The 72,089-nt window shown below is 32.3% G+C and overlaps 5 protein-coding genes across 9 annotated transcripts in view; 3 read left to right on the plus strand and 2 right to left on the minus strand.

Annotated features, from left to right (window-relative positions):
- The window catches only part of LOC125065521 (S-adenosylmethionine synthase), a 7,357-nt gene extending 6,154 nt beyond the window's left edge, over positions 1 to 1,203 (minus strand). The window contains exons 1-3 of one of the 3 annotated variants that reach the window (XM_047673203.1): positions 1,084 to 1,203; positions 464 to 599; positions 54 to 131 (exon numbers count right to left, since the gene is read on the minus strand). In XM_047673203.1, the coding sequence (XP_047529159.1) occupies positions 54 to 131; positions 464 to 578 (193 nt within the window). In that variant the 5' untranslated portion in view covers positions 579 to 599; positions 1,084 to 1,203. Of the gene's footprint in view, positions 1 to 53; positions 132 to 463; positions 667 to 1,083 lie in introns of those variants that run through there. The other 2 variants (XM_047673202.1, XM_047673201.1) reach the window with 2 other exon arrangements.
- Positions 1,204 to 13,237: 12,034 nt separating this feature from the next.
- On the plus strand, positions 13,238 to 21,487 carry LOC125065518. Its single transcript, XM_047673199.1, has 10 exons — positions 13,238 to 13,553; positions 14,213 to 14,350; positions 15,195 to 15,398; positions 16,775 to 16,946; positions 17,151 to 17,267; positions 17,742 to 18,001; positions 18,655 to 18,859; positions 19,317 to 19,524; positions 20,256 to 20,436; positions 20,678 to 21,487. Exons 1-10 carry the CDS (start codon positions 13,485 to 13,487, stop codon positions 21,485 to 21,487), a joined length of 2,364 nt encoding a protein of 787 aa, XP_047529155.1. The 5' UTR covers positions 13,238 to 13,484.
- Positions 21,488 to 21,853: 366 nt separating this feature from the next.
- LOC125065424 (putative defense protein 3) lies at positions 21,854 to 25,361 on the plus strand. The gene is made up of 3 exons (XM_047673004.1): positions 21,854 to 22,052; positions 23,533 to 23,743; positions 25,271 to 25,361. Exons 1-3 carry the CDS (start codon positions 21,854 to 21,856, stop codon positions 25,359 to 25,361), a joined length of 501 nt encoding a protein of 166 aa, XP_047528960.1.
- A 1,072-nt stretch (positions 25,362 to 26,433) lies between these two features.
- LOC125065262 (tubulin-specific chaperone D) lies at positions 26,434 to 38,133 on the minus strand. The gene is made up of 18 exons (XM_047672779.1): positions 37,590 to 38,133; positions 37,229 to 37,388; positions 36,690 to 36,813; positions 35,981 to 36,231; positions 35,449 to 35,603; positions 34,745 to 34,952; positions 34,378 to 34,619; positions 33,707 to 33,976; positions 32,796 to 32,934; positions 32,009 to 32,191; positions 31,437 to 31,673; positions 30,792 to 31,067; positions 30,317 to 30,464; positions 28,510 to 28,750; positions 28,029 to 28,197; positions 27,790 to 27,929; positions 27,348 to 27,500; positions 26,434 to 26,776 (listed from the first exon to the last, which is right to left on the minus strand). The coding sequence occupies exons 1-18, from the start codon at positions 37,947 to 37,949 to the stop codon at positions 26,654 to 26,656; spliced, it is 3,579 nt and encodes a 1,192-aa protein (XP_047528735.1). The 5' UTR covers positions 37,950 to 38,133; the 3' UTR covers positions 26,434 to 26,653.
- Positions 38,134 to 38,608: 475 nt separating this feature from the next.
- Positions 38,609 to 53,335, plus strand: LOC125065234 (PHD finger protein 14). 3 transcript variants are annotated; one of them, XM_047672740.1, is made up of 20 exons: positions 38,609 to 38,918; positions 38,997 to 39,164; positions 39,475 to 39,614; positions 39,689 to 39,797; positions 40,501 to 40,629; positions 40,800 to 40,882; positions 41,153 to 41,307; positions 41,780 to 41,932; positions 42,454 to 42,569; positions 43,566 to 43,684; positions 44,014 to 44,199; positions 44,488 to 44,678; positions 45,201 to 45,307; positions 45,727 to 45,880; positions 46,228 to 47,014; positions 47,503 to 47,610; positions 47,693 to 47,767; positions 50,419 to 50,546; positions 51,146 to 51,254; positions 53,067 to 53,335. In XM_047672740.1, the coding sequence occupies exons 1-20, from the start codon at positions 38,909 to 38,911 to the stop codon at positions 53,085 to 53,087; spliced, it is 3,048 nt and encodes a 1,015-aa protein (XP_047528696.1). In that variant the 5' UTR covers positions 38,609 to 38,908; the 3' UTR covers positions 53,088 to 53,335. The 3 variants fall into 3 exon arrangements, with proteins under 3 accessions (XP_047528696.1, XP_047528698.1, XP_047528697.1); XM_047672742.1 differs by lacking the exon at positions 45,727 to 45,880 and having other exon boundaries at positions 46,767 to 47,014; XM_047672741.1 differs by lacking the exons at positions 50,419 to 50,546; positions 51,146 to 51,254; positions 53,067 to 53,335 and adding an exon at positions 47,880 to 48,000.
- The last annotated feature ends 18,754 nt before the right edge of the window (positions 53,336 to 72,089 follow it).

The raw sequence follows: 72,089 nt of genomic DNA on the forward strand, positions 1-72,089 counted from the left end.
ATTTAATATCTACTAATATAAATATTGTAAATATATTAATTAAATCGACTCACCGCAAGCAACTTTGGCCTCAGGATCTTGTTTCAAATGCGCATCAAGGATAGCATCACTTATTTGATCACACATTTTATCTGGAATACAGATTGTTGATTAGTATCCTGTTCACTCGTTGATTTATTCACATAAAAATATAATAATTGCAACTTCTTTAAACCACGTGTTTTGAAAATCTCCCTTACTTTAACCGCTTCATTAATATTATGATGTAACCTAATAGTTACTTTACATCATAATTTATAACACATGACAAAAAATATTTAAACGAAGTATTTTAAGTTTGTACGAAACAAAAGTTAAAAATGCAAAACCAAAATATTTTGTATTGATGCAATATCTGCGCACATGTTTAAAGCGGCCATCTTTCACAGATTAGACCATTCCTCTACTCTTGGGAAAAACTAACCTGGATGACCCTCGCCGACAGATTCCGACGTAAATAAGAACACAGATCCATCTTCCATATCATAACTGTGACCATTTGTTTTAGCATATCCATTCATTTTTGAGGTTTCCGGCATTCTGAATTTAGAGTTAGCTCACTAAAATAACACGACAATTATCCCCTTGAATTAATACTGTGGAAAAGAGGCCCGGCGCGAATATGCGCTCTTATTTATAAGGTCGGGGTGGCGCTATTGAGCCAAGTATATTCGCCAATCAGAATTCGTCTTTAGTGACACTACACAACAACAGATATTCTGCTATTGGTCACAATATTTTGTTTTGATTCTGCTATAAGTATAACCTTAAATATAGTAATCAGTCTAAGTCTATGTTTAGAAAAATGTATTTAACAATTTTCCACCCCAATAGTTTTCATTGAATAGATTGTGTAAATTTTACAAATTTATAGTAAATAATGAACATTAGGTTTATACTTGTAAAACAATCTTTTATAGTATTTAATAAATATGTTATTTATTGCAAAGACCGTTTTATTATTGTATTACTTTTTTCACGAATGTATTTAATTGTTCTACTATTACGCTCTCTATGTATTTTTTTAGAATTGGCTTATATTACCTTGTCTTCAAAAAAATTATTTCAAAACTTTTAGCGAAATATTACGATATTATAATAACGACACTTAATCCAGTTGTATTCATGCAGACGTCTTGAACACTTTTCGCAAACTGAGTTCAAAACATCATATGTATTTACTTAAAAGATAAATCTTTGTGCGAAATGTGCTTTTCATTGTTATTGTAAAATAGTATAAGAGCATTTCTATACAATATACATATTATTTTAATAAACATACACATATCTTTTGCAACGGAGTATCAAAATACTAAGTACTTTCTAATAACGTTAATAAAAGCTTCTTCTTTAAAAAAAATAAACTAAAATTTGTATATTTTAACAATTTATTATTTTGGATTTATAATGGTAGCTTATAATGAGTTAACAAGTTATTGAACACAAACGACAAGATCGAGATCGAAGATGAAAAACTAAAAAATATTATTAAAACTTTTTAGTTTATATTTATTATTTAGACAATGCCTTTTCCCTACATTGATCTATTACAAATGGCGAATTTAGTAATAGACTGAGTGGCGTATTTACCATAAGGCAAGGTTGAATAAGCCCGGGCAACAGGACTTAAATTATTTTTGATTTGCTATTTCTAAAGGAACTTGAAGAACCCACCTAATCAATACTACCTACAAACATTAATTAAAGTTAATTATTACTTAGTACGTCCTTCCTCTTAATTAACCATAATATAACACCACTAATTTTTCCCTTATATTTGAAGGTTATAAAACGCCATTGGGGCCGGAGTAACCCTTAAGCCTATCCTATAGCCTAAATTAGCCTTAGACAAAGATTTGAACGTCGATAAGGTTTTTTATAAGGTAGATTTCTGATATCTTGTAGAAATACTTATAGGTAAAAAATTGTCTTTATTTGAAAACTGTTTAAATTCGCTGCTTTGCTTATCGGTAGAACGTTTACGGGCTCTTACCTAACTTTAGACATAATTAATTAATAATAGTGTAATTAAACAATAATCAGCTTAAATTAATAATTCAGATATAACTACTTAATCAAAATATATTGTCAGTACCCTAGTACCTATGCCTCAACTGTAATTAATAAACTTAAATAATTTTACCGTCCATAATTTTAATTCGAATTAGTATGAATATAATACAAATATCTAACTTATACTTATTTTATTTTTTTTATACTTAAATCGAAATATGTTTTAAACTTTAAAATACGAATATAGACAATTGAAAATTATAGCTCCTTGACTATTATAAGATCAAACTTCGATGAAAGTTCAAAGATTATTACGGGCCCCAGATAATATATATCTTTTATTATTTAACTATTTGAAAACAATAACAACATATTTGAAAACTGGCGTGAGAGTGACTTGTTACTGAAGTCTCTATTATTAATTTAAAAGTAAATAGAGAACCTTACTTGTTTGTATATTTATTGCATATGAATTATACATAAGTATTACATAAGTATAATAAGATGTATTATTTTAACTTTTCTGTGGATCAATGGCATGACGTAAATCTACACACCTCCAGCAGCAACTTACGGCAGAAACGAAAAAGGTTAGCTTACCTACATAGTTAAGTTAATAATAATTTAAACTATAAAATTAATAAAAAAATTCGAAAAACTGAATTGGTCATTTACAAATTACTTTTTGGGTTTATAAGTAACTAGTATAATGAAGTTGTACTGTAGCAAAATATTTAACTTATATATTATCATAATCGGTACCAAAATGGGAATCGAAGACATCCCAAGGCTTACGCACAAGAGCATGGCCCAACATGAATAGTCTTTCCTTTTTTAAGTTTGCTAGAAAATGTTACTAATACGATTTTAAATTAGCATGGTTATTTTTATTACTACTAGTGTATAAAACGGGATATTTGCCATGTTTTTTATTTTTATTTGTTGATAATGTCGAAATATTGAGCTCCACCAAATAATAATACAAAACATGGCAAATATCCCGTTTTAAATACTTGTAGTAATGGTACTAATGTTAAAATAGTATTATTTTTCTTTGACTCTGATACTATTGGTATCAGAATCACATCAAATCTAATGCATTAAAAAACTAAATAAAACTAAAATTAAAAGATTAAATTTTGTAGCTAGAGAAGTCTCTCGGAGAATTTAAAGACTTAATAATAATTTTATATTTATCTTGCTATATTAATCTGCCATTAATTTGCAAATGATCTATTTATTTACCTAAGCTCTGACATTGTTTATATACTTACTTACCTAAATAATTAGGTAAATATATAAACAAGTACAGAGAAGAAAACTTATTTCAAATATTTTAACAATTTGTTGATATTGTCCAAGAATCCGAAAAAACTCAGGTTAAATTAACCGAGTTTAGCTTTAGTTTAACCCAGACTGTTATTTTAATGAAATCTTCAATAACGTTTTCTACGAGTTTGTCTTCTAAGGTTTCATCATCTGACACCAGATTCCGGCAGCATGTACTGCTAGTATTAAGTAGTATTAAGTAGCAGTAAGATGGTATTGTTTTTCAAGGAAGGATATAGAACCCTCTTGTAAGCCTATAGTCACCTTCGATGACTTGACGAGTTCCTGCCCCAGTTTCGATCAGGTTACGGCTACAGGAGATAAGCTCACACTGTTCGGCAGATTGTGTATAACATAGAAGAGTACAATCAACCGTTGTGTATGATTTTTGTGGATTACGAGGAAGTCTTTGGTACTATTGAAACCTGGATAATGCTCGAATTACATGGTTTCAAATCCGGGTGCCAATTCCAGAACTGTGAGAAAAATGTGATTCAAGTGTGCAGGGGCTGGTATATTTTCGAAACTGTTGATCAAAGAGTTGTTGACGAATTTAAGATGCTGGATTGAAATGAATTTAGATACAATGAAAATGGTTATTACATCACATATCTTCGAGACGCCATGTGGGTCTCGGAGTGAACTTGGACTAGAGCAAAGTCATGTTCGATAGACACACCTGACTGGGACCGATATGGGTCGAAAGTCCAATACCACTCGAAGTTTTTGATGAATGTACCTATTACAGCTTGAAAGGAATAACTTCTAGAAGAAAGCCAAATAAGTCGTTTGGATTGGGTGGCAATTAGGTAAACTTCGTCAAGTCATTTTCGTCACCTATGTAATATTTGAAAACGATAGTTTGAATTCGTATTTGTATTTGAAGACGAATGTGTTTCACTTGGTATGGTATTAAACCTGGATAATAACTAAAGAAGTTGTGGTAGTCCACAAATTTAATGTCACTCAGCGTGCTATTAAGCGCACTATAGTGAAATGAAATGAAGAAAACTGGAGTTAGAAAAATAATTTACAAAATTAGCAGACTGCAGTGGTACTTTACGAATATAAATGTGAGTAAATTGTAGTAAAATGGTCTCAGTTTAAATCTCGTTATCTTTGTTTAGTACACCAGGAAGCCTATGTTAGAGTAGGAATTTGGTATAATAAATAGTATATAGTGTAATTATAGTAGTTAAACTAGATATTAACTCATTAGTGATAATAATACATAGTAACAGGGTGACCACATATGACGAGGTAACGATGACTGTTAGACCAGACGAAATTCAGCGTAAGACTTAGAACACCGTTCAGAACAGTGACCGATGTGACAGTGACAGTCCACCGATGACCGATGAGAAAGTGGTGGGACTAAACTGAATGCGGATATAAAAGAGGTAGTTATGTTTATTTTTTGATTAATATAAAATATACACTGGATTTGTTTGTAAACTATTAGGATAGGTTAAGGAATGGTATGTTATATAGGTTAGAACTAGAAGATAGGTATATAGATTATTATCTAGCGAGCTGTGGCTATGCTCGGAGTTTTTCTGAACGATCGTATCAGAATATATTTGAGTAATAATTAAATCATCATAATACGTACGAATGCTATCAACATAGCCCAAATAATTATTAAGAATAATTTTATTGTCAATTGACGTCGACGCCTTCAAATTAGGTGAACTTACGAATTTTTTAAAATATTAATTGCTTTTTAATTACGTAGTAAATTAATGTAAATATATTATTTTTGATAATCTCTAGACATGACAACGTTGAATAATAAGGTTGATATTTTTTGTCAAAAACAAAACGTGTAAGGATAAGAAATGAGGAGACTACTGGAAAAACGCGTTACGCATTTCGCCCACGTGGAAATTGGGGGTATGCGGAACTCGCCGATGCCAAGACGCCAAGTGCGCCCGGTATACCGGAATACCCACTAAAAATCTAATGGTACCCTCTCCGTCTTTTCGGTTGGCGCCACAGGATCGCTTTCGCATGCTACCTACCATGAAATGTATGTATAGCCTATTCCAACCAGTACGAAACAAAATATAAATAACTTTGAACTGATGTGATGTATATATATATATATATATATATATATATATATATATATATATATATATATATATATATATATATATATATATATAATGACAATTGAGTTTGCCCAGCCAAGCTTAAACAAAGTCCAAATGTGTGGGGACTACCAAGTAATGATTGCACCATAAGTAATGATTCCACCACAATATATTTTTATACTTAAATTTCATAATTACAAAATCTGTGTTGGTCCTTAATAAAATAATTTAAATGATTTCATCGCCCACAGATATGTGTTATTTATTTTTAGTTCATTTAAAATATCGGTCACTGATAGATTATGGAAACAGAAAGTTTGAAGTCATTTGATATACGTATGTCGGCCATGTAGGGGTCGAATTATGTAATTAAACGAAGATAGTGGCCATAGTCATCGCTGGTCTTCTAAATGTAATCGCAAAATGATAAATCGATTTTATAGAACAAATTACAAATCATCATCTTTAATCATCCGGTAGTAAATAAAAATAAATCCGTCGCTAGCAAAATGAAGTATTTATCTGCTAGTATATCATGTCCCGCCATATCTATCAGACTTTTTTAAACACTAGCCTAAAGATTTTTCACTTAATCATTAATAAATTAATAAATAATTTGTACTTTATTGGTTTGGTTTGTCTGTAAAGCATAAATTCTTCCTCGAAAAATGTAGTAAATGGGAAAAATATAATTTATGCAATATTGGCCAAAAATTACTTATCTCATAAATGATATAACCCGTGACTAACCATCGACGTTTTGTTATGTGATAGGAAACTGAGTTTATAAAATAATTTAAAAATTATCACTTAATTTAAACATACTCTTCATTATCATTATAAGTAAATATTGATAAACTTTAAACTTTAAATAGCCGCGTAAATATGATATTAGAAATTGTTGATGATGTAAGAAAACAATCGAAATTACTATTTTTAATATAATATAGGGAAATATAGAATTATTTTATATTACTTCGTTGTAACACTTATCAGCTTTATTTACTAATTGTATTATATAAATGTACGCAACTTTGCTACCTTTTTTCGAATATTTATGATTGTAAATCGATGTTAATATTTATGATTGTCAATTATTGGTGTAAATTTCTACTAGCTAGTAGACATTAAAATACCTATAATTTCTCAGGAATACAATTATGGATCTATAATATTTAATATTTTTTTTAAGCACTGCCTTTAATTCCAGACAAACAACAATAAAATAAGCGTATGTCTTGATAAATATTACTTCATATTATGCGTAATTAAATTAAATGACTTAGGTATGAGATTTTCTTCGTAACGAAAAAAACAAAATGTAATGATCTGGGTCTTCAATTTTGCGCAATCGAATCGAAAATTGATCGTTGCTGTTTAACCTTTTTCTAATTTACTATCGGAAGGATTAATTTGGTGAAAGTTGGATCGGATTATAAATGAGATCGTATATTAATCAATATAAATAAATAAAATTAGTCTTCAGTTAAGATTAAGTAACTGAAGGCAACAACTAGTTCAAACAAAAAAGTCGTTTGGTTTTATTTGGACTAAAACTTTACGCTACGTCTCATACGACCAATAGTAGTTTATTATGTTTATGAAACAGGCACGTATAATTCAAATTAACAGCCGCGACTGCGACGAATACTAAGACATTACCTCTTAGATATTTTATCTATTGATATCCTAATTACTATTATAAATGCGACAGTGATTTTGCGTCTTAACTACTCAGCCGATCGTCATTAAATTATACAAATTCACTAGAAGTTTTCATGTGAAAAATGACCAACGCTGCAATCCTCTGATGCCGAAGGCGTGAAGTACCTAGTAGATATTTTATATCTCTGGATTGCTTTAAATACTTTGCGGGATCCTGTAGTAATAACATTCTTTTAGAAACTGCATTTAAATTGGTATAACCTTTAAAAATCAATTATGATGAACTTAATTATATATTTTTTTCATTGAAAAAAACAAATATGATTGTAAATTTCATTACTCAGAACTGATAGAATCATTGTTAGAATCATTAATTTTTGTAATTATCTATTTTTGAAATAATTAGAATTTTTGATCATGAACGCGTCGAATGGTGGTAAGAATGATAACATCATTTAAAAAATGGGTTGCTATGATCTTACGGTCAACAAATTTAACGATTCTGCGTATGACAGCCATTCGTTATAATTAACCAACAATTACTGAAACGAATGTAATTTATAATAAAACAATTTACTCAATATGTTTTCAAGCTTCACAATCAATAAACGGGGATTTTTTGGATTATTTTGTAGTTTCTATAACATTAAATTAAGAAAAAAATGTGAAATTAGAAAAGTACAGATTCGACGGCCATTAAGTTATGTTTACAACGGTATGCAATCTAGATTTCGTAAACTAACATGAGTAAATAGTGGCCGAAATTAAGTGATTTTCTTAATCATATACAATCGGAGAGTGCTATTCGGAGTATATCGTATCCAAAATATGTTATTTATGTGTGCTTATACGAAATATTTGGTCGTTTTTATTCTTCATATTTCTCATTTATTACTTATTTCTTACATTATATTATTACTTATAGGCAATAAACTATAACAACTTAATATTTTCTTGCTAAATGCATATTTAATTTTTTTTATTTATAATTTGCACTCGTGCATTGCCAGAGTGGTTCGATTGTTATTTAATAGTTAAACTTTTAGCATGTATTACACTACCTAATGAAACAAATAATTAATTATCTGTGCTTTTTTAGTATTTTCTCTACTCTTAGCAGGGTCAATACCCTCCCAAAACCGCCGCTTGAGAGATGTAGGCCTGAATGCCATGCTGAATTTCGTTTATTTAGGTCCAACAAATTCTAAGATCATTTGCTACTATGTATCATATTATCAAAAATATGGTCTATATTTCGATCGCCAAAATATAAAAATTGTAAACAATTTTATACTTCCCAATTACTTACTTAAACAAGATAACCAAGACTGGCCTTAACCAGAGATTTATCTGTACAGGAGGTTGAAGGTTATCTGATATTTTGTTAAATTACTATCGTTTTATAAGAAATTTGTTCGGGATTTATTAAGTTGTTATGTTAATTAAAACTAAATGAAGACACATAAACACTGCATAATCGTTGTATAATATTCATTAAACATCGTTTAATTTCATCAGACTTCATAGATTTTATTACAAAAGAACTTATAGTCATAAAAAAGAAAAAATTATATATATGACAAAAATAAACTGAAATCGACCTTTGTGGTTCCACAAGTGCCAAATTTTGGTACCAATTCTTAGTACAGATTCAGAATACTTTATCCCCTAATAGACATTGTTGAATTCTTTGATTTAATTATGAAGCAATAAGATCAAGGGCTTTACTGTGAATACCGTAAAGATTTAGCTTGTACAAAAACGCTTCGTTCACTACATAATCAAATGCTTTGGATAAATCACAAAATACTTCGTAAATTATTGTATTGTATCGGTCCCTTAATAAAGCCAAATTGTTCTATGATTATGTATATTCTTTTGTTTCCACTCCTAAAAAGTAGTCATACTTAACTACATTTAAATAAATCAGGACATTAACTCATTTTAATTAATGTTAAAAATTCAGACTATATACGGAGCGATATTATTATTTTTATGATTATTATTATAATCGTATTGATTAGGTGCAGGAAAATACCCCATAGGTCATTTGTTATTTTAATGTTAGGACTTTTATACACCTTTATTTTACACATGACAGATATGAAGCCTTTTCACCAACGACAGAAAGTGTCATTTAGAACATATATATGCTAAAACTAGACCTTGCAATTTTACTCGTATGTTATACATGTTAAAAATTTATTGATAACACCAAATGTTATTATATAAATATATATAAATGTTGTTATACATAGTAGAGTATTACCAATATTTAAATCAGGTAGTACATCAGACCCCAACAACTATAGGCCCATCTCTGTACTACCAACTCTTAGCAAGATCTTTGAAAAGTTATGACTAAATCAAATGCTAGTACATTTTAACAATAACAAGTTGCTACACAAGAAACAATTTGGATTTACAAGGGGTCGCTCGACAACTGACGCTGGTGTTGAGCTCGTTAAAAATATTTACAGGGCCTGGGAGGAGTCACAGGATGCCTTAGGGATATTTTGTGATTTATCTAAGGCCTTTGATTGTGTGCAACACGAAACTTTGCTCAGGGAGCTACGTCATTATGGAATTAGGGACACTGCACTCAGTCTTCTGATTTCGTATCTGAGCAATCGCATTCAGAGGGTTGATGTAAATGGAAAGAGATCTCCCGGGTCTCCAGTTACTGTGGAGGTCCCTCAAGGATCAATTCTTGGACCATTTCTCTTCCTTGTTTATATAAATGACCTGCCACATCTCCTAGGTGATAAACTCGAGATAGTATTGTTTGCTGATGATACTTCTTTAATTTTTAAAATAAAAAGACGTCTTTCGATATATGACGATGTGAACAATACTCTCTCTGAAATAGTAAATTGGTTTAGTGTTAATAATTTAATGTTAAATAGTAAAAAGACTAAATGTATTAAATTCACTACTCCCAATGTAAGATGTGTCAAAACGAGTGTACGTTTAAACGGGGAAGCATTAGATGTTTTAGAATCAACAGAGTTCCTTGGTATGACAATAGACTCTAAGCTCCAATGGGGCCCCCATATAACTGATTTTGTACTGCAGAAGAGGGCTATTCGTGCAATTTATAACCTGGTCCCAAAAGATTCGTTAAGAGGTAAATTTAAAGAAATTAAAATAATGACTGTCGCTTCTCAATTTGTTTTTGATAATGTTATGTATGTACACAAAAACATAAATGATTTTCCCAGAAATTGTGACGTACATTCTAATAACACTAGGAACAAGAATAAACTTGTTACTCCAAGTACCCGATTACACAGGGTTAGTAACTCTTTTTTGGGGCAATGTATACGTTTTTACAACAGGATCCCAGAAAACGTTCAAAATTATTCAATTATAAAATTACAAATACATTCTTTATTGGAAATCATTACAAATATATATTTTGTTTATGTGCCGTTTTGTTATTGAATTTTTCTATTCTTGTCACTATGTCAACAGAAAAACAGATTGCATCAGATTTCAACGCTGAAGCCAGTACTAAGCTAAAAAAACACCTACGTAAGTGATATTATTGAAGTTATTGTTATTAATTTTGTGCTTTATTATTATTTCTACTGCTAAATAAAAGATAGTGTTGCAAAATATAGATAAATAAATCATAATATTTACCTACATTAAGAAGCTCTAGCTAGTTACAAAACCTAACACTTTAAGCAAATATGAATACTAAAATAAATCTAATATAACTTACAATATATTAAAACACTTCCTTAATCATTTAAAAAGATGGTATTTTTATTGCAAGAGTTTTTTTTCTGATTAGAAGTTATATTAAGGACAAGAGGAATGTATTGAATAAGTATTCAAGTTTATTAAAAACATTCATCAGGCCTGATCAATAGGGAAATTATAGTGACTAGGCTATTATAGAATTATATGACAATATTTCTCAGCAATCATAGATAACCTTATTCATTGAACTAAATGATCATTATGTTTTGAAAACAACATTTTTATACAATGAGGAGATAAATGGCGCAATTTTTTATGTCAACACCGTATTCAAAGAAGATACGAATTATTTTTTACATGAAAATTACTTATATTTTTATGCAATGTAATCTGTAAATATTATTATTAATATTATTTTACGTTCTTTTATTTATTTTTTTATATTTTTTTGTATGACTAAAGTTTCGTGGTGATTCAATGAGTAATATGTGAAATCGTAACAAAGTATTAAAAAAATAAATTTATATTATCGATACGCATTTATAATATTAGATAGCCATAGCCATATCGAGATCTCATAGAACGTAGAGGACGAGAGTAGGTATAAAATATCGGTAGACTTTAAATATTTAACTGACTCGTTGGTGTTCGTTTAGGACAATAAACTTTATTAAGTTTTTCTATCAAGGAATTTATAATCGGAGTCAGAAAGCAGGCAGTGTTCCACTCTCGTTCTTTGGAAAACAAAGTACGGTTTGCCCTTGGAGACAAACAAGAAAGAGCATTTATATTTTTGTTCAACCCCTGTATTTCACACAATTGTAATGCTATCTATAATTGATTTCGTATTACGTACTTAATTGATTTTAATCTTATTAAAATAAATAAACAGATTTGTCTATTTTTCTGTATTATGGGTGTCAATACAGTCATTGTCAATGTATGAGTGCATGATGCGGAAGGTTCATTCACGTGGTATCAGATAAATAATGACGACGAGCATTTCGTCTGAGATATAGGTTTTAATTAGGTTTAAGCGTTCAATAATTGTCTGTGATATATTAACTGATGATTAATAAGGTCAAGAAAGTAATTAATCATCTAACACGTGTTAATGTTATCAATATGTATTCCGTCATTTATCCTTTAACTTTCATACACGAGGGTTAAAAAATATAGAATGATTTCCAGTTTACATTTACGTATTCAAGCGTAAAAATATTTTATTCATTCGCTTTGTATGTTAGACAATGAGTTCAGTGCAGATGGCATCAGATGTAGGTATATTGTGTATGAGAAAATCAAATAACATTCTTTTATAAGTATTTCTACCAGAAGAGTTCTAAAAATAAAATAAAAAATAACATAATTATCTGATTGAATATCATTAAACCTTTATCATAGGTAATTGTAATGCGCTTTAAACATTCTTTTTACATTTAAATTTAAAATTTCCTACCTACCAACATGGCTTATGCATAAAAAAAGAAAAAATATATTATGTATCTCATAGTACATCTTACTAAATACTGAACGCTCATTGGTTGTTTATAGCGTCATAGCCAGGCATTATCATTTTATTTATTTATTAATTCCTTTCTTAGTTCTATCAACTATATTAAGATGTACTGTATGGTTTTAATAAATTCATAGAACAAAAATAATATATTTTTTCAGCACTCCGATTGAGGATGGGCCCTAGCTATTGGCATTTTGTTGACCAAGCAGGTACGTTTTGACCCTCGGTATTAAATAGCCGCGATTATCTTCGACGATGACTACAACTATGATACTCGTCAGGCCCACGTAACTTATTTTTTTTAGAAATTTACTTTAAAATAAAGTCAACTTGATTCATCTGACTTAGATCACTGTTTCAAAAATTGAAAATTACTCTGCGTATTTTCTATATATATCATATAAGTTACTAGCATAGCAATACACTTAACATAAAGCTACATAAAATAAGTGTATTAATTATACGTAATTAATATAACACTAATAGTTAATTTTAGACACATAAAGAAAACTGGTAATGGTGCATAATTTTGATAAACTCGCATTAAATTAAATGCAAATTATACATATTATGAATTATACCGTACAATATAGCTTGTTTTTTTGACGTAACGTTATAATCATAATCATTGCTAGAACAATAAATATGATCTTTATCAATCTTCATGTACCTAATAAAAACGACTACAAGTTTAAGAATTTTGTCACTACCGAAATACTCAATAATATGGGCAGTGAATTAAATTAATAAAAATCAATGTAATTTATGGGTGGAATATTTGATAAGATTTTAATGTACGAATCACGGAGTTTTTCATGATTAATCTCAGATAACAATAGATTGTAACGATGATAATTTGTAAACAGTTGTTTAGTACAATTGCAACAGTGGTAGATGCGAAAGAAAATATATTCAATATTGAAGACAATTGTTAAACTGTTATGGTTTCTCTTCGAACTGGAATGCCTGACGACAATTCCTTTCAAATACGTTTAGTACAGAGTTCCCTATTACGAAGTGTCAAACGATTTTTGTGGTCTACAATTTGACACATCCTAAGGAATGTGCTATAATTTTAATTATGATTTTACTGTGTGGAAAAAGTGCTACATTTAATGATGTGCAAAATAAATAATTTTTTAACCGTTTCATTCTACATATTTTGGATTTCTAGTGATGCTCAGGTAATATGATCATTTTTAATAAAAGTTGTAATGATATTCTTTTGTTTAAAATAAATGTTTTACTCTGGACAATGTTTACAACATTTTGAATAAATGTAATGTTCAATCAGTAATACATCAGAATTTTCTTATATGTAAAAATTAAAAAGTCAAATCTATAAGAAAACAAATCACGTCAAAAGTTTATATCTATTTACTCGACAAATAAAAAAGGAGTATTAAATTAGTGTATATTAATAATCTTGTTCATAATTAGGGGAGGTATTTTTTTCTGTTAGATTTAATTAATTATTTGTTTTATGCCGTCCTCACAATACTGTCAAGTCCTTGTTTTGTGCTGTACAAATACCTACATCGCAGCTTAGCTAATTAATCATAGCTTAGAAAAAAAAAATATCAACCTAAATATAAAATGATCAGATTCGAATAATTGCAATAGTTCAAGGGTTTTTGAGACCCTACGAAAAGTCAGTTGTAGTTTGTTTCAATTAAAAAAACTTGTTTCAAAAATATAATAATTTCTGAACGCGCCTGTAAAATAATGAGAGCAAAAAAGTGTTTTTAATAAATTTTTTCTACCCAATTTTAAGATGCTTTGTTAATACTATGTACGTATTTTATTTGGGGATTATTTTTATTTATTACATTTATTATTCAAGGTTAAATGCTACTTCAACGATGGTCTTAATCCTGTGACGTTCGACTCAAGAGTATGGGATCAATACGAACGCAACCCTCGTGTGGCTCCTCAAAACAATGAGCTGGCATGTGAAAAACCTAACATTTATATATGCGAGGTATATTTCTTTATAGATTAAGTATACATATTATGAATCAGTCATTCACTGCGACTACTCGCACGTTGGCGATATCGATAATAAGTTTTGCGTATAATTTATGACTGGTGCTAATTAGTTAATTTTACGACGATATTGGTCGATGAAGTCCGTAAAAATCGTGCCTCTTGAAACAATTTAGATTCAAGTACAATTATTTTTTATGGAATTGTTATTATCAAACAGTTTCAAAGAAAAAATCGCGATGTCTTCACAAGTCAGCTGACTGTGATCACCCGTACGAAATCTAATAGCGTTGCATTTATGTACGTACGAAGTTGGAGCTGTCTACTAGTCTAAAAGTCACGCAGATAGTTTTGCATTTTACGAAGTTTTCTCTACTTTTTATCTTTTCCGATCGATCTGATTTGACAAATAACTTTACTAAGTAATTTAGAATTACTATATCCAATTGCATAAAAGTTGAGAAGATTTTGAATGTTTGTGTAGAAAAATGTTCGTTCTATTTTTAAATGGTTTTATTTTCATGTTCGTTTCTATTTTTTATATTCTCAATATAGTCCAGTCAATAAAGCCTAAAATCCCTAACAAATTCGTAACACGGCGAAATTTTGTAGGTTTGTTTAGTAAGGTAAAATAACTTACCGTGTGATTTTGCAGCGTCGTGGGTTGAAGGGAAAGGACTAATAATAGTTTTCTATATTCTCCGAATTTTGCAATTATTGGCTATACGCGAATAGTGAAGTAAAGAGTAGCATAAGTTCAATTGTTTATGAGGAATAAATCCTTTACAAAGACTGTTTTTTTTATTTTAGTTTTATACAACTATTCTATAATTTTATAGGAACCTCTGGATGCAATTCCAGTTGACAGCGGCAAGACCTGCAACTTCCGGAATGTTTGGTACCATGAACAGGTGTTCAAGTGGGTCGCAGGATGGGGATGTCTCCTCTATACTCCAAACTTCCTTTACGTAGGAGGGAGGAACCCCATAAATTTGAGTTCAAGATGTGTATATGGGAATGTTTTTGCGCCGTGCTTGGAAATAGTTAGTATTTATTCCTTCTGCACAATTATATAATTAGTATTTAAAATATAATTATTGCAACATTAGTAAAAGTCATTCATGTTTTCAAATAACGATGACTAAATTCGCATAATATTAAAGTTAATTAAATATGTATAAATTAAAAATAAGAATAAACACTTAATAAATAAAAAAATAAATAAAAATAAAATTACAATTGATTAACATGAATTAAACGAAATATCCACGATCAACGAAACATAATAAATATAATTAAGATTCCATTACATATTACACGTGATTCTTAAGCGAAAATAATGGTTTCAAAACCATTATTAAATTTTCATGTAGGTATTTTTAGTTTGCGTTTATATAATTATATTATTATCCAATATATTGTTAATAAATATAAATTATTATGCAATTGCTAAGTCACGAGTCGATACGGTTATTTTGGAACAATTACAGTTATAAGTAAGGTTTTGTTACGAATTGCAATAACCCAAATAAAATTGATTTGCTACACAAGAATAGATGTAAAGTAATTTGAAAGTAGTATAAAAATATTAAAATAAAAAATTAAGCGTAAAATACGAACAATAATATTGAAGAGCACAATAGGTACTTTGATTATAATATCTTGAAATCTAGAATTTTCGTTGATCGATGTTCCAATAATCTTGATTGAGGACGTTTTTTTTTCTTTTTTTTTATTCAATATATTTTCTATACAGACTAAATATGAAACATGAAACTTTTTGGAGTATTTTATCATCATCATCATTAAAGATAATATTGATGAAAATCGTTATTTTAACGATTCGGTATCATTTCATATCTCGATGAGATGTTTAGTACGTGGAACTCTTTCCTTATTTTATTCAAGTTAATTATTAGGTATCGTTTATTTTTCCGCTCTGCTGAACAAAAAATATGATTGACAATTATTCGAATTTTAAAATTATTGAATAAGCCATGCCTAACTTTGTTAAAAATAATAATGACAACTAAACCGATATCATACTGTTGTTCAATGTTGCAAGTATCTATTTTGGTGAACGAATGGTGTTCAGATCATTCAGTTTTTTACAATCTCAATAGATATTGGGTCTGTGAGAAGTATTAACGACTCCTTACATTGTGCTACCAAACTAATAAATGAAGAAATACGAAGTATTGCTTTTGGCGCTAAAATATCTAAAGATAATGTTCTACCCAGATACGCCTACAGGTTTAACAGAAGAACAATAATATACATATATATAGATCAATATTTTTTTATACACAGGATGTTGAAGGGACGAAGACGTAGGTATTTAACATACATATGTACGTCTAACTATAAAATCATCATACTAAAACGCTTGCCTATTATATTAATGAGTACCAATTTCTAGGCTCGAGATGATGGCACATGCGGATGTTATCCATTTGATCCTAACTTCGAAGAAGTAGCGGTTGCAGTACGCAACGCATTAATACCATCGGCGCAAGGACGATGGGAAAATTGTTACTACGCAGCCAGTGACTGCTGTAGTCATTTTATGAATGAAAATATGTACGAAAGTGGTAAGGATTCATGTGTCCTCCTGACCTAGATAGTTATGTCAGATTTGCTGATCCGATGGGCCGGCAAATATGACATAACCGTAAAGAGGAAAATAAAATAACGCCCAAACAGAATACTAAAATTTGCATATAAAGAAACAAAATATCTAACAAGATCTTTTAAATGAGTTATTACTTAACAAAATGATTATACAATACTTCCAGGTCAATGTGGACCGACATTCGACGGTTGGACTTGCTGGCTACCCGCGAAGAACGGCACAACCGCCAATTCCGTGTGTCCGGAATTCGCCTACTCCAACACCGGCCCATCCTGCTATCGTACGATTCATTAAGTATTCTTTTATTTAAAGTTCATTTTTGTATGGTTATAATTCATGACGTATCCTGAAGCTTTATCTATAGATATACTTCATAGATTTTCTTTTTACGTATTATACTTTTTAAGAAGTAGGTAGCCCAACTAACATTCATTTCTTGATCTCTTTTTTATCCAGCCCTGCCTTTTGATCCCACTATATTTATTTAATACACTGAATTTTCGTGAAGGAACTTGCATGTGTCTAATTTCAACGAAATTCTGCCACGTATGATACCACCTACCCTCATTAGAAAAGCGTGGTGGAATATGCTCCTAACATTCTTCTTAGGGATAGGAGGCCTTAGCCCAGCAGTGGGAAATTTACAGGCTGTACATTTTTTTTTTCTTTAGCATTAGCAGCCTGTAAATTTTCCCACAGGCTGTACATGTGAGTTGAATTCCTAAGAATGTCTTTATAATGCTTTAATTTTCAGACTACAGTAATAAGCCGTGCTACGGTAACGGCACCTGGGAGCAGCAGACCGACTACAGCACGTGCAGCGTGACGCCACGCCTGCTGCGCCGCTACCGCTACCACATCGCAATGCTCGCGTTCTCCATCGCGGCGTGCTTGCCCGCGATCTTCATATTCTTCATCTACAAACGTCTTCGCGTCATCAGAGTCGCCTTGCACAGGAACTTGCTCATCGCTATCGTGATGAGAAATATTCTCGTTATTGTCAGTAGAAGCGAGGTGAGTAATATAATATATAATAAATAAGATATAATATTCATATTATTTATAAGTAAAAAAAAATGTCCCAATTTTTTTTATTATCATAAGTAAGGATCTCAATAAAAAAAACTTTAAGTCAAAATGTTATGAATATTTTGCCAGTTTATTTAATCTTCAAGCCTCGCAATAAAGATCCAGAACTTGGCTACACAGTGTGCTGTTGCTAGCAACAGTGTAGGCCAAGTGTAGGCCTAGGCCTAAGCTCAGAGCCTGATGGTAAAATATTTTTTTTATAATATCGGTAGGCGGACGAGCAAATGGGCCACCTGATGGTAAGTAGTCACCATCGCCCATAGACAATGGCGTTGTACAAAATATTAACCATTCCTTATATCACCAATGCGCCTCCAGCCTTGGGAACTAAGTTGTTACGTCCCTTGTGCCTGTAGTTACACTGGCTCACTCACCCTTCAAATCGGAACACAACAATACTGAGTACTGCTATTTGGCGGTAGAATATCTGATAAGTGCGTGGTACCTACCCAGACAGACTTGCACAAAGCCTACCACCAAGATATGTTAATAGTCCAACCATGTAAGATTCTGTATTAAAAAGAAAATTTGATATTAATTTATAAACAAACAGACTATAGCGATTTTTTAAATTTTAGATCTACATAAATGAATTAATCACCGTAGATGATACAGCGATGTCGTTGCATGGGATCGCTTGTAGAGTGTTAGCTGTATCGGAGCGCATCGCCGCCAACGCGGTGTTTGTATGCATGTTGGTGGAAGGCATATACTTACACAGGCTGATCGTAGCGGTCTTCAGGCAGAAACTGAATATAATATGGCTGTATGCAGTAGGAGCAGGTTTGTAGACTAACCAAATTGTATTTACTTAGACAAAATAATTTATTATATTGCCTTATATTTCAACTTCATACGGACAAAATTCATATAATGGTGCGCCACCAGTTGACCCCTCTTTAAAGTTGAAATTTTCAAAAACCGTTTCTTAGTGGATGCTCAAATAAAAATAAACCTATATTGACATTCAGTCAAGACAAATGATTTTATGAATAAATATAAAACAAAAAAATAATTACCGTAATAGAAAAGTAGAGTCATAACCGAAAATGTCAGATTCGAGCATACACTGAGATTTTGTTTATAATTCATCATGTGCTCTGTCCTGAAGTAAAACATAGTAGATGACTCTGCACGTATTGCAGTTGAATAAGCTCCTAACGTCTTAAAGAATGTTAAGACGGGCTAAGTTTTTGCCCAGATTTGTATTTTATATTACAATATATTTAAATATTTTTAGTGATCGCCGTCTTGCCGGTAGTGGCATGGGCCATAGTCATGGGCTTACACAATGACCATTCATGCTGGGTGGTGTACACGGTGGACCACATTCAGTGGGCGCTTGACGGTCCACGCATCTTTATTCTTGCTCTCAACACGATTTTGTTCATAGATGTTTTAAGGGTTTTGCTAACTAAGATACGGAACTCAGAAAATGCTAACCAACTGTAAGTATGACGCCAGAATTTGAATACAATTTATTGTTAAAGAATTTTTCATTGAAAATTCTACATTTAATACATTTAATTTAAAGGCTACCATTGATCTGCAATGTAAGATTCCACTGAGAAGGATCGAAATGAAAGTTATTATTTTTGATAAAATTAATAAATCAATCATAATATACAATGTCGTCTACATTCGTCCTGAATGAAATACTCCAATAATTTTATCATCTTTATAAATCTATTTATTTATTGGTAAATGTAAAATTGTGTGCAACATTTTATCACAATCGAATACTCTGCTCCAGGAAGAACCTTTTGACTTTAAGAGGTCGATAAACTTGTTTTTCAAGTTTATCTTTACTGGTTCACTGTATCAAAGTAATCAATTTTGCTGTACTTTTGTTTGGGTAAAGACATCGTAATTACGATTTTATCCATAGGAATTAATGATTAATTCCTATGGATTAAGATATCAATGTTCATAATTTTATGTTAAAAAAATAAATTTCAACGCATATTCAAAAAATATTGTACTAGTATAATTATATTATACACACGTTGTGATATGTCTCCTTCTCCTGACCGATTTCAGTGTCCATCTCAAAGGAAACAAGCCAACTAACTAAGACATAATATTATATGGCATAAATGTGTACGCAAACACAGATGCATATCTATTTATTTTTATCATTGAATCTCATCTTAATTCGAAATATTATTTTCTCATCCAGAAACACTGTAAAGGCAACGTTATTTCTGATGCCTATTTTCGGAACGCAGTTCATCTTTACCGCCATCAGACCGAAGACGACTGATTGTGCATATGAGCAAACGTATTACTTTATTGCTTATACTATTGAGGGCTTGCAGGGGCTCGTGGTTGCTATACTTTACTGCTACGTGAATAAAGAGGTAAACAGAGTCTTAAATAATCTTACTGTTATTGAATACTTTAAAATAGATATTTATTTATTTAATATTTTTAATAAATTATTAAAAATAAGTACTGACTTTGAATTTAAAAATATCTATTATTATTTATTTCTAAGGAATTTACTTATTAATATATATTAATAACTTTTCCGTGTAAGTCATATTCGTCATCGTTTTATTTGTTATTTTGAGTGAAATAATTAAGGCTTTTTATTTTAAGGTCCAAACACTTATTAAGGCAACTTACAAAAAGGCCAAAAAGACAGTGGTGTCTGGCATCCGAGATTCAAACTATCCTAGATTCAGTACCGATCCCAATACTGATCGAAGACTTACTTACACCACGGGTCTCCACTCGCAGAACACAGAGTATATCAAAAATCGATATTCGACAATCACACCGAAATTACATGTCGCTGAAATCATTTCGATACAGGCAAGCGAACGGTTAGCTGAAATACTCGACCCAATATACGAAACTATCGATACTAGTATGGTTAACGAAGGCTACGATTACTTAGAACGATCCGACTGCGATAATAACTCCGGATACATCCCAAATAGAAATTCTAAAGTCGAAGAATACTATGGTTTTACAAACGCTTCGAGTGTATCAATTGGATGTCCTGATTGGCTTAAATGTGTTTCGCCAAATGATAGTGAATATAACAACTCCGTTACCACGACTGATGTATCACAAGGTAAGGATAAAACCGATAAAATTCAGACAGACCATGAAATGAATATATTAAGTAATCAAGAGGTCGAGGAAAATATAAAATTACCGGAAGACTATTATAAAGATTCCTTTGAACCACGTTCTTCATATGATAGTATGAATGCGGTTGAACATGATAACAAATCAACTCTGGAAGATATTGATATAGAATTGAAAAACTGTAATAAAACTATGCTTGATGAAATAATGCAATATATGGTAAATAGTAGCAGCGAAGACGTCAAACTGGATCCTGATCTTCTATCACCAAACAGACCCGAAACGGATAGAATTATATTTTTAGACGAATGAAATAATGTTTTAAATGCTCAGTCATATAATATTCAAACATATGTTTTGTAATAATAACTTTTCTTTTTCCATTAATAAAGTATTTGTAGTACCAATACGTTTTTAATTTTCCGAATAAAATTATATTTAACTTGAGAATATGAAATACGTTAGACTAAATAAATATTTTTTGCACCAAGTTTTTTACCAAATATGTTGCAACCTAAGCGACCACATGTTCAAAAGTTAATTGAACAGCTTGTTAAAATACTAGACCCTTTCCAAGTTGAGTTACAAAAGTGAGCGTAAGTTGTTGCGTACGCGCAGTTTATGTTGGATCTCCGAGTAAAGATTATCAAAAACACTTGAAAATTAATATATTTTAAAATGTTTGCAAAATTATCTGTGATTCTACTGATTTGTATGGGTGTGGAAAGTTTTCCCGATGGTGCTCCTGTAGACGCGTGTGTAAAGGATCGAGCGAATCAGCCGAATCACGGTCAACATCGCACGCAACCACTCTCCACTTTACCTTACAGAATAGTGGCATCATCTGCCAATTATGGGCCAAATACCAGGATCACAGGTTCGATTTTTATTTAGTTTAGTTGACGAATATAATATTATATACCAAACATACTGCCAATGCAAAAATAATGCCACATAGGTATGGCATTCTTTTTGACATAATTAAACATGTTAGTAGAAAATTTAATTTCAATTCATATTTTTAATGAATTTAATCAATATAATTTCTAAAATTAAAAAAATCTATTTTTTGTAAAGTGAAAAATGTTTATGCGATCGAGACTAAATTTATGCAAATTAAATATGTTAACGAACGGATATTTTAGGAATTATTCAGGAATAAATTAATAAGTGGTATTGTTGTATGTAGATAATATAGACTATAAAGGAGTAGATAGTGCTTTTTAACATAAATAGTAATTAAAATATCTTCTTATAAAATTTGCCTTTTCATTAGAGTCACGATCGCTCTATAACTTATTATTATTAATTGAAAGTAATAAAAACATACTTAATTTAAAAAAAGTCTGTGCTAGTTCTGGCATACTAGATAAAAATTTTAATATATTATTTATTCATAAGTAATATGTTTAACATACAATGTAAGGCTATGCATCTCAGATGCTGCGATAATGTTGCACAATTCTTTTGGTTTTCGTCGAGCGAGTTTTGACGGGTCATGGTTTTGCAACATAACATTATGAAAGTCATAATTGCAATGCTTATCTATTTCTTAAATACTAAATATTTCGTACATATCCATTCTACCTATTTTATTGAAAAGCAAATAATTATTATATTTAATATAACATAACTATTACTTACGAAAATACACACAAACAAACACATGCTACATAAATATATTTTGATTCTTATCAATCCAGTTTCCTTAGATTATTTTATTTAAAGGAATTAAATTGAATTTAGAGCTCATTGATATGTACTATCAATGTTTGTACGAAATGTTTGGATTGTGCAAGTTTCAAAGTGATGGCATTGTAGGTCAAACATTTATGGTCTCGGTTGACCCGACCGGTTCGTTTGGGACAGATAGATCGATTTTTAGATTCATTGACATTGCTCAGAAAAATCTAGATATTTATTTTATTTATGAAGTCTAATCATATAATCTAATATTATAATCACCCCGACCCTATTGCGAATATATGACATAAGTTCGGTATCCATACTTAATAGTTTTATGAGTAACAGTTATTAAAAAAAAATAATGTACTTGGACCATCTGGCCTCATGTATCGCTGCTTTCAAATACCAGAGTCCAATGCTGATCAGTGAATACACATTTGGAAGAAAATCTTCCGACACATACATAATCTCCTTTCTACACGATGATTTCCGTCACTAACGACTACAAGATTATTTGTAAATAATGCACAGGAAAACTTAGTGGTGTTTACCCGGATGTAAGACCGCGATCTACACTTACGATACATTTTTCTACCCAGGCTACCATTTTTTCCACAGGTACTTCTACTTGGCTTAACTAAAATTATTTAAATAACTGTCTATAATTCTAGTAACCATTGAGGGTGCGGAACCCTTCAAAGGCTTTTTTATACAAGCGCGGTCAGTCGAAAACAATCAGTGGCTCGGCTCGTGGGAGGAAACTCCGAACACCAGCATTCATCCCGAGTGTTCGGCAGTCACACATGCAGACCCCAGGGAAAAGATTAAGGCTACAATCGTGTGGAAAGCGCCACATAATTCTCATGGCCGCGTTTACTTTACGTAAGTGATATCTCTTATATTTTTGGAATAGCACCTGGACCAATTGGTGGTAAATAAGTTTACCACCATAAATATTGGCGCTGTCAGAAATATTAAGCCTATATACGCCACCAAGCTTGAAACTTTGTGGTCCTTTGGCTATAATTTTATTGGCCCTCTCACCCTTCAAACTGGTTACTGGTAGTGATAAATGGGTTTTACGTATAACATAGCACGGACACGCACAACGCCCTACCACCTAGTAGATATATATACCTATTATTACTTAGTTTTCCCATATTATACTTCATTGTTCATCAATATATTATAATTATAGTTTAATAATGTTAAGGTTAAGCCTTCAATTGTTCTTAACGCTAAATCGAGATTTTATTAAAAATACAAAATTCACATTGTAAAAACAATCATAATTACATACGGTTCTCATGTTAAAAAATATGGTATTTTAAGCCTTGAACATTGAAACGAGCATAAACTAAACAAGAATATATAGTTTTTTATGCCAAATTACCGGGCCTTTCTTGCGAGGTTCATCGAACGTTTCAATCGTACATTTTAGACATAATTATGTCAACTTAGAAACTGGAATACGTTTTTAAATTAAAAAAATCGGGCTGTCTTGTGCCACACCCAGCCATTAATCAATAAACAGCGCGAGTCAGCTCACGTACTAAGGGATCTGGCATAAATTGAATAAATTAGGTACCTAGGTAGAAAAAATAATAATTGGTTCCTACAAACACTTGTAGGTTTTATGTGGTGTTTCAATGGACGAAAAAGATATATATGTAAATGTGACTATATTTAAAATTTAAATAGGAAAAATTGTCCAGATTCTCAATTTGAGACAAAATGTTTTTAAGTGATTAATTAGAAAGGTGAAAATATGACCATTACGTTAAAAATTTTAATAAAGTTAAAAAATATATGATTTCGTTAACACGTCCCCTGACTAAGCACCTTTCACTTCGACCCATATAGCGTCTTGTGAAACATGTGTGTGATGTGGTATCACCGAGACCTTTAGCTCAAACTAAATGTTCATTCGTTGAACGGAAATCGCATTAGAGTAATTACAGAATATAAGTAACACCTAATATTACACATACTTATTATGACAGGGATTTTAAGGAAAAGGTTTTGAGTTATTTGTTAATTAACAATTATTAGAGGTATATTATTATTTTTTATAAAAATAATCCTGGTTTTAAAAATACTAATCACATCAATCATTCCGTTTAATTTTTTTTTTTAAATTAAATTATTTTAAATATAATAACTTTTATAAAAAAATCGACTAATTCTGCATACGTTAAACGAGAGAAATATGTTGAAGACAGTGTCTTTTTATGTGTCTAGTTACTACTTGTCTGACAGTGTCTAGTTTTTTCATTTGAATTTATCTTTTTAACAATAACATTGATAAAGTACAATAACTTTAGATCGCAATAATTTCCCGTACCGTTCTTGTGTGACTAACAGTAAATTTTTAATTGTATTGAAACGTAATTTTTTGTAACATTTCAGGGGCACAGTTTTGAAAAACTATGGAACATTTTGGGCGAATCTCATTGCGGAAGCACCACAAGATCCTGTCGCTCTACAAAATCTTTTTTAGAAGTTACTATATTTCTAAAAAATGCACGTGACGAACATAATACAAATAATGTTGCCTTAATTTATTCATACAATCCTAAATTATATTTTATTAAAGTTACGATTTTTTGCAAAAAATGTGATAGAAAAATATTAATTTATTTTAAATTTTGTGTACGTGCAAATATTTGACAGCAAGGACCTGCCTCCAAGCGAGTGCTAAAAAATAGGAGCAACAGTTTTACGATGTCCTGATATTTCAAATCAAATAATAACTTAGGTTCATTAAAAAAATATTATATAAACAATCAATAGAATGAGAAACTCGGCAGCAAAAAAATTTAAATTTTTTTCTGCCGAGTTTTAAATTTAAATTCGATTATAAATAAATAATTATATAAAGTGCGCACTTGACACTGATTCGGGTTATTTGATTCAAACCGTTGTGAAAGAAAGGTAAAATGTTTGTGGTATTATTTTGGGTCATGACTTATGCAATATATATCATATTATATAAACACTGTTGCAAGTTCATTGGTCCTCTATTACGTCATCAGCTGCCAACGACCAATGACCATTCAGATTAAAGACAAATGAGTAACTTGACTTAAATTACCATTTCAGAAAATGGAGGTGAGTTAGACACGATGTATTCTTGTGGTACATATGAATTTATGTGAATTATAACTCATATCCGTTTACTACAAACTTTCTTTTTGAATGATTCCTTTATTATGGTAAAATTAGCTACGAGACGAAATTCAAAATTGTCCCTATAAAAAACGTATCTTAAGGTTTCAAGTCGCATGTCACTGATGACGTAAAACTTGACTCATTTCATTTCAAATAGCTCGTTACACCTAACTCCAAAATGACGCTTATTGATATACAATAACGATAATTAACGGAGACAAATGTCTCAACCCTCGAAAGTGATGACGGTGACACTAATTAAGTCTATAAGGTCAGCAGCACCTACAGAAATAAATAAAAATATATACGGATATATTTTGTATTTGTTCAACTTTAATGAAGTTTGTATCAATTATTATTAATAATAAAGTAGTATTGTACAATTGTAAATAAAAGAATCGTTATAAGAATAAGCATTTTATTTAATTGTTACATCGTGTATGCATTTAATTTGCCTCGACAAAGACGTTAGTAAAAACAAAAATAGTGCGTATTCAGTTAATATCATTAAAATTATTATACCGTTGTAAAGGCACGAAGCAACTAATACTCTTCTGCTAATCTTCGAAGCTATCAAGCTATTATATATCAATATAAAAAAATACATTATAAAATCATAGGTTAAGGTGCCTTCTGCTTCATCACTGGACGTTTTATAGACATAAGGTCACAAATCTCATTTCTTATCGGCCTTAACTCGCTAACATCCTTTTCCCAATCAGTCTCAGCAAGGATTGTCATAACCTGAAAAATAACATAAACATAACATAAGCAGCCCGTAAATGTCCCACTTCTGGGATAAAGGCCTACTCTCCCTTTGAGGAGAAGGTTTGGAGCATATTCCACCACGCTGCTCCAATGCGGGTTGGCGGAATACACATGTGGCTGAATTTCGTTGAAATTAGACACATGCTGGTTTCCTCACGATGTTTTCCTTCACCGCCGAGCACGAGATGAATTATAAACACAAATTAAGCACATGAAATTTCAGTGGTGCCTGCCTGGGTTTGAACCCATAATCATCGGTTAAGATGCACGCGTTCTAACCACTGGGCCATCTCGGCTCTCAAAAACAAACATATATTAAATCAAGCAAATATTTCCCTTCAATTTCATTCTGATTTAGCTTTTTAATAACAGTAACAAAAATAATTTGTATAAAACCTAACATAGAAGGCTGAAGAATGACCTAAAAGAATGTCAATTTTTTTTAATATATTTTACTACAGAAATTGTATCGGCTTTGGAGTCTAACTTGAATGAATTTATTGATACTGGAATACAGATTATGTATAATATAGATTATAGAGTATACCTGGTCGAGGTTCTCTTGCGGCAAGTCGCACACGTCCCCGTAGAGCGTAAGCGCTTCGTAGAGGCGGGCGGCGGCGCAGCGACGCACGTAGCGGTCCGCGTAGCATACGTAGATGGCCAGCTGACCCAGCGACAGCCGCCACGCGTCACGCACCTGCACAGATGCTCGCACGATTAACGACAACGTTACGTGACACCTTTCTTATAATTGAGTCGGTAATCAGGTGACATAAATAAATACTACATACGTGCAAGTAGGGTATATTTAGATAACAAGGCAGTTCTGCATTACTTTTGAAATCAACCTACTTTAAACAGGCTATTAGAGTTAAAATATGAATAAATTTAAAATAATATACCAGAGATTATACTAACCAAAAACGTCGTCATTTCATGAATACAAGACACGTAAATATATGTAATTTAGAACTTTAAATATTCACCTGAATCAGTTGACACAGAACGTTTATAGAGTCCAGTAATTTATAAATATTTTTTCCACCCCTTAGTTCCAATTGCAAATACTTCAATATATCTTTTGCAAATGTCGATTCTGGATCATCAAGTATCGGCGATACAGAACCTAAAATTAATTGTATTTGTAAATAAAATAGTCAAAACAGTTGTTGCAAGGATATTAATATCAATTTGACCGTAAAATTTAATTGAATAAATGACTCACCAGAACTTAACAATCTATCTAAAAAGTTGAACATAGGTCCAGTGATCCTTTTGACGTGTAAGTTGTCTGCGAACACTTGTATTATAGTATCACAAATACTCTTCAGCGTCTCTTTGTCGTCGTGTAGTGTGTTCAAGTACGAGAATAGAGACTGTGTAGTATGTTTGACCTGGAACATATAAAAGATAAAATCATTTATACATAATAAAAATAGTACGATATTGTACTTTATGTCTGGTTTCCAAAAAGTATTGTTTTTGCAGCAATTAAGCTGAGATTACGAGATTAGATTGGTTCAACGGCAAGCTTACGTAATTACAAGAAAGAACACCAAGTCATCACTAGTATGGCGGTGCATTTACATTGTACTGAATAGTTAGTGTCGCTATTTATAGGTAATGGCGATGGTAGCTACTTACCATCAACGATCCTATTTGCTTTTTTATCCCATTTTTACGTATGAAAATTTACCATTGCTTACCAAACTCTCTGTCAACTCTCCGGCACTAACCACCAGCCCCTTGACGACGTGATAGCGATACTCCGGGAAGGCGAGCAGTTGCACGAAACGTGGCATGGTGTGTCCGGGGAACAGCCATAACACGACGGCAGAACTTTCGCTGGTCTCCGCCTCCTCGTGCCGGGGTCGCATCTCAATTTCCTCACAGGGGAATATGCGTTTTAACGCCTCGTGGTGGGGTATGTTTTCGATCGGAGGATCGCTGGAATTTAAGAAAGAATTAATTAATTCAAAATATAATTATATTTTATGCCATCATTATCATAATTTATCTATTTTAATTAATTTTGATCACATATGCTATTTAGACTAGCCATGCCATTACATGCACAATTGTGTGTTCAAACCCAGCTACATTCACGAAAATCCTTTCGATCGAATATGTATATTTATGTATTGACCTATAGATTTTTTTCTGACATAAATAATCAATTAGAATAGGCTAGTTGACAAAATTTGGAAATTAGTTTAAAACTATAGCTTAGCATCTATTTCACCCCAAAAATATACTATTTTAAGAAAAATAGGTTTTTGATGTTAGTATTTTGAGTTTTTAGAAATGAACTTGAAATTGACCGCGAAAAAGGCCAAGACTGTCATGGCGTCTTGAATGACGTCACACCTCGCGAAACAGCCGTGTTTGTGTATGACAGTCAATTGTGTTTTTTAATAAATAATGAATTCCTCGTATTATAAATACTGTATGGTGCCCCAATGTGAAAGTACAACGATAAAAACGCCAGACAAATTATTCATATACGTACCAAACAATAAATAAATACGAATTAAGTGGTTAAAAATGGCATGGAGGCAAGATGCTCTTATTTTGTCAACTACTAATTCTATTTCTGTGAAGATCATTTCGATGTAAGTATTAAATACAACTTGATATATCTATTTATAAATGTATAGTAAAAGAAATGAATTTAGCAAATATAATATATCACACATAACCTATAAAATGTTAGGACTAGAATAGGATTTTATGTTTTTTTTGAGTTAAAACATTATTTTCGTTTTATAAAATGTAATAATTCAAACTCTTCTTATTTTTTTAGTTGCCAAATGATATGACTAATTAAACAGAGAATCATATTATGGGTAAAGACACAAGTGCGCATGAAACCAGGTTGTATACCAACGAAGTTCGAGTGCCAAGAAGATATATGTTGAAAAAACAAAGTTTGTCAATAATCGCAGAGTGTTTGAAAGATCCAGAACCAAGTAGTACCCCCAGTTTATCTGCCATAATGATAATTGATAGCAACAACGTAGCGTTCCGCGCTTGTTTCGCGAGGTGTGACGTCACGCAACTCTGATTGGTGTTTAATGTCACGTGATTAAATGCCTCATTTTGTCGATTTTATTTTCCAAAAATATAATTAATCTTTTATTATTTTTGTAGAAAAGTTGTTTTTTTATTTACTAATTATCATGGTTAATCATTAGAAACTCAAAGCCATCCGATTTATTATTAGTGGAAACAAGCCTATTGTAAATATATTTAATAAACATTCTGATTGTGACGATAGAACATTCAGCTCCATTGGAATGATGTAGTCAAGCCGATTTTCACGGCGGCCAAATGTGGGCATCAACCACCTGTGTTGACCACCTATCTCTATTTGGTCACTCTCATAATCTGGCAAATCCGACATATCATCACATCGAACACCAGGCTTAACGTGCACGACCTGGGTTTGAATCACGGGATCTGGCGTTATATGAAGCCACTGGACCGACGAGGAGTCAGCTGTAAGACACTAACTTGTAGAGCAGCGCCGTGAAGACGCGGCCGGCGTGCGCGCGCGTGCGGTCGATCTTCTCGACGGCCTGCTGCGCCACGCCGCGCAGCACGCACAGCGTGTCGTGCGCCACGCTCCGCCGCGCGCACTGCCGGCACAGCGACAGCAGGCCTGCGCAACCCACCACCAATCATGCATGAATTACAATCATTGACACAAATTAAAAGCATTTAGGTAACATAAAAGATGATCTACTGGTGCGCGTGTAGATCAGCTTCTTGCACTTTCAAAAGAGGCGTTGTTTAACTTTCTAATAAGTTTAACAATCAATTCTAATAACGTCGACTTTCATAAGATTATTTCCAAAATATTATTTAGAAAACAGATTGTACAAATTATACATAGTTATTTTGCGCGACTTTGAAAATAATTCATTAAGCTTTATATTGCTGAATACATCAATTTTATGTTCTACAATGTACACAGCAGATAACTTACCGGTCATGCTCGCCTCTCGCACCCACGCTCCGATATCTCCTCTCATATCCACGGTGTACTCGGAGAGGCACTCCAGCAAGGCGGCCCGGATGTCCGGCACGAACTTGTCGAGTCCCCCGCCCAGGCCCAGCGTCTGGCACACTTCGGTGAGCCCCATGACCGCGTCCCGCCGAGCCTCGGCCCACTTCGACGTGCCCTCGGTGACTTTTGTGGCGTCTATTAGTGATTGGATTACGAGTTGCATCTGTTCCTCGAGAACGAACTTTGGCAATGAACCTGCAAGTATTCAATTAAAGACCTTATTAGTTATTAACATTATACATATTTATAATATATTTATACATTGTTATAATATATATAATAAATATTGCTGGCGCTTTTATTGTTTTGCCTTTTCGAATATTAGTTTTTCGCATTTCCTAACAGTTTTTTTTTTAAATTTTTTAATCTATCCTTATTTATTTCATGGCAACGGGGTAGATAAAATTGAAATTTAATGAATCTATTTTATTTTTGAGAAGAAAATATACCAATTTGCTTTCGATCGTTTCATAAAAAATATATTATATTTTTGGTTTTATTATTCTTTCGACAGTGTAATATCGTAACCACTTTTTGGGGAGTAAACATAAAAGAATAATTTACCTATAGCGCGAGCATATCCCATCCTTAGCACGAGTCCGTTTACACCCGTGTTGCTCAACTGCTCGCAATATCTCTCCACGAGCTGCATCCTCTTCTGTTTAGCGTTTATATCACCGTACTGAAGATTATCATCTTGCAAGTATTGCTCAAACAATGGCGACAATGCCTCGATCGCTTTTTCGCGTATCGCTTGAACCTCATGAGCGAGACATTCTTCGATGAGGTTCAACCATTCATCTAAATAGATCAACGATAAAATCATTATTAAATATACAAGCATTACCGTTGTTATTGTTTGGTATAATTCAACAAAGTTGTATCTACAATAATGTAAATATCTCAGACTTGAGAATAAACCGAATTAAATTGATGAGAGCTAAATCGATACCTGGGTTTAATAATGAGTAAGAAAATGAAATAAGTAGGTAAAAATAAGTGTGAAATTAATATTTCAAATGACTAACGATCCTAAATCCATTTGTCGAAATGTTATACTCAGTTAAAATAAAAAATATTTGTTTTTGAAATGTCATCGGCTCGGTTTTGACGTGACAGCGTCTCGAAGTCCTCACCGACGGTGTCCCCGCAGTGCAGCGGCGCGCCGGCCCGAGCGAGGCGCGCGGCGCAGTGGCACGCGGCCTGGCGCATGAGCTCCCCGCCCAGGCCGCGCAGCAGCTGGCGCGCGCGCAGCCCGCCCGCCAGCGCGCGCACCGCGCCCCACGCCGCGCCGCCCACCAGCGCCGCGCCGCCGCGCCCTGCGCACCGCGCACGGTTACATTCGATTGCATTACTTGGATATTATTTAGAAAACGGTAACAATACTCTAGTTTACGACTAGAGCACGAGCCGTTTTTTCCTTTTCACTGGTTATTTTCGTTTACGGGAAACACGTGTTAGGTAGAAGTAATTTATCAAATTAAAAAAAGCATTAGCATTAGCAGCCTGTAAATTTCCCACTGTTGAGCTAAAGCCCTCCTCTCCCTTAGAGGAGAAGGTTTGGCATATTCCACCACGATGCTCCAATGCGGGTTGGTGGAATACAAATGTGGCAGAATTTCGTTGAAATTAGACACATGCAGGTTTCCTCACGATGTTTTTTTTCACCGCCTATCACGAGATAAATTATAAACACAAATTAAGCACATGAAAATTCAGCGGTGCCTGCCTGGATTTGAACCCGAAACCATCGGTTAAGATGCAAGCATTCTAACCACTGGGCCATCTCAGCTTTCTAAATTAAAAATAGTCATCATATTTATTTAAAATAGGTCAATAAATTGTAATTTAAGTTTGCAATGTTTCGTTCAGAAACAACGGAATTTAAAAAAAAATGTTAAAAAGATTCATCAGTAAACTCACCATCCGGCAACACAGTTTGAGATAGTGCGTGTATCGCTTCTCCTATACCTAGAATAGCACCATGCCGTACGTTGAGATCTATAGATTCAGTCTTCTTTATTAATTTGGGTAATATTTCTTGCGCCACGTATTCCGGTGTCTAGAAAAAGTATTAAGTACCATTAAAAATAATTATCATTACCGTTTAAAAATAATTTTACATAATTAAAGCAGAATTTCTAGAAAAATTAAGATGATAAATTATATTAGTAAAATTACAATTTTTTTACTTACTTCACACATCACTGTTTAATTGTAAATAAAATATAATTGATGATAAATATTTAATAAATAAAAATAAACCTAAGATCTTAAATCTAATACAGCTAAACTATAATATTTTAATTAAATAATAAATGACATTGACAAATTCCACAAATAAAAATAAAAAAGATATGGTGGCCAGCTTTAACAATGAAAAAATATATGTAGTTTTCATGAGATTTCTAAGATACTTAGTATTGGTAGATCAGAACTAAGACTATTGTAGAAGGTATTTATAGTTTTATCGCTATATTATAATTTTTGCATACACGTGCATTTAAAGATCATTTTAGTGTAAGATAATAATATCATCTTTATTTGTACTATTTCCCACCCAGTATTATTCGAAGGTTGACCGCGATAAATGAAATTATTGTTATATAATATCTATTCTAATAGAATTATGCGGAAAAAATTGTTTTGTTTGTTTGTACGCGCTAATCTCTAGAGCTACAAATCGAATATAAACAACAAAAAAAAAATTGCATGATATATCCGAAATATTGAGATAGGCTAATTAACATCTCACTACAGCCCACGGAGTCGAAGCATGAATGATTGATTTAGGTGAAACCACGCGAATTAGCTACTATAAAATAAAGTATTACCTTATCTGTTAGCTTATTAAGTGCCTTTGCAGCAAGTTCCCTGATGGCGCAGTCCCAGTGCTCCAGCTTGAGGTCCACAAGGTGGTCCAACAGCGGACGGGTGTATTCGGGGTAGGTGGCTACGTAGGGGGCCACCACGAGGTAGGCGTGGGTCCGTGGCCCCACTGATTGGAAATCAGCTGCCGTCAGCACGTCGATGCCGTGCGGGAACAGTCCGTGACGGCCCACGTTCTCCTGGTAGGCCGCAGACGCCGCTCGCCGACAGTTTATCTGTAATGTAGATATTTCAATACTTACCATTATGGATGCACAAGTACTAGAGATATCCTCGTAATTTTATCTTTTTTTTACATTTACTGATTAAATTATGATATGGATATAATTAAAATTAAGGAAAATTTAATTTTATTAATATTGCTGAACTTTCAAAATAATACTTTTTCCATGTTTTTTTGACTTAATTGCATATACATATGTATTATTATGTAGGTTAATTTAGGTATATGTATTTACATGTATTAAGTATTAAGGTTTAAAGATGAAGAAAAACCTTTGTAAATTGCTTTGCAAATTTTATCGGTGGGATTCTGTATAAGGTTACTGATGGGATATCACATCGGGTACACAACCAGGCATTTAAGAGAAGCGAGTCTACAGTCAAGATTCCTCACCTCTCTGTCGAAGCAGGCGGTGGCGATGAGTGCGTTGGCGAGCGTGAGCGCGTGCGGCGCCAGCGCGACGGCGTCGTAAGCGCGCGCGATAGCCCAGGCCGCGTGGCACGCCGCGTCCCGCGCCGCGCGCCCCCCGCCACCGCCGCCGCCGCCCGACGCGCGCGGCTCGTCCCGCGCCAGCGCCGCCGCCGCGCAGCGCACCGCCTCGCTCAGCTGTCGCGGAGATATCAGTCCCCGGCGACCTTTTACAACCGTGTTTTTTGAAATAAACAACTAAACTATTTGAAAAAGTTCTCAGTTGAAACGGTTAACCGCTAAATACGAGTAGATTGGTATTAAATTAGCTTCGATATTTTAATCTACCGACCCAGCTCCGCGAGCGCCATGCAGCCGCCGTGCCACGCCGTATCCCGCTCGTTGTCCGCGAAGAGCGTGAGCACGCTGTCGCACACGTCGGCGGCAGCCAGTGCGGGCAGGCGCGCGCCCAGTCGGCCCACGCCCTTGGCCGCGGACCAGCGCACTACGGTGTCGTCGTCACGCAGCGAGCACAGCAGCAGCTCCACTACATCTTCTACCTGTCTAACGAGAAACGCCTTATAAAAAATATATTATATATATTTTAACGCACTTTTTTATAGGATAAAACTTTGTAATAGAAAACCTTTGGCCAAAATTTGCTTTACGTTTTGCCGAAGGTGGCCGAAGGCAATGGTTCGGTTGAACACCATATATATATTAAATTTTTTTAGATATAAAATATTGGAAAATCAGTAACTTTAAATAAATAAAATCTATCATTCATTTTACAATTCCTTTGATAATTTTCTTAAGTTAAAGTCAGAGTATAAACTACGTAATTGGGCATAAATATTTCTTATATAAATAGAAAACCCTATTTTCAAAGCAAAACAAATTTTACAAACTATTTACGCAAGATTTTTAAAAAAACTAAATTTTTATTTCGCCTTAGGCTTTAGCAAATTGATTTTGTATTGCAATTCTAGTTTTATTCGTTAAATTTAAGCAATATGGCAAAAGGAGGAAAAATAATAAAAGTATAAATTATATAACCTCCTGTGGTATATCCTGATCATCATCATCAGGTGGAGTGGTCATCGGCTCTGTATCACCCGCAGCGGCTGTACTACCACCTAGCGTTACAGTCAGAGAACGCGAACCACGCGTGTACCTCCATGAAGCAACACGTGGACGAAGGAATGTCAGACCTAGATTTTTTATCACAATAAAAAACTATATTATATAAATGCATATATTTACTGTCTATTCACTTAATCTTAGAATTCGATGGGAAGTCAAGATATGACCTGAAATACCTACAGGACCAATAACTCAAGATGCTTTTAGATGCATGGGAATTTAAACACTATTGACCCTTATTTTTTACCGAGAATTTCTTAATAAATTCAACTAACGTTTATAATTACGAAAGCTGGAGTTGGAGTTAAGAACCTCTGGGTCTGCAGCCATTTAACCTAGCCACTAGATCGATAAGGGAGTTAATAGTATATCGAGCAAAAACAAAAGATAATGTAATATTAAATTGAACCTTGATTGTAATGGGTACAATTAAACTACGCCTTACCTATTCTTTGAACAATTTTCACACCATACTTTCTAACTAACATTGCATTGTGTTGCTGATAATTTTGTGTTGTAACCCACTCCAGTAACTTGGGCGTGTATGGCAGCAGGTCATCCCTCTTCCCATGTTTGAGTACTGCTGCTACAGTTGCTAACACTCCATAATAAATTGTGTCTTCTTCTTTTATATTGGAATGTAGATCACATGCCCAATCAAAGAATGAATTCATGTACAATTCTTTAACATCAGACCTGTAATTCATATAGATTTTATTTTACAATCAGAATCTATATGAATGTAATTCATATAGATTTTATTTTCATCCAGTATGCTTTTGATTAATAATTTAGCAAGATTTAATATAAATATTGTATAATCTTTCTTTCTTGTATATTTAAAAAATACATTAATGAATTTAGGAGACATCCAAGGCTTTAGTCAAATATGCATGTAAATGCAGTTACTTTCTTATTTGCATGAATTCAAATAAATTTAACATTTCTTCTCATGTGGGTATTGTATCAAAAATATGTTAATAAATTGACATCAACATATTTAGGATTTTGGATTATTATCTACTCAATAACTGACTTTGATTATTTAAACTGCAGTATACCTTTATAGATTTTAGTAATTTGAGATTTGGTGTATTATTTTACTGTCTCATTCTGTCATTTTATTATAATAACTGTAATAACATTAATATTACCTTATTAAAAACTTAGATGCTAGATATGCACTTGCTTCAGCACAACTGTCTTTGCTCATGGCATATGTCTTACAAATGTTAAAAATTCTTTCCATAACAGTCATTTTTTTAGAAGTTCCAGCACCTAAAACAATTTATATATCTGTTTTTATTTTTCCATTTAGAACAAAATCTACAAAATATAAATGATGCAGCGGTGGGATTTTAACAGGCAGAATATATTATAATAGCATTTCTGTTACCTTATTAGTTTTGCACCAAAAACAAAATAAAAGTATTGTGATTAATAATATGTATACAAAAAAAAAAATACTAAGAAATGCAAAATGAATAAACAAAACAAAATGAAGATCCACATCTTTCGGTTAACCAAAAGGCTTTGTTCATTGTAGGTACACCTATCTACCAAGTCCTTTACCAAAAGCCATTATAATTTGTGTAACATTATAAAGGAATTAAATTTCCAACATTAAATTGAGAGGAGTTAAGGTTTACCTAATAGAGAAATATCTTTGAGCTATATTATTTAATGATTGTACCTGGTTGATCAGGAGCAAAACCATCAAGTCGGCTCATGTGAAATGGAATAATGACAACAATTGACAACCACAGCAGCAATACAAATCTGCTTCTCCAAGTTTCCTTGTCATTGGGATCTTGTGCCTCAAGATACATAAGAACAGTTAGCAGGTCTGAAACCTATACATTAATTCAATTTAAATAAGTTATAATTTAAAAATTATTTATTTATATAAATAATAGTAAATAAAAAAAGTAAACATAATCATATTGTAAAATGTATATCAGGTGTGAAATAGTAGTAGAACTAATTTTATTTAGCTTCAAATTAAAAGACATAAAATCGCAGTTAATGTATTTAACAATATGAAAAAAACCTACCTCATGTGGAAGATGCCTCACAACAACTTTATATCCTCTGACCCTTATAATTTGATACATGTAGTTGAATGTGGCATGCTTTAACTCAAAAACGGAATCCTTATCCTTAATTATAGTCATAAACTTAGCCAGGATTTTTTCCAAATGAGGATCGAGTAAGTGCGGTTGTTCATAGTATTGTTTAAGTATAGTATACAGTTTGTCATACTCAACCTCCAAAGATGATGTGTTATATATATTTTTTACATTGTCTATCATATTTAATACATCATCAACTTCTGAAAAGTGTTCTAGGGCGCAGCCTAGACCAATATTGTCACAGTCGTCGTCTCTGTTCAAATCTGCGTCGAGTGCCACCATTTTCGGTAACAAATTGTTCAATTTTAAGAATATAACAATATTTATTATTTTCTCCCTGCGTTATTTTTTTGTTTTAAATAGGAATGTATCCAAATTGAAAAAATATTTTAAAGTTATATAGATTCGTCGGCTACTATTATGACAAATTCACGAATCATAACAAAATCTCTAATCATGAAGTCACCAAATTTTTCGTTTATATAAACGTCACTCTTGAATCTTGAGTAATTGTCAAATTTGACAGCTTGGAATTCTATATAGTTTTAAACTGTTTGAAACTGATGTTTATGTTTATAAAATATTTAAGAATATTATCTTTAAGCAGACGTATCAGTACAAGCAATAATCTGAATAACTTTGTGCTTTGTTTATTTGAAATTATCTTAATAGTTGTTGTTATGTATGTCAGTCCTGTATTTCAATTAATTAAAAAGTTTATTTTGTAATCAAGATTTGTTTTTTATTTTATAAATATTTTAATTATTTCAAACAAGTCAACTATTTTATTACAAATTATATATAATTAATAAAAATAATTTGATCTCTAGAAGAACGAAGTCTAACAAAACGATGACATCAATGTGTATAGCGGACAGTATGTTTAAATAAATAAATATATTTTATAATCTGTAATGCTTAAAATTAGGATTAGTGTACATCAAGTCATATATTAGTTATATTACTAATAAAAATTGTATAAATAAAGTTTATAATTTCTAATATTAGTTGCGATTTAGTAATAATCACAACAAAGCTCCAATCTCTGAGCTTTAATTCTTTTCTCGTTATACGAATGTGTGAGAACATTTTTCTGTCAAAATTTCGCTAGCTGTACTTAATGTAATGTGTTATTGCTCATGTTAACAATTTATAATATTATGTTTAGGTAAACTTTACCCTATCATAATCCGCATTATTAAGTTATAGAATTTTTCCTTAATGCGACGTGTTATAAAAAAATGAATAATCGTAAGTGTTTGTTTATTTAAGCGTATAAGATGTATGGTGATTATTTCCTAGCCGGTGTTAATTATATACTTATTGTAGAGACTAGAGGTCCTGCAAAGCGTAAGGTTAAGCCTGTTGAACAGCCACAATCCTTATTGGACTTCGATCTTGGCGAGGGCGAGAGTTCTGACGATTCCGATTTTCGAATAGAAGATCATCCGGAGGAAAGTGACGACTATTCTATAAACACCGACGATGACGATAAAAGTATGAAACAAGTTTTATATTTTAATTTTATAGTATATTAAATATTGATATGGTGTAAGTGTGTGCTAGTGCACTTTCTTGCACTCATGTGCTTCCTCTCATATTATAAAGCTTCATCTCAATTTGATAGGATGGAAATCCTACACAACTGAGGTTCAAGTGCTGCATGGTAATCACAACTAGTTTTAAAACTGGAATGCTGCTTCGCCTGACTTCAAAGCTAGAAAGACTAAAGAGCCAGTTCAATTATAATTTAAATTTAAAATAAATATTTAAATAAATAATTATTATATTATTATTCACCTTTCAGAAAAAAATGCAAATAGTGGTAGCTCTGATGAACAATCAGAAACAGACGGTGAAGATGAATACAAAAACACAACAGGCAAACTCGGTGAAGAGATGAGTGTTACAGATCTTCTTGAGAAAGCTAAATTACAGGAATTTAAGGTATTTATAGTTAAAAGACTGTTCTCGTAGAAGTTATATTATAGATAAATTATGCTTTATAATGTTGTTTATAGTTTCCAGAATTAGCCAATGTCATGATCTGTGCGGGTTGCCTTGGCTCAAGAAGTGATGATTTTAATGAAATTGTTGAATGTGATGGCTGTGGTGTTACTGTGCATGAAGGTATATTATTTGAATTTTATATAAAACAGTTTCTTATACAGATGAGTTAATAGTTAAGAGATATTATGTTCCAAAATAACATACCAAAGGTTATTACTCTTTTATTTTAAACCATACAAAATATTTCTTATGTAAACAACTTTGTTGCTATAGCAACGGCTCCTGTATTTTTACAAGCATTTAAGTTTATGCCTTATTAAACTATTTAGTTAAATCTTGTAAACCAATTTGAAAGTAGATTCACCTACCTGATTCAGCTGAAATTGAATGCAGCATGTGCACTTCCAATTAAAGATAGTATAAATGAAAATATAAATTATAATAAAATTTAATTTATTTCCAAACTTAATACAACAATTACTGTTTTCATTCTATAACATATTTTTTTAAAAAGCAGCCATTGGTATATTATAATGTTTACTTTTATTCAACAACAATTCAAGTTCATTGTGATATTATATTTTTACATCAATGACTAGATTGTTATATTTTATTGATCTTTTAAGTGTCCCATATTAATATTTTATTTAATTTGATTTATTCTAATCATTTTTGTATGTCAATTACAAATAATCTATATACTTACGGTCTATTTACTTACGAATGTGCCTTTCCTGGTTAAATTTTTCAGCATTTTAATAAAATAATATAAAAAAATAAGAAAAAAAAATACTCTAGGAAATTGAAATATATTTTTTTTTAGGTTGTTATGGAGTTTCCGATGTAACAAGTGAATCAAGTACAGTCAGTTCTGCATCAACAGAACCTTGGTTCTGTGAAGCTTGCAAAGCGGGTGTCACAGATCCTAATTGTGAACTGTGCCCCAATAAAGGTAAAAAATTAAATTAAATAATAAAGTTAAAATTTAATGGTTTTGCAACATGTTGTATGTATAAAAGTATAAGTACATTACAAATGGATTTAAAAAAGGAAAAAATCTGTTTTTTTTAGTGCACCTATAAAAGAGTATGAGTTTGATATTTATAATGATTTTCGTTTTAGGTGGTATTTTCAAAGAAACTGAAGTCGGTGCATGGGTTCATCTCGTGTGTGCACTTTATGTGCCAGGAGTAGCATTCTCAGAGGTATTACATCTTATATTTAATTCTGCAGACCATATATTTTTTTCGATTTATGTATCACCAGTTTATTACCTTATATTATACTAAATAAAATCTTTGCTGAATCATAATATTATCAAATGATGAAGCTCGTCGAAATAAACCTCACAAGAGTTCTTATCCTAGAACAAAAGTTCTAAAAGGCTCGCCTAGGTAATTATAAGCTAGTCGACTGCCAAACACCAATATCGGTCGGTGGGAGGCGCGCTGGTGGTGAGTGAGTGTGTGGAGCAGGTGGAGCGGCTGTCGGGCGTGACGCTGTTCGAGATGGCGTACTCGCGGTGGGGCGCGCGCTCGTGTGCGCTGTGCGCGCACGCCACGCTGGCGCGCACCGGCGTGTGCGTGGGCTGCGACGCCGGCCTCTGCAAGACCTTCTTCCACGTCACCTGGTCAGTGTCCCCAGTGTATAATATACAATGACATAATATTTCTAAATTACTGTATTAAACGTAAAGTTACCACTGGTTCGGGGTGTAGATTCTACCGTGAGGAACCGGCAAGAAAGTATTCCAACATACAGTTATGTCAGTTAAATACAAATATATATAATATATCCTGCCTGAAAGTCAATAAGTATTAACGCTACACTTTTTTAAAATTATTTATATGTCTAGCTATACTGTCAAAGCTAAAAACGCGTCGCTACTACACGCATACTAGTAAAATAGTATAACGTTTGGCGAGTGTCAAGTGTCAAAAGCAGTTATATGTATAAAATGACCAAAAAATCGAAAAAAAATTATCTACATAATACTGATTTCAATGCAATATAAAATATTGCCCAAACACTCACCAGATATGTGTTATTTGTAATCATTTAAAAAATAAATAAGTTTATAGTTTATGTTTTTGTTATAATAGTGGACAACGTGAAGGACTATTAGCTGAGGCGCATTCAGAAGAAGCAGAACAAGCGGATCCCTTCTACGCGCACTGCCGCTTGCATTCAGACAAAGCACTAGTCAAGAAACGCAAGAGAAATTGGCTGGCGCTGCAGCTGAGGACGGAGAAAAGGTATTCGTCACATTGCTGTTTGAGATCTTATTTGTTGATAGATCTGCGCTAAAAAATTATTTAAGTGATGTTAACATTGCTTGGTATAAATGAAATTTTATATGATGTAGCAAAAAGATGTTTTAATGTTTATGGTCTCTAAGGCGGATTTGACCTACAAAATGGGAGGTAACCACAACCCATTACCTAACACCGGGTTATACCCAATAGCCTTTAATGGCATAACCGAGAAAAGCCGAAATTGTTTGTTATGTACTCAGACAAGCTAGTCACTTAACCGACAAAGCAAATCCATACTAATATAATAAAGAGGTAAAATGATACAATTCTATTTTTCTCTACTGATAAGAAAGCTACATTATTTTTGAGTACTTTTCTTTATTAATAAATTTCACCCAAAGCGGGGCAGGTCACTCATATAATATTTTACTGTTGGAAAAAATGCACAGTATAAATGTTATTATTTAATTCCCAATATCTTTTCACATAAATGTTATAAACATTTGTTTTTTTTTTTATAGAAAATTGGATTTGCAAAATAAACTAAGTACGGAAGAGAAGAAAAGGATTCAGCGGAAATTAATCAAGTACAGAAAGAAATATTCGCAGCAGAAAGAAAACAGGAATCCACCTTGGGGTACAATATTTAATCTATATACATTTTGTATACATTTTTTTATGTCTGCTTGATAGCAACCGTTCGAGTCGCTATAGGAAAACCATATTTTCCTAATCAGTAATCGGTCACTTTTTGTTAGTTCAGATATATATTATTCTGTTTACTGTTCTTTCGTTCATTCAATGAACGAGATGACTCACATAGTGATCATTTTGTAAGAGTTAATTTTTTTGTATTCTACTAGTATTTATCAATTAATAGCTCAGTAGCACACAGTGGCCAGTAGATAACATGAATTATGGCATTGTCATATTCTACTATCCTTTTTCCATATTTAAATTACACCTTATCGATTACCTATCGTAAGTCTTACCCTCTGTTAATAGTTACATAGTTGGTACTTTATGTTGATATTTATAAGTATAAAAGGCACTGACACAGGAATTGACAAACTAATCATTGTCTTGTAGTCAAAAGTATTATAATCTTCCCGTATTCTAAATTATGTAATAGTTGATAGTCAATTGTCGCAGCTGCGGTGCGTTGGTGACAATCCGATACTTCTTCAATACCATAGATGCGAAGGCGTCTGCTCCATTTGAGTTCCAGTGACATACTCGTATAGATAGCCTTTACTCAGACATGTTCTCAAGTATTTTTTTTCATTTGTGCTGTGTACTCGATATAGTATTAATATGTTTATTGTAACCGTAGAATGTTCAAGCCCAGATAAGTTCTACTAAGTTTTATGTGATTATTTTGTGAATATGTTAATAATTCATATTGCGTTTGGCGGTGAAGGAAAACCTGCTACACCGATCCGAAATTAAGCAGCACGGTAGAATAACCTTCAAACCTTCCCCTGGAGAAGAGAGAGTTTCATTAGAGGGACACCTTGCTTGTTTTGTATACTGCTATTAAATAGTGTTTACAAAATTGAAGTCTGGCACCTCACCGGTGAGACACGTTGTGCCATTAACGCGAGTCCGTATAACGAGCGCTGGGCGTCCGCAGTGCCGACGCAGAAGATGGCCCGCATGGTGTACAGCAGCGCGGGCGCCATGCGCAAGTTCCAGCGCAAGGCGCAGTGCATGGGCGTCGACACGCACGCGCTGGAGTTCCAGGACGCGCAGGTCTGCCGGCGCGCTCATTGCTACTCACACACACGCACACTTACACGCACACGCACACATATACACTTACAGAATCATTAAATGAGTCCATTTTTTTGGGACTTTTTCTGAGCGCTGTTCCGTTTACTTTATTTTTTAAATGCCATTCATCTCGTTTTTTAATAATTGTAAATAATGCTCATTTATACTATAAATGCGAAAATCAGCCTGTTGCTCTTTCACGTCTAAACCACTGAACCGAATCCGATGAAATTTGTTATGAAGCAAGCTTGAACTTCAAACAAGGACACAGGCATTCATTGTACTCAAACACATCCGTTTTCACCAAGATGGCGGCTCTCAAGGACGTGTCCCGGCGGTGGCACGTCCCGCCCGCATTCTCCGTCGAGTTCGTCGGCTACTACCTGGAGAGGAACACTCGCGTCACATCCTTGAGGAAATCCCTCGAGAGGCTTACTAAGGAAAATGAGAAGTTGGTGGTGGACGACGAGAAACTAAGGACTGATTATGACGAGGTAATATAAAAAATTGACGGCTGATATTATGGATAAAAACCCTGATTTAATTTTATCAAAAGACAACGATTGAATTTTGAGGGCTTATTTAATTTTAGGGATTTTTTTTTGTACACTTAAAGCGTTACAAATTTAATAATCTTATAAAAATATATATCAGAGTAACATGTATCGCCACTTCATAACTTACGCCGCTATTTATCTTTTTACTGAGTTATTTCGTATGTTTCAAAATCTGTCTAGACCGACAAACGTGTCAAAACAAATAAGTCGATCGATCTATTATAGGCATCAAAAGAGAATACAGACGTTTTAGCAGAGCTAGCGTCCACGCGGCAGGGCCTTCAGAAAATATACGATGCGATTATAGCTTTATCACCGAAGAAAACGATACCAACCATAATGGAAGAAAAGCCACTCATACCGCCTACAGTTCCTCGATCCACGCCCAAAGTGACCCCACAGCAATTACACAAACGGTATGGAATTATTTTGATTATGATTTGATAGTCTATGAAGTTATACCCTAAACACTTAAATCTTGATTTAAAATTTACTCAGTTCTTTTTTATTTTGTCGATAATCAATTTGTTATTAAAGTTTGTGTAATAATAATTAAAATGTAAATTTGAAACTTTTAAAATCAATAAATTTATGGAATATTAACAATCTCTATTAACAGTTATAGTTTCGTGAAAATTTGATAATTGATTATTTTTATCTATAAGATGAATCTATCAATCCTAAATGAACCAAATCAAAATGTTCAGAATTATATGCAAATGGTACTTTATACAGGATGGCAAGTTGACATTGAGGATTTTTGGGGGTTCTATCTCTTTAAGTACAAATTTTGGTAATTCCCTGTAAATGTCATAAAACAGTCAGATAAATGACGGGAGAGAGCCCTCAACAGCCAAATCTTAACTTGCCGTCCCGTATTCGGATACGAACCAAGCGCGTGTTATTACGGGCGTACTGTATGGTGGGCGGGCCAGCAGGTCGATATCTGTACCCACCGCGGCTGCACTTAAGATGGGCGTTGGTTTTCCTCTTAGCGACAACCCGGACGCTCGCCAAGGAAAAGTTCTGTCTACTTCGTTAGAAGGTCCGTACTTGATTATTACTAATGGCATGTTAACTTACCTTATTGTAGTTTAAATTACACGTGATAAATAAAAATATCTTACTCAGTACATATGATAATATCAAACGTTTAAATATTAACGTAATTTTTTTTTGTGTGTTGTACACAATTTCTTTAATTCAATTAAGTCTATAGAAGTAAGATATTGGCACTGTGTATGCAAAAACGTTAGTCCTGTTGTGCTCGTTCTCCTGTACGGTTACTGATACGACGGCCGAATGAGTCATTGTAATACAAGGCACTCGAGATCAATAGATCGTCTTATTCGATCGGTGTATAAAATTGGAACAAAACGTGTCGCCGTGCGCACGTGCGCACGCGCGCCCGCATTGTGTGGTCGCGTGCGCGCGTGCGCACTCGTGTAACGCCCGTGCGCGCAGCGACGGGCGCGCTGGCCCGCGAGTGCGCGGTGTGCGCGCGCAGCAGCGAGCAGCACCTGATGGCGGCGTGCGACACGTGCCGCCACCACTACCACCTGCACTGCCTGCGCCCGCCGCTGCAGCGCCCGCCCAAGAAGAGCAAGCTCTACGGCTGGTGAGTTGCTGCTTCCTCGGGTCTCGGCCTCGCTGGTCATTTACATCCACTTTATACTTGAGTGTATCGCTTAGCGGAATTCGTTAAATTTTATTTTGAGTGTTTTTTTGGGTAATACATAAAAAAATATGGCTTCTTGTCTAATAAAATAATCTTTTTTCAAAAATTTTTAACTACTTTTGTTGCAAAGTTTGCCATTAGAAAAGATTTTACAAACGATATAAGTTTTGGTGGAAATATTTTTTTCTAATATTTATAACTACTATTTTTCACCTGTTATTTTTGCCTGTCTTAATTTAATTTCTATAATAGTCAAAAAAAATTTATAATATATGTTTTTTTATCAGGCAATGTTCTGAGTGCGACAAAACATCAGATTCAGAACCCGAAGTGCTGGAAAAGAAAGTTCCACGCCGGTCTCGTATTCGCTACAGCAAAGACGGTGCGATAATATCTGAACCCCAAAGCCCAGGCTCAGTCCCGAATTCTCCACCACCGAAGCCTAAACCCGAAAAAATACACAAAGTGGAGAAATCAAAGATTAATATATCTTCAGAAAACGTTTCGCCTATAAAAGTGACCATAAAACCGTTCGAGTTCAGTAGCGACGGAAACGAAAGTTCGGAAATAAAATCGAAGAAGGAGAAGAAGGCGAAATCTAAAAAGGACTACTCGTCGACATCGGGCGGCGAAAGCGAGATATCGACGAAGAAGATCCACAAACGCAGCTTCACGTCGCCCATACTCACGAACACGCCGCTCATGTCCATCACTCCGATAGTCGCGGACAGTCCCAACGACTCCCACAACGAACACTCGAACGATTCAGCGAACGTCGTTCCGCCGAAAGACTCGAGTTTCTATTCGCAAAACTTATCATTTTCAGCGCTCCTCAACGATTCCAAGGAGAGGGACAGTAAAGCTATCGAGAGCTCGATAGAGAACACCCTGGCTAATTTGTCGTCGGACATCGCGATGTACAAAGCCAATAGGAAGCGAAGAAAGGAGAAACACAGATCTCGTTACTCGCCCGATCTCATGCGATCGCCCTCGAAGTCCCATAAGCATAAGAGGAAGAAGAAGACGCAAGATATGGAGAATCCCGAGCCTCCGCATCCTAGGATCACAATCAAAGTATGTATTTGTTGAAAAATCGCAGCTATATTTACACCAGGGTACTATAATTATTTAGTATTTGTGTAATTGAAATAAAATATCTCGTCACTAGCTAATTTGCCTGCGTAAGAATCATTTAAATTTTGGTATAGTTCTCAATTAAATGGATATTTATTTTCATATTTCCAATTCTTAACAATATTGTTGTCTTTTTAATTCGCTCGCATTTTTTTTATTCGCTTGTTATTTTTTCTTAATTCTTTCTTAGAGTGTGTAGATATAGGTTATATCTCTATATTTAAATTCGGAAAAATAAACCTCCTTAGTTGGTACTAAGCCGGTTCCTCCCCGTGTTGCCTGGCGTTGCTTACAGTTTGCCAGATTTGGCATGGTTTTTTGATTCTTATAGTCGTTTGAAGTAAATTAAAAATGAAAATAATAATATACTTATATTGATTATAATCTTGTATTTATTATATGTTATACTAACAAGTTTATTTTTTCAGATTAAACCTATTCCCAAACCGGACGGGTCTCTAGACACGCAGATGTTCTACGTTCCCACGGACAGCAACGACGGACCTCCACCAGCCGTTATTAAGAAACTATCCAAGGCAAGTTACATATTTCTTAAAAATATATAATAAAACCTTTTTTTAAGAATGTAATAGTTTAAAAATGTATGTTTGTCCGCAGCAAGCAGAACACGAAGCGCCGAAGTCTCCGCCGCCGGCGACTCCGACGACTCCCGATCCCCTCGCTAACACATCCGTGAGTATATGACAAATAACATATGTTTCAAATTTATATTAAATAGGTATTTTATAAGTACAAATTTTATAAAATATATCCGATAAAAAACTTTTAATCTATTATTTCCAAGCTTCCCAATCAGGATGAAAAACCGATCGAGCCGGTTGCGATATCAAAACCGAAGGTAATTTTCACCACATCCGATGTATTATAAGAATGTAAAAATAATAATAAAATTATTATTTGAATTCTATCAAAATCTATTCAAATAGGTTCATAATAGCCACTTTCATCGTAATTTTGTAAGATTATATTAAATGTGTCTTAAATTCTACCGAGAATAAATTGCTAGAGATTCAATGGTTACTCTTTTCAACAATTATAAAATAATCTTCTATATTTCTACGGCAGCAGTAATGATGAATAATTAGATTTATATATTTCACGCGATTTGGTATTAGCTATATTGTACACTATAAAACAGTTCTTGATTAATACACCTTTATAACATTACTCCACTTGACTCTTACATTCGCTTTAATTTTAATTTCGAGAATAACTTCAGGGACTTTCATATTTCATAATAAAATTTTTAACAAATCTGTAATTAATAAAAGATTAAAAAAGATCTTAACCGATGACGGCATCACAATTTAAATACATTATATAATACGTTATATTGTATGAAATAGCGTTATCTCAGTTAGTAACGAAACAAGAACTTTTACATGGAAGACAGCATTGCAGACTTTGGACTGTCTCGAAGCTCGTCGTATCAAAAGTTTGATAGATAGATTATTTGAAAAAGTATTTTATTGTTATTAAATTACATGTTTATAACGATGAAATATTGTTTATTATGTTATGTAAAATAATCATTCGAATATTCAATATGAATATAATGACTTAAGACTGAACGTTATCTGATTATGTTAGTTTACAAATCAAAATGTGTTTAATGTTATCTATTGGTTGTCTAATCAAAAATACGAATATATGTTTGAAGAAATAGTGTATATTGTCCTATATTTTTTGTTCCGTTTAGTAAAGAAGTTGATAATTTGACGTTCACCTTTTAAACGTTATTCATACGGCAAAATGCCAGAGAAAAGAGTTTCACTAAAGACGTACTTGGCACATTAGACTTTACATTCGCAAAGGCTGGGGGTCTGCGATATCTTTTGTTATCGCATCACGTATTGTTACGCGGACGAAACAATGGACGAGACGAAATGCTTAAAAATATCCAGAGATGTGTAGCTCTATGTATTCTTGGATATCTTTTTGACTTTTCATTTGAAATGTATTGTAATGGCTACGTAATTATGAAAATCTGGACAATTTTGACACGTAACGCTTTCAGATCGGCAGAATACGATATTTTATGATGTATTTATGTATATGAACATTTGATAAAGTATCTATTCGTTTAATTTTATATAAGAGTTTTTTTTTAAATAAATAGTTAATATATTCTCTAAAGGTGTCGAATTAGAAGTGAATTAGTGTTGTTAACGATGTTATATCGATCGTCTTTATAATACGTAGTCTATGATAACATCTAAAACACCTTCCTTGGGGTTCAAACTAGTGATGTTATGGAGCTTCGTATTCGTAACTATTGGATATCCGAAACGAAAATCTAACGAAAGCTAATTTTATTTAGTTTTTATTTTAGATTTGACTTTTTTCAGTTATTATTTTCAATCATAAAAATAGACTACAAATAAAGTAAAATTCATATTTTGTCAATTTTTTGTTTTATAATATTTCAATGTAACATCCGTAACTGGAACTGTCCGAAGCAATTGGATAATCCGAGAGAATTTTGTATTTGTATACGTATCTGAAAACGATAAAATGTAATTTTTATCCATATCTAAATCCGAAATTACATATCCATAGCATTCCAGGTAATGTTAAGCAAATGAAATGTTAATCAATGGATATTTTATATTACATTTAACGTAGTTTTTACTTCTGTTAGTAATATTATATATAAAAATGATTTAAATAACAAATAATTCAGATTAAAAGCAAAATTAAATAAACAATAATAATATTCGTCACATAAATATACATTAATAATTTATTCAGTGAATTATAAATAATAATACTAGTAGTTCTGTCTGGTGAAACTCATAGCAAAGAACCGGGAGGTTCTACAAGGTGGCAGGCGGTAGGCGTGTCAGTTAGGGTAATAGGCGCAAAGGTTGTGACGTCATAGATTTTTTCATAAAACTTATATGAATGATAGGAATGACTTATGCTTCCTATAAAGTCAATGTATATACTAAACACTCACCACCAAGTGTACCAGCAGCTACTTCGAAGCGGACTAGCAGTAGGTATAATTGGTGATTAATAAGTCGTATTCGTCGCTATTTGATCGATTGATTCTGATAGGTAATATGTGAACGATTGCAATTAGCCAACTAACCATCTAACTAACCGTAACAAATGAGATATTTCGTCCCTGTACCAATAATTAGACTGACGCACTCTTAAAACCGAAACATAGTAGGTACTGAAAAATATGACTATTTATGAGTAGGTGACTGAGAGTCGTTACAACTAAAACGTGCTCGTACGTAACGTAACAAAGTCCGACCACCGGTGCCAATTAGAACGCATGTCTCGAACTGTGAGTAAAAAAAATTGACGGCTAGCGTTCGCGTGAGAGTCGCGTGCGCAGGAGCGGCGGCGCCGGCGAGGCCGCGCCGCACGCCAGCGCGCTGCCGCCGCTCACGCACTGCGACGTGTGCCAGCAGCCCGGCGACACCACCAACCTCGTCAGGTGAATATTTTTGTGTATATTGCGTGTCGTAGTTCTGTTTAGACACATATACACATGTATGTGTTTCTAAACAGAATATCATTTTGACGAATTTAAAATTCTAATTATAAAATACTCAGAGTATTAAAAAATAGTGTGATAGAATTTAGAAATTATTAATATATAATCAGAAGTAGGAGATCTTTTGCATTTTGTTTTGCGTTTGTACGAAATAATTAACATGATAACATACAACGTAGAATCCACCAGTTCCTCGAAAAATAATACGAAAAATAACAACGATTTTACTGCACTATTTTGCATATATACATAAGTTTAAAAAATAAATAAATAGAATTGTAAAATTCTCAAAATGATATTATAATAGTTATTAGTAAAATCTAAATAAATATTTATTGCAAAGGCAGGAAGACAACGGTATAATGTATCAGAGATGTGTATTTTTCAACGAAACCTACGACAAATCTCAACTACATTAGCATTTAAACTAATCGCGAAACACACACGTAGCCAAGTTCCCAGCTATCTATTAAGTTAAGCGACGAGTTACGAATAGTTGGAATCCTCTAGTTCTCGAGCAAGCAATTGTTTGTATTCAGATGCGACGAGTGCAGCAAACGTTACCACTTCACTTGCTTGGAGCCGCCTCTGAATAAGAATCCGAAGAAGCGAGGCTACTCGTGGCATTGTGCCGACTGCGATCCCACTGTGAGTGTTTACCTTAACTCGTGAATGTTCAAAGTTTTTATTTTATTACGTTTTCGAGAGAAAATATAGAGATTTTTGTTGTTAATTTTGTTGGCAAGCGCGGATCGAAATTGTTTTATATACAATTTATTGACTTGATTTGGAAAGTCTCATTTTTCCTTTTTCCTCACGATGCTTTTATTTTATTCTTTCTATATAAATTCATTGTCCAAACGTTTGTTTATTTAAATATATAAAATTCCTATTAAAGCAATAAGCTTGTTTATGAATTTATACGCATGAAAAAAAATGTCAGTTGCTTGTTTTATTTTTAGAATTTGAAATCATTTTATTTATTAAATTTCTATAAATCACAGCCTGTTGATTTTTGCATAGAAATATTTTACTTGACTTTTTGGGTTATATTTCATTTACTTTATCGTGATATTCTTTTTACTGTTTTTTTTTTTTAATAATGCTAATGTAATAAAAATTATCATAATGCAAATAGTTTTGAGCAAAACACCCGAGTTCGCGAGCTGCGTTTAACATTAAAGCGTTGCATTGCTAATAATTACTAAAAGTGCTTGAAAGCGCTTTAATGAATTACAGCTGTAATGTAAGAAGATAATATTTTTATAAAACTTATCACAAAGCTCTTTACAAAAATCTTACAAAATTCTCGTACTTTTAAATGCTTAACAAATCATTTAAAGTTATTTATTAATCATATAATATCATGTAGATTAATGATATGCCATCGTCAAATTATTAATTTAATTTTATTAATTGGACTCGTTTTAAAGCTCTGTTTTAATTCATTCAAGAGCATATATTAGGGGGTATGAGAAGTTCGTGTCGATTTTTAAAAGACATATTCTAAAATACAGATTTCCTGTATCTTTGTGGGCAAAGGTTTATCCTCTTGATTGTATGGAGATTATTTAATCACGCTGATCTAATCGATGTTCGGGCTGGATCTCATATGGACACGTGGCAGAGTATCATAAGATTAATTTTAAATACAAATGTATAATTATCACTAATTAATTCTTAGTCGTGATTAGCTACTGATTATTAGTACCGAGTCTACCGGCATTGACCCTACTCTAATATAGCTTTCTGGCGTATTGTCCAATATTATAGATACTTATCAAAGACAATGAGATTTAGACATAGACAATTGTACTACTTTTTACTTATTATATTCTTAACAATAAAAACTTTGTATTGCTTGTCTGAGTTCGTATAAGCAGTATTCGATAGATAAGCACTTGTTCAAGTCATTGAATCATTTCGTCTCTTATTTAATAAATATAAGCTAAAATATGAATTTGTTGCGTTTTAAAATCGGCAAGAACTTTCCGTACCACGTGGCAATTTATTTTAACTGTTATTACTAGCGAAACCAAATCACGTTCCGTTCAGGTTCTCTTTTTATTTAAATTCTATATAACATAGAAACACGTTTTATATATAAAGTCGATTAGTATGGTTAATGATGATGAATGTTTTATTGTTGGTGTTTATACTTGGTGGTAGGGCTTTGGGCAAGGCCCTTCTGGGTAGATACCACCCGCTTATCAGATATTCTACTGCCGAACAACAGTACCCAGTATTGTTGTGTTCTGGTTTGAAGGATGAGTGGGCCGGTGTAACTACAGGCACAAGGCACATAACATCTTAATTCCCAAGGTTGGTGGTGCATGGGCCATGTATGGAATGGTTGATTTTTCTGACAGCTTCATTGTCTATGAGCATTAGTGAAAAAATAATGTAACGACGAAATATTAGTTTTTATTATATTGTAGACTAATATAATGTTTCTTGAAGGATTTGGAGGAAAACAATTAAATCGGCGAACGTAGAACGAGTACAGAAAGTGTGACGTGTCACGTGTAAGTATTACAAAGAAAATAATTATTAGGAGTTGGATGTGCTTAGTTGAATATAAGTACTCGTTGTGTTAGTTTATTTGCTTAATATATGTGTTGTTAAAGTAAATATATTAAGTATATATAATGTAAGTGAATTCTCAATAAGTTTAATTGCAGCATTATTGTGTTTATGTATCATTGATACAATAAATATTAACAGCCTGATGTTGTGTTTTATTTTTACGTAATATATATCTTTCATATTCTAAAATATACGCTTGTCACGTCCTTTTTTTAACTGGGTAGGCATAAGACACCACTCCACGTGATGGTAACTGACAGTGGTGTCCAAACGCGGACGCAAGTACAGTCAGGGAATGAACTCTTCTATATAAATAACCCTCGCTGTGCCGGCTCGCAAGATCGTCACGCCTCGTTAGAAGCAACCCCAGCTTATATGAGGAGAGATAGAGAGAGATTCTTCGATAGATTCCATTTATTGGTGTTTTGGTTAAGAAAAGAGTAAATTTAAAGCGGGTTAAAGTGTGCACTGCCACTTGTATAAAAATGTTATATACTAAAATCTTTTCCGAAACGTGATGCATCTTCTGGTAGAAGTTTTATGAAGTCTTCTTATGTATCATATATATATATGTTTTTTGGATTCATAGTCGTTTTATATTTTATTTTTAGCGTTTTATACCTATTATCTTTTCTGATGTAAGTTTTAAGTTAGCGTTGCATTTTCGAAGTCAGTCTAGTATTTCTCGCAATAAATGATTAATAAACTAACGTAAGATAAAAAAAAAAAACTTTTGCTAGGAATTCACGCGATAGAGAACGCAATTTCAAGTGTTTCAAGAGCGATAAAGTTTACAAAAGTATATTCCTGTGAAATACTTTAGGATTATACTTATAAAACCTCGTGCGGTTTTTAAAAATGGAATTATAACAATATAATTAAGAGGTAAGTTTTGTTTTTATGTACTAAATAACACTAGGGGAATATTACGATTACTGTAATAAAATTTATTTTTTATTGTTGTAAAATATTAATCCTTATTAAAATGAATAAAATATTATTTTTGTAGAAATATGTTGCTTTTATGCTTTGAAACTCGTAGTTTTAGATATTTCAATAAATGTGTGATAAAACGAGGCGTGTTAAGCGCGCATGCATGCACCGTGCATTAGTACAGTACGGTCGAATATATCGGTTGGCGAATGTTTACCTATATCCCTTTGGCCGAAAAAATATCGGGATTTAATTCTTCTTTTAAATGTACGAATTTGGGACGGGGCAGCTAGTATTTTTATATAATAAAAGTATCAGCCACTGAAAAGCCACTGATAATCCCATTGCTGGGCTAAGAGCCCAGTTTCAGCCAATAAGACCTCTACTCAAATACATTTGTATAAATAGTTAATTTAATATTAAAATAAAACATATCCGTAAAACATAATACGTACACCAAATGTTGTTTTGTTTTAAGTAAACTGGTTGTGTGTAGATTAAGCGAGACGTTGAATTAATATTAAGAGGAAAAACGCTTCACTAATTGGTATAAAAAGTTGACTATGAATGTGATCCTTACTGCTTCAAACTCAGGGAATGTGACGATACCAGTACGATGAAAATTACTTCACTATCTACACTAAAGTGGAGCCAATAAATTTTACACGCCGTGGAAGAATAACCACTTGGCGAGTTTAAGAATTTTTATTTGAAAATATAATTTTAGGATGACAGACATGTATGTTATTGTTGACGAATAATGTTTATTTACCTTGAATAATAAATAAATATTATAATGAGAATAATAAAACAAAATATTTTATTCGGGTAAACTATGACAAAGCTAATTGAATATTATTTTATTGGGCATTTCTTTATTATGAAAAAGAATAGGAAAACATTTGCCAAATGTTTGTTTCTCTCGATAATATGTAACCGTGTGATGTGGCTTGTGAATGATATGTGATAATGTGAATCAATGATTGCGTTACGACGCTTTTTATGAATTTCCAGCGTGTATAATAAAATTTTCTTAGTTGAATGTAAATATTTTTATTATTTTTATTAAACAAATGTTTTGTCATTCTGTAGCAAAAAATACAATTTCCGAAAAGCGTTCTGCAAATCAGTCGTTTTTAAAATTTCCTATCTTTCCTTTAATTTTTATTTAATTTAGTAAAATTACATTATGTGAAACAAGACAGAACATTTTGTATTCTACACAAAGAAATCCGTGCGAATATCCGTGCGTAATCCGCTTAAAAAAAATCCGTGCGTAATCGTATTTGTCTACTAGTTATAATAAAATTATTTTGGTGTATTCGTGGATATATTTATTGATATGTAAGAGTTTATATTACGTATTCAGACGGATATATTCACATATTTATAAAAAGAAGAATCGTAGACAAAAAATTATCATTATGTTACAACATGAGAAATAGAAATCTATGCTCTTTTATATGAGGAACTTATTTAATTCTAACGGATATTATAAATGCGAAAATGAGTGTGCACGTGACGTACTCGTCTTCACTACTCCATCGGTCATTATTAAATTTTCCATAAATGTTGACAGCGGTATATAAAAGGGACGTACTGAAACAAGACAAACAAACAGGCAGACACTAGTCAAAATATATTTTTATCATGTAGACTTTCAAAGAATTTTTGATAATGTAAGAGAATTATTTATTTCAGTCCCATGGATTTAAAAAGAGGCCGAAAAGGAAACCCATTATTGCTAGTTAAAAAAATACATCCTAATTATCTATTCTTCCTTTTAACTACCTACAAATTTATCGTGTAACTAACGTATAAACATTATTATTTCGACCTTTTCTTTTCGAAACTAAGTGAACCATACGTCATTCTAGTTTCAGAATTAATAATACTTACTGGGAAAATTTGATTTACAATTGAATAAAACACTAGACAGGTTTGATAAGGTCGTTAAGCAAGGTGGAAGGTGGTTACACGCCTGCGATGCAACTTGAATGAGCGCTCATTCTAACTGCGGCTCCTGAAATTGGAAATCGATTCTCTAGAAATGAAGGATAAAAGAGTTTCCTTTTAAATTTTCCGACTCGCTTTATAACATCAATTTCAGAATTTGTTCGTTATCATCTACATGATGCTAAGAATTTTATTGCATTTTTTAATAAAAATATTACATACCTACTTGTATTTAAAAGTTGAATTATAGGTGTTTTTTTATTCACATCCGACTGAATACGCTCCAATTTGCAATTCAATTAGGAAACCAACAAAGTTACTTAGCAAAATATGTTCTTATTTTATATGATGTAAAATATTTATTTTACGTATAATTCTACTTAAATTATGAAACTAAAAAGTATGTAATAAAAATATTGATAATTACGCATAATATTTATTACATTTAAAATATTTATATATCATAATTGAAAGAAGTCTTTGTTTTGAAAATAATTTCGTATTGCGTACTTCCTCATTTTAGGACTAAGAGCCCATAAATTAAGCGCCAGCTGTTAATGAGGGACGCTCAAATTATTTTCATTAAAAGCTTAAACTATTAAATAAACATATTACAAACATATCAACCATAAAATCTATGCTTATAAAATTGTCCGCCCTGAATGACTAAAGCATATACAAATCGACTAAGTCTAGAAAGCTGAAATTTGTAACAGTTTTTTTTTTGTAACGTTACCATCGTTCGTCCAGCATCTACTAAGAGAGAATTTTTGAAAATTCCGACTTCATGGAAAGAAATTTAATTCACTTTTTATTAATTTTATACGTCGGAACGGGTGTCTAGTTTAGTAAAAGTTATGTTTATATTGTAAATAAAATAATTTTTCTGCCTCGCACAACCACTCTGAGGAACCAGCTTTCGCCGGCGGTTTTTCCGAACCGATACGACTTGGGAACCATCAAGAAAAGAGCTTACTCATTTCTAAATGCTGGCATCCACCCGCAAGCGTGCAACACCGAGGTTGCAGATGTCCATAGGCGGTGGTAGTCACTTTCCATCAGATGAGGCTTCTGCTCGTATGCCACATATAGCTTATTTTTTTTTTTATAGAATTGCACTTAATTACATATCTCTCGATATTACAGTATTATTCACAATTTCTCTTCCGTCTCTATTTTATATATGAAGTAGATATATTCGAAATATAACTTACAATATTATATGAGTGCAATCAGTTGATTAGACATATTATTATAACGTCATAGACTTGGACTTTTTAAAATATTTATCGGGTAGGCATATGACGCCACTCCACCCGATTTTAAGTAGTGGAGTCTAAGCGCGAAGATGGCCAGTACAGTCGGGTATAATGAACTGCACTAACTAGCACTTCCTTTAAAAAGAGACAGAGACAGGCGCGTTAACACTAAACACAGCTCCGCTGCACACTTATTCAGCAATATAGCTGGTATTCCATCAAGCTTTATTTCAGATAATTAGGTATATAGTTTAAGAAAATACACATTATACAAGTTTCCCTAGAATATTATTTTATTAAAATCAATATGGTTTCTCAATAAGTAGGTAAGCAAAAAACTGATAAAAAACATTCGAATGTCCTTTTAAACGAATCTCTTCAAGATCACTTTAGTAATATCTTTTAGTTGAATAATAAATATTCGATATTGAAAAACCTAAAATACTTCAAAATTGTAGCTTTAAATTACCGTCTATGTAAATTAGTCTAAGAATATTAATATGGTCAGTACGGTCAGTCTCTTTTCTATATATAATTGCAGTAATTATAAATATGTGGGTATTTATTTAAATTTTTCTCATTTGATGGGCTTTCTGTGGCGCCCACATTCTTTCCGTAGAGAAAACTAGCTTTTATCCGAGTATGCAATCTTGCAACATCGTCGTCTTCACAGAATTACCAAATGAATAGTAATTAATTGACTTGAAACTTTGGGAACTTTGAGATATTTAAATGTAAGATGTAATTTCAAAGATGGACTTCCAAATGATACCGTTTATAGACATTCCGTCGCTAAACGTAAGACGAAGCTTGTAAATTGCATAGCGACTACAGACCAGCTTTGGAGTGTACGATGTACAATTGTACATATTATTGAAATATACGTATTCATTTACCTTGTTTGTTTTAACAGAATTTTTAGGCTTATGCGCGTATGCTATTCTACCTTTATTGGCTAGGCGGATCGTGTGCACTGCCGTTTTATCGTTTGGTAACGCGTGTGTCTATGACCGCTTCTATCGAGTCGCCCTGTGTTCGGCGGTGCTAACAATCACACGAGGCAAATTTATACTTTCTATTTGCAGTTTATCAATCGTTTGACACATTTAACATAGGTAATCTTGTTTATTATTATCTATGAAGCTGCCTCGACTTGAAAGTGAATGAAGAGTAAGATTAGCAAGAAAATATGAAGTACATTAATTCATTTTATGACGTTTATTTATTTATTCGTTTATATTTATTTATATTAGTTTAGTAAGTCATAAATGAGAAATATGAATAATATAAAAATTGGTTTGAGTCGTCATTATATTGCGAAATATAGATAAAAAATTGTCCACGGTATCAACATTTCCAGCCAGTTTCAATTTTCAAACACCTGAACGCACGTTTCGTGAACGATTTTTATTTTGGTTTTATTTATATATCTGCAAAAATTTAACCAGAGTTGACCATGCAAGCGTACTAAAACAGGTTTATTGATTAAACGCAAAACATACAAACGACATACAGACATACCATTTGGGGTATCCTTGGTGTACATAAAACGTTTATATCATTAACTCAATGGGTTTACGTGGCCCGTCAGTAAAGCTCTCAGACGGCTAAATTTTCCCAATATTTGCATAGTCATCTTCAACAATTATCGTGATAATTTAACCAATTTATACGAAACCTTCATAAATTATATACCTAAACCTTCTTCGTGAATTATTCTTTGGTACTTTTTAATAATTGTTATGAAAATTAGTTCGGTAGTTTTGAATTTATCGCGTACCGAGAGCGGTGCGGCGGAGGGACTACTTAACAATATGTAGTGAAGATGGAACAATGGGCTAACACTAGGTAGATTAATTAACGAACATTAATATATAGTGCGCCTAGGTAATGAGTTAAAAACCCAGTATGTTTTTTTTATTTTTACGGAAATCAAAAGAGAGTAAACCAAATTATACATTATTTAAGTTATATCATATGATTTTTGATACTTGATTAAGCATTTGGTGCACGTCTCTTTTAATTTTCGTCATTCATCAGCTTTGTGTAAGCTGACTATCCATCCATCCTAAATGTAGGTATCAATTAGTTGTGTTACTGTTCATTGACTTAATACTCATATAATATAGAACATCATTTAAAAAAGTAAATAAATCGCTTGTGTAATGTGTATATTTCCCACGGTCGGGTTAAGGCTTCTCCTTTTATAAGGTTTGAATTCTTAACTAATTTAAAATATATATATATATATATGTTAATGTAATATAGTTATTACACTCAATTATATTTAGATTCATTGATAAAAAAAAAACTGAATAATTTTGAATATAAACATTAAAATATAAAGCGAAACCAGACGATAGAGTTAAACAAACAGCATTACTTCTCAAATCAGCAAAGATGTTTAACATAAATATATGCATATTATGTTAGCGAGGAGTAGGAAATGTGCGGTCCAGATGCAGATATGTTGGCGGATGTGCTGATATAACATTTGCCGGCGTACTTATCAACACACCTGAGGGTGACAGTTGACATCCCACGCTCATGCCAGTTGGAATAAACCTAATGCGATTCAATCTTACTGAAAGTGTTGTCGTATAGTTTACTGTAATATAGCTTTCATTTATTGCTATAGTTTTATTAATGAAAGATGTTTTGGTAATCTATCCTGGAGAGAGAGAGAAAGATATAGACCTGTTATTGCACAGCGCGCCCCTCCGTATTAAATGAATTAATTTTACAAATATAATCTATTTTTATTATTTTTTGCTGTATTTACTCTTAGTCGTCTCAGGCACCCTCAGACGTATCATTGTAATGCACAGCTATAGCAAATTAACGTGAAGGGTCAAGCCTTCGTGAGTGCCTAAAAATCACGTCCTAATTAATAATTGTTTTCTTATTGATATTAACTTATAAGTCTTTACTATTATATACTAATTGTCTATTTCATAATAATTATTATAGCACAGTTATAGAACCTACTCCTACACATACTGCGTTCTGTCAAAATAATGAGATTTAACACAGACAATTTTACCTACTAAGTACCTACTTTTTAATGATTTCATATATGCCTAAAAATTAATTTAAAATCACCAATTATTAATAAATTATATTAATACTTTAATTATACTGACAATATTATCAACTACATGAAGTCAATTCAAAGTATTCATGTAAATATTGACGATAGATCAAGTCAAGATTATTTCTCCCAAATTGCAATTAGTGGCCAAAATAGTACACTAAAGACAAAAGTCCTTCCAATTAAGAATTCTGGTATAATCATGGATCCATTATTGAATAAAAGTTAACTGAAAGAATAAAAACTCAAACTTCAGTTCATACAATTCAATGAAACCTTTTTTATTATAAATATTTATTATAATTAGGTAAACATAATTTCACAAGAGGAAGTAAAATATTATTTTTAATTCCCGTTTTGATATATTTTAATGCAAAATATTCAAGTATAAGAAATGATATCACGAATAAACCGTGATCAACTAATTGACCTAAAAGGTTCATTAAAGTCTACCATGATAATAGCTCTTCTAAAAAAAATTGGCCTTAGTTGTGATTGGCCATGGTGATCCAGACGGTCACAATTTTACTTGAGGTTATTAGGTTATGTGCAGTCATCCCTCTCATCCGTCGGTAACAATACATACCCTTAATTTTAATTTTATTTGTATTCTAAGAAAATTATTCTTTCCAATAAAAGCATAAGTTTAGTGTTGCGATTCTTAATTAGTTTAATTTTATAAGGATTGTAGCTATAATTTGTCTCGGCAATGAGTATTCGACCGTTTTTTTTCACTCTTTTTAGTTGTAGTGATAGAAAAAAATGTCATGCTATAGTGTAAATTTATTGAGGTACTTTAAGTGATGATGTATTTATGTATTGTTAAATATAAGATAGTACTACTAATAATGTTTGTAAAAAAATTATAACCCTCAATTAAATTACATATTTTGTCCAATATTTTAAACATTATGAATTTACTCATGCCAAAATATGCTAAATAGCGCCCGTAGAGAAGGTTAGCTCCCGCAACCTGTTATTAATGTTAGAACTGTGCATTGCTAATAATAATTATTATTAGTGTCTGAAAGCGCTTCGCTCGTTAGAACAGCGCTTAAAGAACCTGCTATGTCAATTTAAAAATCCTCTGAAAGTAAACTTTCATTCTGAAAACATTTTTCGCTGTAAAGTGATAAAGCTAAAATTATACAGCAGAAAATTTTATTGTTCTGTGTTTGTTTTTTCTCATAAATTATTAATTATTAAATTATTAATCAATATAATTGCTATATAGGCGATACATCAGAGGTTATATTAAGTACTTACTCGAGTATTACCAATTTTTTTTTAATTATATATTTTTATAGAAAGAACCAAATTATAGCGCCGCTGAAATATATATGGTATCAGAAGTATTATACCAACTGAAAGAGCTATTATTATATTGCCGCTGACAAAGAGCGGCAAATACTACAGGAAAATTTCAGTGTATGTTGTGTATGTCATATACATACGTATATATATATGTAGTGTATATTCTTATTCTATATATAACAGCTGGACTTACAAGGTTTGTATTTTGCGCCTAGCAAGATAATTTACAGCACTTGAAAACTCAGCAGATCTCTAAATATTCAAATTGCAAGACCTGAAAATTGAGGTATTTTTTTTCTTCCAAATTACTATAATAACATAACTATAGGAAACTTTTCTCTTTTATCGTGACAAAATTTCTATAAGTATGATTCAATAAATTTTATTGAATTTAAAAGAAATTCACTGGATCGTCACAAATGTATCAATTGTAATGGTTTCTTTAAAACGTTTTACAAAAAATAAAATAAGATGATAGAAATACAAATCTGTTTAAAAGTCGATTCAGTATCCACGTTCCGTAAACGACGCACAAATTATAGCTTTAAAATATTCTTCATTAAAGATGTTACAAGTAATTGTCTTCTAGATAATACTTGACGTTGATTTTATTAAATATTAAACGACCGTTCGCTGGTTGTATAGCACTTTCAAACTAAAGAAATATGAACGTGTCACGATGCAAGTTCTGCAGGAAATTACTTCCAACTTTCTATACCAACGTGTAAGGGAGGTACTAAATCTTGCACCCGAAAACTTTGCCTTCTTTGTCCAAGTTTCGTACAGTAGATGGAGGAACAATCACTTAGGCGAGTTAGATGCGCTTTGTTTTAAAATTGGCGTACGCCGAGCATGTTACAATGTATGACGTTATTGCTTTACGATTGGAGTGATGTCTTTTTTAGTGACTTCAAAAATGGAAGTGATTCACAATAATTCTTCTGGATAAATTCGTATAGTATTACATTCTGGTTCTTTTTGCGATAGCTTTAGTATAATAGCCCCAAGGTGGTCCCGTCTGAATTTAATTGAACGTTAAGGTTTTATTAGAAACCTACATTAATTCAGTTTTGAAGGCGGTTCTTATTTTCGGAAAGATTTAAAAAAATCTTTAAAGTTAATTAGTAATATTAGTTACGTAATATTTTTTTTGTATTCGAAATGCAATGTGTCGATATATAATCTTCAGTTTCAAGAGCCTATGTATTATTGTACAAACATATTATTATTTCTTAAGGAAATTAATAATAATTATTAGTTTATTGATTGAATATTGCTCTTGCAATGATATTATTTTTTCAAAAGACTAATTTTAATGAATCAGTTTGATAAATTAAGAGAACAAAGAATAAGGAATTCAAAAGAATAAAATATAAAAGTGATTTGGTTAAGTGGTTGCACGCCTGCAATGCAACATGAATAAGCACTCATTTTCCCCACACCTGTAAAATTGGAAATCGATTTTCTACAAATGAAAAGACAGAATTTCTCTTTTTACCTTCATGTCTCTTAAATTAGTATCAACATGAATCTAGTTTAACTGCTATATTCAAAAACATGATGAATATCAAAGTTAGTACGAGTATATTCGAGGTATACTATTTTACGATATTCACACAGTAGGAAAATAATTTACTTACATTTATACGATTGATTAATTCATAATAAGAGTTTTGAAATGAAATTAATTTATTCGATATGTTTCTTATTAATATACTTATTGTTAGTCAGAGAGATTCAAATGGTTTCGGAAAAGAAAATAACAACAGGATTTTTTTCAATAAAACAAAATAATAGCCAGGAGGCAACTGCTTAATTCAAGGTATTCTGTCATCCATGAACTCCCTAATTATAAAATTATTTATATTGTGTTAATTACCTTTTTCACACAAACGTGCCATTATATGGATACATGTTTCATAATTTAACTTAAACAAATTCTTTAGGCAATCAGTCGCCTTGCTCGATACTTTTGACGATTCAAACGTATTGATTGGTATTTGAATTTCGCTTTTATAAATTGAAACGAGTAGCAGATAAAACTAATGAATTAACAGTTAACACTGCTTCTGTATTGCTTCGTTTTATTTCGCTTCGTACGTACTACTTTGATATTCAATTTCTTGTTTTGTTTATCGACTATACCTTTTAAGTTTTTATAGAATTCTGAATGCTTAATAAATAAGGTTGTAAAAATATTATCAAACGATAATATTGTTAAATTTTACTGTTTATTTATTCCAAATTAAAAAAATATGTGTAACATCACATTGACATTTCACCGCGGTAATATGTGACAATAACATTATATCCTCTCGGAAATTCGGTTGGTGCCATTTGACGGCCAACTCTGGCATCGTGCACTGCCCTTCCTGTTCCGTTCCTTTCCACGAAATCACTCCTACAGTTTGCAGGAAAGCGAAAAGAGAAATTTTACACATAAAAACGGAAAACAAGAAGTATAGATATACTTATATTATTTAATAGTTTACGAAAGACAGGCTAAGCTAACTTATTCGTATATATTTACTTCGGAAAACAACTTATATTACTTATATTAAAGAAAACAGTAACCATAAACTAATTTAAGTTTTACCGTACGACCTTCGCTGTCGACAAAAATAATACTTGTTAAAATAAAATATTGTATTACAATATAGTTTTAATATAGGTACTTCTGCTAAACAGCTTAAACATAAATAAGTATGAATTTATTCGTAAATAAAATCTAAAATTCCCTTGATGCAATGATGAAGATGAAGATCGTTTCATATAACTCATTCGTATAAATGGCGTTTCAATAGTGTCAATTGTAAGCTTGTTGGTCATGTATATATAGTAAGTACGAGACATATAAGATAACCTGAATGTATCAATTTGAGTTCTTGAAAATATTGGTTTTCAAATTTACAAGATTAAAGTGTTTACAATACTTTTATTAAACATTATGAATCGAATATTGTTCAGTTATAAGGGATACTTCCACTTAAACAGACTATATACATATGTATAAAGACATTATAGTGTTTGAGGTCCACCTGATGGATTCAGGCCACCACGGCCATTCTCAGGAGAGACTTCGTAACTTGAAGTTATGGTGTAAAAGACCGGTAAGAGTTCAGTCCCAGAACCAACGAATTTATGTGCTTTCCAAGGTACGGGAGTGTAAACATTATCAACTTTCAGATTCTACTGAAAATTTTTCGACGGAAATACCAAATATTTTTTAATAGTCAGAGTCAGGCTTGAACTAATCTAAATCTTAATGGTTTTTGTATAAGTTTGCCAACGAATTAAGTTATTATTATTTATATAACATATTGCTCCTTTATAAGTAATACCCCAGCTAAACATAAACTTAAAAGATTTTGTTAAAGATAGTAAATTCGTCGACAAAAAGTAGAGGCACCAGCAGCTCGTTGACAGGTAAAGATAATTTTATTATTTTTAGTTTTTAAGCAAAATCTTCTCTTATAACGAGATATTTTTCACTCTTCCGATGTCAACTTTGTGTTCATTAGACGAGAAAAATACATCGAGGGAACACCTGAGCGGTCCGGACAAGACTCGATAATGCCTACCTTGGATTGCTTCCTATCTTTAAAAAGAATTTTAGTTTTCTAACTTTGTTCCTTCTATTCGAATATAAAACAGCGTAAAAAAAGTAGAGAATTTATAGTTGATATTGAAATGTTTAACGCCATTGCTGTATGTCTAATATATTATGAAGACAGTATTTCTAAATGTTTACTTCATAAATCGACATTGGGCTTTTCAAAGAACAAATATCTTTATGAGACAAAGTGTGTTTACGTTAAGAGGTTTGCTTTTCCGAGTTTATACTCGTACGAGATGTTTTCTTGGTAATTTTAAAATTCCTCTTTACACATTTTGTAACTTTTACATTTTATACAAATATCGTTAGATTTTTAGAAATACTAAAAAAATATTTTTCAGTCGATTCATAAAGGATAATATGACTGTATCGCTTCGAACACACACACACACACACACACACACACACACACACACACACACACACACACACACACACACACACACACACACACACACACACACACACACACACACGCACACATACGCACACAGACACATACACAAAATTGGCATAGACTTGAACATCCAAACCAAAAATTGAAAAAGTTCGATTAATATAGGTACATTAAGTATAAATAAGGACTTGAAACCCCGTAACAGTAACCAAAGATAAATTATCATATATACTTGGTTCTGCTAGATTGAAATCGTATTAAATTTTATGAAAGGAAAAAGTTTATCTTTTATCAAATACTATGAAGTGGAAACTCAAAACAGATTGCATGTGGATTCAATCGAGCGTAAAATTATCTTTCTTATCTTTCTTTTTATTTGGTTTATTTTTGTTTATAATTTATTGTGTTTATTATTAATATATTATAATTCATCTCGTTCTCAGCGGTGACGAAAAACATAGCAAGGAATCATGAAAATCTGCCACAAGTGTACCCAACAGCCCATTAGGGCAGCGTGGGGGGACCGGTTGTCACTTTACTTTTTACTTTTATTCAAGACTAGTTGCCGCTTGCGGCTTCGATGTGTGAAAGGGGGTTACCCTACGTCCTATTCTCGACTCTGAGAACCGGTCATGAAGAAATTAAGTTGGTATAACGTGAAAGCGTAACAAACAAAGGAACTCACTTTCACGTTTATATTAATGTTTAAGATTATAAGGTACTTTTCTCAGCACTTCCATAACTTCTACTTTGACTCCTTAACGTACACGCAACTTCCTCGCAGGCGTGACAGGATTGCGATATTAATCAAGCATTAATTAATGTTGACTTATACCAAGATTTTGATTAAATCTATGTATTTTTTTTCTATCATTAAATTGATTTACACTTATGTAGGTATAAAGCAATTAAAGCTTTATTGTTATACGGAGCTCTATTTTTATAACGGTCACGCTTTCTAAATAAATATGCTATGGATTTCGTTGGATTGAATTTTGTTTATTGGATTCCGTTTTTTTATTCCGATAACATATGCATACCGTTAAATGTGTATGATAGCTCACAAATTAAATGTAATCATTAATTAAATTAAAGGAGAATGACCAACACTGTGTCCGAACAAAATAATTATATAAATTAATTATATTGCATAAATTAATTTAAATTTCTCAATTCACTTTGCTATAAAATATTCCATTGCTTCAGCTTTCAATTACCATTATTTTAATAAGTAATTATTTAATTAAAAACAAACGTGTGATATAAACATCAAAACTTATTCAAACGTTTTCGACGGCCTAAATTATGAAATTCGGTATCTCGTTGGTAACTTATATCCTTTATATTTTACTGACGGGTGATAGAATTGTCTACGAGTCGTAATTCATTGTATTTAACGTCACTCGTAACTCAAAATCATTGTTCAAATATATTCAATGTAGGTATAATAACGGTTTGTTAAATAATCCGTCATTGTTATGTTTCTAGCAATAGCAACATAGAGATTTTTAAAAGGTTTCAAAGCAAGACATTGAGAGCGATGCTAAATATTCACTAGTTATAGTGAGAATTATCAGACGAGAATATCAACTCACGTCAAAAAACTGGCATCCAAACTAAAGGCCACAAGAAGTATTACACATTCCAGATTGAAACGGCAACTACATGAAAGGGATTCATATTCTGCTAACAAGATGCAACCGAGATCGAGATCATCTGAATGGCTTATTGTTCTAACACCATGTTTCAGAAATCATAAAAAAAAAAATGTTTTGTTTCGTCAGAAACAATTCTTACTTTTTGTGTACATAACTTTGCACAACATTATGATCGTTTTTTTGACATCTCTTGTTTACTATACACAGTTTCATGATAATTTTATTACTCGATAAAATAATGTGATTCTCGGAAAAGACTAAAGAGTATCTACTGAGTTTCATGTTGGTTTTTACAGTATATTCCATGTTTCAAACCGGTGGTAGCTTGCAGCTTAATATAATCCTATAAAACGTCGATTAAAAGGAACTTGTATGAGCCTAACAGAATTAAGCATATTTTGATTAATAGATTGAGTGATTGCGGATATATATTTTCTCGGTTTACGCTAAACCTGCTTAAGATATTTATTTAATTTTTATTTATTTTTATGTATTGAATAACGCGTAAAGAACAGGTGACAAAGATAGAGTAAATGAATAAAAAGTGGCGGCGTATAGGTCACAAAAACAACACACAGACAAAGTATATCAGTGTTTATTAATTGAAAAAAAAAACAATTGCATTTATATTAATAAACTTGATTCAATATTCAATGTCTTATTTTTCGAAGCTTCGTGCCCCATAATGAAGTACCTGCTTATAATTATATTTGCAAAATGTCTCTCGGAGCAAACAACCGCTGCTGCTGGCTGCTACTATAACGATTTCATATTCGTAAATACTCACTGAACGAACGTTCCGATTTTAAGTTGAAAAAGAGATAAGTTGTTAAATTATTCAGTGAGGAGAAATTTAAATATCAATATTTAATGATAGATTTTAAAATTGTATGTGCTCTTTTAAATAAATTTTACTATTGAAATGGATGGATGCCGCTTAAATATTTAGAGATTACAATTACTATAATTCCTTGCCAGGGCTTTACCCCGCAATCTTCGGTTATGATTAGATTTTGTGTTTTCTTCTTTCAATTTTCAAATCACTGAAGAAAGAAAGAGATATATTACTGTTTAATAAAACAATGTTTCTAATATTCAGTTAGTTTAAAAGAAGTCTATTAATACGATAATAACTGATTTTAAAAATATGTGGTTTACGGTGATATATGTGATGAAAAATAATATCATAAGACACTAGATGTAATTTGCCTCGAAAAATAGATTTATGTTTTAAATACTAACCGTCAGATTAAATGACTTTTATGTAATCATTAGATTTGTATTTTTATGTAATCATTAGGTCATGTATGTCATGTGTATCGATGTCTACATCTAAACGCGATAAATATGGTTCACGTAAAATACGTTTGTTCCGTCAAGCAGATTATGTTGCGATCAATGTAGCTTTAGAGTTTGTAGATTGGTACGATGTATTTAACGATTGTGATATTACCCGTGCAGTTGTCATCTTCTATCCAACTATAAAAACTATAATTTCTGATTTGGTTCTCTCTAAGAAGAAGAAGATTTTAAATAATTATCCGTGTTGGTATTCTTGTGCATTAATAAAAAATATTGCAAAATAAATAAAATCTCACACGAAGTGGAAAATCTATAATATATCACACATTTATTACGATTTTATGATCCATATACTATATATATATAAATATAAAAATAGCAAATACTTTTGACTTAAGAAAATTAAAAAATCGTCCTCCGGCCTGCCCGACATTTTCCAAATTATAATGAATATTTTAAATTATTTTACTACACATAAACCGCAAACCAATAGCTCAAAGGACAAAACTACACCAAAAGTGGTTTGGATATCGGCCATTTAGATTTGTCAATATCGACTGTCAAAACAACACGAAGTCATTAGATATCAATTAAGAATACGGTCCTGATGAGATGGTCGTGTATATCGACTTCTCTAAGGCGTTTGACAAAATATCTCTTAACATTCTATTCAATAAATTGGAGCTCGTTGGTATATATGGTGACTTACTTAGTTGGTTATCCTCTTATTTTCGCAACAAAAATCAGGTGGTGAATATAAAGGACTTTGGTTAATCATTCGTACCTATTCCATCAGGTGTATCACAGGGCTTTCACCTTGGTCCCTTGCTATTTAATATTTTTATTAATGATACGTTTACAATTTAGAGCTCTCTTCGGTTTTATTATTATTTGGAGATGACATGGAAATCTTTAGAAAGGCCTCTGGGCGATCGGGTTGTCCGTTGTTACAGATTATGCAAACATCTCAACAGTTTATGCAAATATTCTTCTCTCTCATAATTTTAAAAAAGTGTAGCATTATTTCTATAACACGTAAAGAAGAAAAAATTACTCACAACGATAAGCTACGTCTAAAAGACGAAATTGTAAGCCACGTTACTGGGGTGATACCTGGGTAGATTTACTTAGACAGAAAATTAGCTTTTAAATATCACATAGACCTTAGTATTGCTAAGGCCTATCATAGGCCTAGCTTTGAATTAAAGGTTGGCATGGGATCGAAAAATTGTTATAAAAAGAGTGAGAGCTCTTTTATACAGTACGTTCTCTATTGGAATTTGGTTTGTCAATCTATAAAAGATACAAATTAAATTTATGATTATCGTATAATGTAAGTTTTATAATTCCTGTCACAGTCCGCCTAAATTCAGTCCCTTAGAAGTTCGGCGTGTGCTCAGAAATCATTTTTTTCTATTTAAACTGTATAATATATATATATATATATGTGTGTATGTATGTGTATATATATGTATATATTATTGTTTATTTCTTTCTTTCTCTTTTTACAGCACAAAAATATATTAATATGTCACATGTTACATTATTTTCTGCATAAATATAAAATATTTATTACCAAACTATTATACATATAGTAATATGAAAAAATAAATAAATTGTTAAAATAATAAAATACAAATTGTGGCACATCTACATAAGTATTATGTCGGTATTATATCGTAACAAATACGACGGTCGCGAAGATGTTGAATGAGTCGTGCTGGTCAGACTATATTATTTCAGTTCTACCCACACAATAGTTTTATAACTATATTATTTCGCCTTACCCTTCAAATATTTAAATACTAAATGTTTTAAATGTTTTATGTAATCTAGTAAGTGTTTTGGTTATTTCAGTTTTGTCCCAACAATTTTTGTAATTTTTGTATTTTTTTTATATGTTTCTCATGTAAGTGATTTCTTGTAAATATTTTTGAGAAATAAAGATCTTCAAACTAAACTGATAGCCCTTATTTATTAAGTTGTTTAAATGTTAATGTCCCTACATTTTGGAAGCGACATGCACTTTTTACAAAAACTAAATATGCCCAAAAGAATTTCATCCATCGTTCGTGTAAAATAAAAAAATACTAATCACAGTTATTAACTAGTTTTTAATTAATTGTTTTTGTTCTATTTTTAACTACTCTTGTCTTCCTTATTACTACCTGCTTCTTATTTGTATTAGATATATAATACTAATAGAAAAAAAAATGTAATTTGAAACAAATTGAAAACTAATTTAAATATATTTATTTTTTATTATATGTATCTACATCACTTTTTTATTTCAAATAAGTTGTAGCTGATAGAAGATATAATAAATCAAATCCAACGATTTAGAGATCAGTTTTCCAATTTAATCAAATTTTCCTTTGTCTTCAAAGCCAGCGGCTATTCAAAGTCAAAGTCAAAGTCAAAGTCAAAAATCTTTATTCAATATAGAAGTGTTTGCACTTGCTTATTGATTGTCAAAAATCTACCACCGGTTCGGAATTTAGCACCTCGGACCTGAGAAGAACCGGCGAAAGAAACTCAGCGGGATATATTTTTTTTTCATTTTTCATGAAATAATTATAATTATAATTAATAATAACTTGATATTCCGGTGATATATCAAGTTATTTAATGAAATCGTTCGAGTCGGTGATTAATTTTATCTTAACAAGTATTTAAAATTACGAAATACATTAATTTATTCGGTTTATTCAACTTTGGGGATATTATTGTTTTATAATATAGGTATATATCTGATAGCCATTTTGGTTTGGTTGGTTGGTTTGAAGGTTCTGGGGTCCAACCTCGGGCCGAGCCAATAATAATTCGAAGTGGGATAGATTCATACCATTGTGCTTTGTTATGCTCTTGGTCCGCGTTCTGGACGTTCGGTCGTATAAAAGTCGAAAACGCCTCGCTAAACAAGGTACTACTCGCTATTCTACGTTAGTATGTAAAACCATGCAAATGTTTCGGTGCCGCGTGATTGTGTTTTCTTCAAACATATAAGAATTGCTAATTGTTACTGCGATGGTAAATATACATATTCTTCAAAATATATTTCGTGGACTTTAAATATTCATTCAAGAAAAACGCGTCCGGCGCCATTAGATTAGTTTTATATTATATATGAGTATCATCCTGTAAATGTACTACTGTTGGTTTAAGGCACTTTTCATATTTAAACAAAGACTTGAACTGATTTTACTACGTTGATTCAATGTCAGCCGATGGATAACAATGTCAGGTTTCTCAGGAAATTTTCCTTCTAGCACCGAATATGAGATAAATAATAAGTTTAAATTTTTCATTCATTAGCAGCCTGTAAATTTCCTCCCTGTAATTCGCCTCCTCTCCCTTTGAGGAGAAGGTTT

This window comes from Vanessa atalanta, chromosome 7 (genome assembly GCF_905147765.1).
Source record: "Vanessa atalanta chromosome 7, ilVanAtal1.2, whole genome shotgun sequence".
Classification (NCBI taxonomy): domain Eukaryota; kingdom Metazoa; phylum Arthropoda; class Insecta; order Lepidoptera; family Nymphalidae; genus Vanessa; species Vanessa atalanta.

What these genes read in the sequence shown, in the direction of transcription:
- LOC125065518 (XM_047673199.1), top strand. Translation starts at nt 13,485, where the DNA reads ATGATGTGCAAAATAAATAATTTTTTAACCGTTTCATTCTACATATTT. An exon ending in GGATTTCTAGTGATGCTCAG is followed by an intron (nt 13,554 to 14,212) that starts GTAATATGATCA and finishes TTATTATTCAAG; the next exon opens with GTTAAATGCTACTTCAACGA. An exon ending in TGAAAATATGTACGAAAGTG is followed by an intron (nt 16,947 to 17,150) that starts GTAAGGATTCAT and finishes CAATACTTCCAG; the next exon opens with GTCAATGTGGACCGACATTC.
- LOC125065424 (XM_047673004.1), top strand. Translation starts at nt 21,854, where the DNA reads ATGTTTGCAAAATTATCTGTGATTCTACTGATTTGTATGGGTGTGGAA. An exon ending in GCCAAATACCAGGATCACAG is followed by an intron (nt 22,053 to 23,532) that starts GTTCGATTTTTA and finishes CTATAATTCTAG; the next exon opens with TAACCATTGAGGGTGCGGAA. An exon ending in CATGGCCGCGTTTACTTTAC is followed by an intron (nt 23,744 to 25,270) that starts GTAAGTGATATC and finishes GTAACATTTCAG; the next exon opens with GGGCACAGTTTTGAAAAACT.
- LOC125065262 (XM_047672779.1), bottom strand. Translation starts at nt 37,949, where the DNA reads ATGGTGGCACTCGACGCAGATTTGAACAGAGACGACGACTGTGACAAT. An exon ending in TTTTGCTCCTGATCAACCAG is followed by an intron (nt 36,814 to 37,228) that starts GTACAATCATTA and finishes AAATTGTTTTAG; the next exon opens with GTGCTGGAACTTCTAAAAAA. An exon ending in AGATAGATTGTTAAGTTCTG is followed by an intron (nt 27,930 to 28,028) that starts GTGAGTCATTTA and finishes AATTAATTTTAG; the next exon opens with GTTCTGTATCGCCGATACTT.
- LOC125065234 (XM_047672740.1), top strand. An exon ending in CTAAATTACAGGAATTTAAG is followed by an intron (nt 39,615 to 39,688) that starts GTATTTATAGTT and finishes TGTTGTTTATAG; the next exon opens with TTTCCAGAATTAGCCAATGT. An exon ending in AAGAGCAAGCTCTACGGCTG is followed by an intron (nt 45,881 to 46,227) that starts GTGAGTTGCTGC and finishes TTTTTTTATCAG; the next exon opens with GCAATGTTCTGAGTGCGACA.